Raw genomic sequence first — 60,948 nt, 5'->3', positions numbered from 1 at the left:
GGATCCTGGACACAACCTTTTTATCAAAGAAATTGTAACCCAAAACTTCCTCTCTGTATAAAATAAGGCATCCTGGCAACCCAAAGCCAGAATAGTGTTGAAAAGATCTTAATGACTTAAATTTATGTCAAACTGGAAATTCCTGTGTGGCAACAGCACTTGCGGGACAGGATTTTATTTCAGTTTTCCTGTGGGAAAATTTGAACAGAACTTAGGAGGCACCTCAGGACTTGAAAAGTGGGCACTGTTGCAAGTTTGATAGAAGGTGTTAGCTTCTTCTTAGGTAACTAAATGAAATAAGGGACAGCTTCCACTATTCAGACCTCTTCATGGTGCTTCTCGACAAACTTATAAATCTTTTAAATTTCAGAACATTAAAAAACATGGTGCCAATGGCCTTTGAAGGCCATGTGGGACCTGGGAAAACTGAGCCTGTGAGGAGCATATACCCCCTCAGCCCCATGCCCTCCCTGTTCATAGAATCATGGAATCAATAAGGTTGGAAGAGACCTCAAAGATCATCAAGTCCAACCTGTCACCCAAGACCTCATGACTACTAAACCATGGCACCAAGTGCCACATCCAATCCCCTCTTGAACACCTCCAGGGATGGTGACTCCACCCCGGCACAGAGGAACCACTCTGGTTTCTCAGGGACAGCATTTAGTTGTTAAATTAGTTTCTCAAAGGCCGTTTCCCTCTTTTCCAGCCTGCTTCAAAATGACAGGCAGAGCCAAAATCCCATTCAATTAAAAGAAAGTGGAAAAGAAAGGCAAACTCCTAGCAAACAAACACAAACAGTTTGAAATTTTTACTTCAAAAGCACGGCAGCATTTTACCAGCAAGGACCGAATTCATTAACAGTGCCTCATTTGTGCTGCTACCATTACGAGTTTTTTAGTGTTATCACTCAAAAACATTTTAAAGAGCCAACTGTTCTACTGCTTTGAAATAGCTCTACCCAGGAGTGAATCTTTGTATTCATGCTCAGAATAATCAGTTCTTCCGTGTGGAAGCTATGGATGTTTATGCAAGACCATCAGTTGTCAAAAACAACTAAAAAATTACAAGCTTCCTTGTTCTAGACCACTTTCCTTTTTTATTCACTGTCTTCTTCCACATTTCCTTCTCTTATTTGTTCTCCAGCAGCAGCTACCATGGTCGGGTGCTGATATAAGACACACAGGCATGTATGTGTGCACACACATGAACAGGGACAAAAAATGAAGACCGGTATGCTTGTTACTTACCCTGTATATTACTCTCAGATAATTTTTTGTTTCTCCTTATCTCCTTTTCCTTTCCCTTCTTCCTTTATATCTGTCCCCATTCTCTGCTAACATTTTTAAAATGCTGTTAATTGCCCTGATGTTGTGAATCCAGGGTTAACTGCAATCCTCAACTGCTTTCCTTTCCAGTGTGTCTTGACACTGAGCACTGGCACTGCTTTTTGGGGTGCTGGAGCCAAAGGCAGAAGCCTGTAACCTCTGTGAAGTTGCTGTTAAGTCATTCTCTCCCAGTGAGATCCCAAATGAAGCTATTACTATAGTTTATTTTGTTTATGGTGACAGAGACCTATCCTAGAAGAATACTAAGACAGTGTCAGATGTGGGAGATGGAGTGAAACACATGCTTTTGTTCAGAAAGGTGAGAGTCCCACCAGAGCAGACTGTGCAGAAACACAAATTCAGATGAGCTCAATTGCCTGAGCATCTCTGGCAGCCGTTTAAGTCACTCTTCATGACTTTGGCACATGAGTGTTACACAGCCCTTAGGTCGGTGATGTGAGCAGACAGGGAGCAAGGAACATTCACATAGCCGTGCTGGCAAAGTTAACATCCCTGGTGTGATAAAATTGTTGTGTACATTTAAAAATACACTGCCAAACCTCTCAATCTCTAGAAAATTCCTGTCCAAGCCGCTCTGTAGCTCTTTTTTTTTTTTTTTTTTTCCCTGCCAGTTGTGGTCATTATGCTGAAGCAAGCTGAGAAAACATTGAAGCAATTTTTTTGTTTTTCCTTGGGATTAAAACAAAGAATAGAGGTAAGTGTAAAACTTAGATGTGGATGGAGATGCCATCCCAGCCCAATGCCACAGGTTTCATGGGCTTTCATTTCTGATTAGAGTGATACGAAAGACTTTTTGGTAAGTAGTCATGCATGTGGGTGCTCAAGTGAAGGGGTGTTGGGATATTCAGGATCACTGTGTAATATTTCCAGATGAAGATAACAGTAAACTCTGCGGGACTGGCTCCCCGTGGCTAGCAAACCAAAGGATCCAGAGGACAGGCTGTCCTGGTGTTGGCTGGCTGTGAGCTGCGAGCAGCAGCGCCGCTTAGCATGGCGAAAGGGCAGCCCTGTGCCCGTCACTAGGGAGCCTCCGGCACCTCGGCGCCTCCATCGCAGCGCCACGCGCGTCACCTAGCGGCCACTGGTGGCAGGCAGCGGCGCTCCCGGGACCCGCTCGGGCAGAGCCAGGGGCTGCGGGCAGAGCCAGGGGCTGCGGGCAGAGCCAGGGGCTGCGGGCAGGGCCTGTCTGTGCACGGTGAGGACAGGTGGCGCACAAATAATGCACACAGCCGATGCCCGGCGGCTTTTAAGAGGGTCTTTGCGGGCAAACTCACTGCTACAAATTGTCGCTTTCTGTTCTGTCAGCTATTTCCCCTTTTCATATCTCTGATGTAAAACTCTGTTTGCTTTCCACAAGTCTTCTGGACTATCTTGATTAGCTGCCTAATTAGAGATGGAGAAATGGGTCCTAAGTTACAGTCCCCCTCGCCCCCAACACACTTAACTGTATTTCCACTAGTCACATTGGCTGTGTTAGTAAGAGGTTATGACACTCTGACAGCACACAGTAAGACAAAGGTAAAGTGTTACTTTAAAATCTCTTTTGTTACTCGCTTGCTTTTTACCAGCTTAATAAAGATACTGGAAGTGGGAGGCAGGGAGCCTGCATTTCAAAATGATAGCCTCCTAAAATACAGAACTGATCCACAGAAAAACAAGTGAAATAACAAACCACCCTGCACCTCAGTTGTTAAACTGCTGCTGTCAGTCAATGTAATTTTCACAGCTAACAATAAAAATGTTTTGACACGCCATCTTGTACATACTTCAACAGTAGTTACCTAACAGGAAATTTCAGAAACAGAAATATTTCTTTTTCTGCCTCTCTCAGAAACATGGAAATTTCAATATGATAGAAGTCCCCTTGTAAAGGACACCAGAGAAACTCTGTAAGTTGTATTGTACAGAACAGTCATGTACAATACAACCCTTATATTTCATAGTAAAACCCACCTTATCACCAGGGACAGAAGGCTTGCACAAATACCGCCAGACCAGACAGTGCTTGTAATTGGAAATTTAGGATCTCCCAGTTGCCTTTGGTTAGTTAAACTCTGTTGAGGCTCCAGCCAGAGCAGGAGGAGGAGGTTTGTTTTGGATAATTACAGAGCTATTGGGTGCCCAGCTTCTGTTTAGCCCCATAGACATTAAACTGCGTCTGGCATGAGCAGAGTCTGACACAGTGATTGTACCCACAACTCCTCCATTCGCAGCTCCAGAAGGCAACTGGAACCACATCAGCCTTCACAGTCACTTCAGCTGCGTTTGTGATGCAGCTGGACTACACACAAGAGCTCTGCTGATCCAGGCTCTTCACCACACTCCTGATTTTGAAAGTCGTGCAGGGATGTGGTTTTGTCTCCGAGTGTAAGAGATCTGTAAATGATTTGAAGGTTCAGAGTTCAGGGGTGGTTTGGAAAAACAGCCGCTGGGCTGCAATGCCTGTGGGGGAGCTGTCTGGTTACATAGGGTGTCCCTGGGTATTTCTGGCATTTCACCTCCTGACTGAAGTCAGGAAAACCCAAAGAAAGAAAAAAAAAGGGAAAAAAAAAAAAAGGAAAAATACATCCAGACACTTCTAAACTTGGAAACCAGGTTCCTAAAATTTAGTCAAAGGCAGAGGTCAGTTCTTGGTTTACCTACCCATCCCTCTTTGGACTAGAAAATAGTGCAGTTTCCTTTAACACATCAGATAAGCAGCATAAATAGCCACCCAGGAATCACAGCTATGACTAATTCCCATTCATTAGGCATGTGTAACAGAAATAGCTATGTGTTTGACTCCTCATTAATTACAGTCAAATGTCACATGTGTCCAGGTCTGCTTCCATAACTCCATGTCATCATTCTGCAGTCTGGTACCAGCTGGAGGAGATGAGAAAGTCTGCGGGCATCCCTCTGCAGCTGTGGTTCCTGGGAACTTAAGGGGAGAATGTGGGCTTCTTGGGGTAAGATACAGCCACTAATTTTGCTACTGGCATAACATCTTGTGTCTGAGGTGCAATTCCCAGATGACTTTCCTAAGCTCTCACATTGCAAATACTCCTGGGGAGTTTTGTAATTCACTTCAGCTGTGTATGTAAACACTGCTTAATGGATGTCTTTAATGCTGGCTTCCTGCTTCCAGGATTTTCACTCTGGTCACTGCTTTGGTGCTGGATCTTTCCTTGGGGCTGTGCACAGGTTGCCACACAGCTGAGGGCAGGGGAAACTCTGCCATTTCAGTTCAAGGTGGTTACAGATTTTTGACTGAAACTTTTTTTTGTTTTTCTTTTTTTCTTCTTAAAGAAAACACTGAGTCACAAAAACTGAAACTTGCTGTTGAGGGGAAAGTTTCCCGAGCAGGATGGAGTTTCTGAATATAGGAAAAAAATTAAAATATTCAGTGATTAGGACACTTGCTTGTGTAAGCCCTGTAGTGAGCAAAGCACAGTGAGTTGTGAAGTAATAATTACTGAGAGGGAACGACACAGGGCAAGGATTTGAACCTGCTTTATAGACTAGTTTCCCTGCTAATGCCAACCTATTTTGTAGAGTTCATTAAAAATTCAGGAAGTCAGGGAGGTGATATTTGTAAGCCAGCAGTTACAGCAGCTGTGTGAGCTAGGGACCAGTCCTGCTTGAGCTCTTGATTTCAGGTGGTCAGAGGAAAGACTTGTATGAAGGTATCTCCTGTGCAATGAATGTAAGGTTGCTCGCTGTTCATCATGACATAGTGGCAAACTCAAATGCCTCAGCTTGTGGTTTTTTTTTCTGTGATGCAGGTTTCCTCATTTCTACCTAACTCAGAGTTATAGAGATTAGTAGAATTAAAATTTGGGACATCTATTTTTTGTGTCATTTTCCTTTCCTCCATCTTTCCTGCTTTTAAATGCTTCACTGTGCATTCCATAATTGTTCTGAAAGGACTAATTCTGTTTTACTTCAAAACTAAAACTGGTGGGAACCCAGGATGCCCCAAAAGTAATTGTATTAACAGAAAGTGGTGATGTGAGTTCAAGGGGAAGTGCAGGACCTGAGTGTTCATAATACCATCAGCTATGTCATGAAAACAGATGTGCTGTGCTGCTCCTTTCTGCATAGGGGGAATAGTCTCAAGATCAGGGTCTACTCTGAACAGCTTGACAAAGGCTTTTGTCCCATTCTTCTTACTTCCTACCTTTCAGAAGGGATCATAGCCTTTTTTTTTTTTTCTTTTTTTTAAACATCCTACTTGGTTTTCTGGTCACTGTGAAAAACCTTCAGAAGTTCTGTAGAAATTCTGCCTGGTTTAAAAGAAGGAAAAAAAATCACAACAAACCAGCAACAACCCCAAATGAAAGATACACTTCTGTCCTCATTGTGAACTGTTGGAGGCATAAGTGAGCCTAATGAGGTGCTTTAACATGCCACACCAATCAGACCAGTACTCTGCCAGCTTTGGCTTAGGACAGAGAGCAGTGGTGGTCTCTGCTCTGTGCTTTAGTGCCCATCAATAATAGCTTGCACACAGGAGGGAAGAGCACTGAGAGGAGCAGCTTGGTATTGCTGGACACACAGCTACCTGCTGTCATCAGTTCCTAATGATCAGTGTAACATGTTCAGTGTTAGCTCTTCAGGTGATGGGCTGAACTAAATAATGGCAGAAGCACAAGGGGCAGGGGCATCACCCAGATTCCTGCTTGTGGAATTTCATCTGCTGGACTTTGTGGGTGGCTCAGTGAGTACTACAGAGGAAGCTAAGGTCAGTTTTTAGCAATCATTTTAAGTTATGCTGTTCAAGGCTTGTGCCAGAGCTTATTGTTACTCTAATGAATACTGTAGAGAATGCACACGCACATGAATGTGATTTATTAGGAAATCAAAAGATAATGCACACTTACAGCTGATAATAAAAAACATAACTGATGTTTCTGTTGACAGAGAAGCCCTTTACAAGTGCTGAGCTTCAGAAGAATTCAACAGATTGGCTAGTCCTGCCCCCAGCAACTCAGCTCAAGGCCCTCTTTTGACTCTACCATTATACCCTGCCTAACCTGCTGTACCCTTAGGGAGGTGGCACACACAGCCCAGCAGTCACCCTTCTGTATTGGCTTAAAGCAGCAGGACTGTGTGCTGTTGTGCTGGGCTTTGTTTCACAGAGGCAGGCTCTCTATTTAAACCGTATGTTGAATTATAACCATGTAAGTAGGAGGAAAACTAAAACATATTTCACTGGCTTCTAGAAAAGCTCTGAATGCATGCCATTTTTATCAAGGTTTTATGTGCCCTATCCAAACACCAAACAATTGTGCTGTACCATCAGATTTAAAGTGAGCTGTTGTATTACATCTCTAGAGGTGACTACAGCAATGGCAGTGTGAACAGTTTGTAGCCCCTGTCTCAGGACTGAAAACTGATGCTTAGAGATGAGATTTTGGGTAGCGGAGAAAGGTTGCTAAGATTAGAGCTGGACGTCTGATTTTTCAGAGGTATGATGGGTGATTTCTAGCAAGTCTTAAAGCTGCTCAGGATGAGCTCTCAGGATTCAAGTAGCAGCAACACAAAGCGCTACTATATTTTTCTGATGAGTTAATGTGAGTTTTGCAAGCTGGAACTGCTGGTGGAATTAGGGCTGACATCTTCCCCAAATGACTGTTTGCAGGTGTACCTGTCTTCTGTTAATTAGGTAGGGTTCATGGCTAGAAACCTGAACTAAGTGGTGTGAGGAGCATGGTGTGCTATTGCTGGGCCAGAGCACAACAGATGTCTGTGCTTGGATCACAGCTGTAATACTGTACCTGGCCTTGATCACATTACTGAAGCTCTGTGTGCTTACCTCTCTCTTGGAACGCGGGAATAAGTTGTATTATCCTACCACAGAGCAGTACTACAATAGGCTAGTAGCTCAAGTGGGTTATATATGTGAAAATGTACTAAGCTGCTCAGCAAGCTCCACTAAATCATTGGGTTTTGGGCCTGAGTTTATCTAAAACCACTAACTAAATTCCACTGTTACAATTGGGATGGATCTGTGTTCTGGCCCTCCTTTAACTTTGCAAGTCTGTGGGAAGGAAATGGCTTCTAACATATGTGCCAAGCTTGGCAGCACTTTCACCAGGAAAGGAACCAAATTGTCAGAAATTCTGCCAGTTTGGGGAAGAGATTGTGAGCTTTTGCTGTCTTCAAATCAGAAATGAAGTTTAGCCTCAGCTTTTACTTCAGTCTGATTTCAATGCAAATATTAGCTTCACACACTTCAATTTTGACTATTCATAATAAAAAAAACAACAGGTAAAGCAATACAGAAACAGGAAGCAAAGGGCTGGTTTGCAGAAAAAAATCCTTATGCTAGAGAAGTGAGGGAGCCTGACAGACTTAACTCATGGTGTTCACTCTTACTCAGCTGTAGTGAAGACAGATTAAAGATAAATTACTCAGTGAGCAAATGTCTTGTTTCCTCTGTGACTCCACCTCTTTCGGGCATCCTGCCCTGTCCCCACCCCTTGCACTTGTCTGCATGTCTTAATAGCAGTATTCATGCAGCTGGTAATTTATGTGTCTGAGAGAGGAGATTTACACAGACCCTTCCCTTCAGTTATTCAGAAAATCTGAGATACAGCATGTACACAATTTGTTAGGTCTCAAACTCTAACTTAAAAAAAATCACAAATGTCTTGAGGGTTGGGCCTGAGTGGGAGAAATTTTAAAAGGACTAACTTCAACTAGAAGTTAGTGTCTTGGTCTGGAGGGAGGAGATAGACTTGATTCTTTTTGAACATTCCCATGTTCTGAAATTAAAGGTACAAACGAGGCCAAATATCAGAATAAAGTGGATGAAACAGAAAAAGGGAGAGAGACAGAGGGAAAAAATTGGAGAGGGAGAAAGCAGGAAACGAATTACATTACCACACGGTAAAGGTGATTTTATCTTTGTTGATTCACATCAAGAGAGACAGGAGTTAGTCTCTTACAGTTGTTTCTTACGTACTTGCTTTATGCCTAGTTACGGGAATTTGCCTTCCAAATAAATACAATGCCTATTGTAACACAAGCACACAGTCATTTTGGCTTTGAGTGAGGCAGCTCTGTGTTCTGCTCGGGAAGACAGACGGAGCTGATCCAGTTACTGAAACCTACTTGATTCCCTCGGTGTCTCGTGTCGTAAACACGAATTGTTAATTTCATATTACTCATAACAGGCACACTGCGAATGTCTGCAGGGTTTGTGGGGTATCAGTTACCAATGTGATTATACCAGCCATTCCTCAGGACTGACACCAGTTTCAAATTAGAAGCTGACAGGCCTCACCTGCTCCCGAGTTCACTGACAGGTCGCCTTCTTGTCATTTTGGCTGTCCCCCTCATCCAAATGACATCTGTGTCCATAAAGGGGCAGCGAAGGACTGGAAGTTGTTAGAATTGTTGAAGAATAAGGTGTCATCTACTCCAATAATGGAGTGCTCAACTTTGGCCTTTCAGATAGCTTGATGTTTGCAGCACCTGACAATGTTTCCTGATATAAGAATAGCTGGTTCAGAGGAGCAGCAGTTGTTCCCTCTTCTACCCATGGATGCTAGGCATTCAGCTCAGCCCTAGCTACAGGGTATAGAAAACCCCAGAGACTTGAGCAAAGGGCTTGTGAAAAGTGCCTTTACTTTTATACATCTAGAACAGGACATGAGGACAAATAAACCTCCCTTTCAGAGGCCCTTGTTATACAGCTATATTTTTAAACAAACAATATGCAAAAGAGGTAAATATTGTCCAACAAACAACTGGGGAAAAAAAATCTTTGACTTTTACAATGCATTGGACATTTGTATTAATTTGTTTGCAAGCCATTTTTGTAGATGCAAACCACATTTTTATTTGGAAATGTCCTGACTCTAGAGAATTTTTTTCTTCAAAATAGAAGATTCTTCATGTTCTCGCATGTTAGTGGAGTTGAGCTAGGTCAATCCAGTTGCTATATGCTTCCTCCAAACTAGGAAGATGGGAAGACTTTGAGATTAGCTTCTATTTCTGTCATTAAACAAATGGAAATGTCAGATTCAGTCAGATATTGCAGGTTAAAGAGTTGGGCTCCCTAGATTTCAAGTTTACTAAATCATCCTGTAATATATGTGTGCCATCTATGGAACAGTTGTATAGCTGCCTTCTAAAGGCTTGGGGTTTACAGGAAAATCAAGTAAATGCATGTAAATAACCCCAGTGAAGCCACCTGGCCTGTTATTGCTGTATGGAGAGAGGAAGGTCTCTGATTTGTGGGACGGTACATGCTCATGTACACAAGGCCAGTGGGAAGAGTATGCAAACATATTCCTGAGAGGATATCCAAGGATAAACAAGATGTTGAATAATGCTTTGCCAAATGAAGGGCTCACAGCAGGCAAAGAAAATATCTTTGTTTCCCCCTTAATCTAGACCTTTCTGTTCTCTCTCATGCACTGCATCTAGCAGAGCAATAAGGACGTTCAGTTATCGTGGTTGCCATCATTCTCCGAAATCTGTCCTTGATTGTATTTTCTGCACCAGGAGCTACTATAGTATTGTGATTTTATCTATATCAAATAATCCTAAGGCCAGATTTCTGATGGTGTAAAGAAGCATGACTTGGTAAAGAAAATGCTGATTCACACCATCTGAGTGCCTGATTCTTAATATAAAGGGGAACATGCTATGAGAGAGTAAATGGAAGAACACATTTGTTATAGAAACTCAGGTCAGCAGCACGGAGTGTCCCCCACAGCATTTGGCAGGAAAAAAATATAGCTAGGGTAGATTTACAGAAGCCACCACTTTTTTTTTTTTTTTTTTTTTTTTTTTTTTTTTAAATGATCTGGATATTGATCATTTTTAATCTTCTTCTCAGAACAACCAGAAGATCTATTATAGCTTGAGCCAGCCATGAAAAGCAGGTCTGTTCTTTAACCTGCCCCAATTCACTTGGACATATTTTATATCTCCAGGGATTCAGCCACGAAGTCCATTAGAGCATCAGATGCAGTGAGGTCAAATCAATTGTCCATACTGCAGACAAGGTAACCATCATTTACTGTAATTCTCCCCCGTCATGGTAGAGGAGAGGAAAGGTTAAAAGCTGTATTACCATGAGGCTGTCTCATTTATCTTTCAGTATATTAGTAATACCTAAACATTGCTTAAAGAACTGAATGTACAATCTTAAATCTGCATTAATCTGGATGTAATGGTTGCATTGCTAAATCAAGAGATTTGTGAATGATTTTATCTTCAGGGGGCGATGAAAAATAAACACCACTTCTAAAATCAAAAGCAAAAAAACCTTATAGTGTCATGTCTGACACAACACATCCAAAGCTATACCAAATGATCATCTCAGGATGGCCTGAATGAATGATACTTATCCTTCCCTATACACAGATACATTTACCTACCAAGAAATTTGCTGTCACCTCTTGAAGCTGGAGATGCCCCAACAGTCCAAAAACAAGAGGAAGTAAATTCAGGATGTGTATTTTGCACTGTAAATCAAGTCCTTATGTGTTTGCACTCTAGGATGGGCAATAATAATTGACTGAAGCAATCACTGCTGTGGGAAAACAAACGTCCTGCTGGTGTTGTATCTGAAGGTCAAGCCTGATGACATAGTAAGTACCTGAACTCTCACTGACTCCTGGGGAGGCAGCGGGCACTGAGCACCTCCTGAAGCTTGCCTGGCAGGGACAGATTTACACAGCCGCTGGGGCTGGGGGTGAGGATGCTTTTTCACTCCCACCTCCCTCTTTTGGGTCTGCAAAGTCATTTATTTCCATTACAGTGCCATAGTATCACTCTGACTTCTGTGCCCCTTTCCTTAACTGCATGAAACCAGAGAGAAACACAGTCCTGTGCCAGGGGCTGTGTATTCCTGTTCTTCTGAACAATTGCACTGTGGTCCTGATTAATGTTGCATAAGCTGATGAGCATGTAGGGGGACTGTTTCCACCCCTGGCATACGTGTGTGAGCTATGGTGCAGTGGCCCAGTACTTGCAGGACTTCTCTATTGAAGTGGGAAGCGATTAACAAAGCTCAAATTCATTCACTTGACTTGCCTAGTTGTCTTTTTTAGGTTAATCCTTTCTCTTTCCCTGGATTTCTTTAATCCTGAGCTGTTTTCATTATGAAAGCGATTGAATGAAGGAGTTGCTGAGGTTCTTCCATATTCCAGAAATCTTTTCCTGGCTGTAGAAAGGAGGAAGAGGAGAGGCTGAGGGAGCTGGGATTGTTTAGCTTGGAGAAGAAGAGGCTCAGGGAAGACCTCATTGCTGTCTACAACTACCTGAAGGGAGGTTTGTAGCCAGGTGGGGGTCAATCTGTTCTCCCAGGCAACCAGCAACAGACACAGTCTCAAGTTGTGCCGGTGGGGTTCAGGCTGGGTATTAGGAAGAAGTTCTGCACAGAGAGAGTGATTTGCTATTGGAATGGACTGTGTAGGGAGGCTGTGGAGTCACTGTCCTTGGAGATCTTCAAGAAAAGACTGGATGAGGCATTTAGTGCCATGATCTAGTTGATTGGATAGGGCTGGGTGATAGGTTGGACTGGATGATCTTGGAGGTCTCTTCCAGCCTGGCTGATTCTATGAAATGTCTTTTTTTTTGCGTGTTTCAGAGCCCAGGCTGCTGAGCAAACATAGACATGTATTTAAAATAGAGCCAAAGTAGTAGCAAATAGAAGATAGTCAAACACTCTTATTCTAGAACACATGTGGTTGGCATCTGTTCATGATATTCTTTCTGGGACACAATGGGATGAATTTAGTAGGATTGCAAGAGTTGGTGTAGGTTACAGATTAATAAATGTTTTTATTACAAAACGTATTTTTAAGGTTCTAGTTAGACTTTAATGCCCAGCACAGTAAATTCTAACTTCAGATAATGTGTGTATTCAGTAACCATAAAAAGAAACTAGTAAAAGTTTTGTGTGTGCTGAAGGAGAGATAAATGTGCTTTAGATTAGATGTTACATACCATTTGCTTGACTGCTTTTCCTCTTCTGGTCCCTCTTTTTTATGATTTACCTCAACACAGGCTATGTATGGCTCCTTTTTGCTTAGTCTGTATTGCCCATCACCTCTGAATTCAAGCCTGTGACTGTCTATTCACAGGTCGTTGGCTTATCTTCACAACAGTACGGCCTGGCCTTGTGCCACTGAATCTATCATCTCACCACTATAAATATATACTGGGCAATACTTTAGAAAATTAAGAACAAAACCAGCTGAAGCCATTTTTCCTTTTAATATAGAAATTCAGAAATAAACAAGGGGAATGTAAAGCTGAGAAATAAATTAATCCAAATCTGCAAAGAAATGAAAAAAGATGCTTTCCTTCACAATAGCACAAATTTAGGCCTGCATGCAGCTTGCATAGGCTGTTGTTTTCCTTGTTCTGAAGCTCACAGTTTAGGGAATGGTAATCCAGCGAATGGTCTGCTGGGTTATTTAACTGAAAGCAGAGTCTCAAAAAGATCAGACAAACTTTGCTCTTCTTTGGCTCCAATGGATGTTGCCGGCCTTATTGAAAGAGTACTGAACTTAATAGAAAGGTTTTGGATCTGGAAAAAAACCCTTCCTGAAATCAACGAGAGAAAGAGCATTAAAGGTTAACATTTCCTTCTGGCCCTGTTCTCCGTGTATACAAACATTGGCTCTGTAACGCCTAGTCATTTTTTTAAGATCGATAAGACAAACCTAAATTGTGCAATGGATGTGTTTACTATCCGTTGTATTAGCACTACTGGCCAGATCAGGCTTTCTGAAAAATAAGTGTTTGATTTTACAATAATTCCAGCCTGTGCAGCAAACAAATGTGTTTGTAAGGAAATCTGTTTAACCAGGAAAATCACTAAGGAATTCCTCAAGAGTTATATATAGGTCTTAGTTAACAGACTTCCTTAAAGAACTCCTTTTTCTATGTCTACAGCAATTAAAATAAAAGCTGTCCTTTGAGTATTTGATGTTGGCAAGATGCATTTAGTTTAATTTTCTCCAAATGCTAAAGAGATTGCTGCAGTTGTGGGGAAGTGAATGTGAGACAGGGTCAGATTCTCTGAGTTTGACACAAGGTAATAGTCTCAAGCAGAGCTTTCTGATTCTCCTGGTCACTCAGAGGGAGTCTAGTAATTACCTGCTTTTTGGGTCAGTAGTGGGTGTCCTGGAAGCTGAGTTAATGGCATGACAGCTGTGGCATTGCAGAGGACATTGGTGTAGTGCTTTAGGAATCAAATTCCCCTCTAGGTAAGCAAAAAAGGCAATCCTGATTACAAAAAATGGTGAAATTAGACAGAACTGCTCTGAAACATTCATGAAACAAGTGGAAGAGAAGTGCCCTTCTGAGCAAGTCTTAGCCCGGGTGCAGTTTGGGTTGTGTCGCAGCATGACTGTTTCACATTAAAGATCAAGCACAAAAGCTCTAGCAGGAGGTTACCAACAGACTATTTTATTTTGAAAAGCAGCTTGCTCTGTTGAAATTTAAATTCTAATTAATGAAAGACATCTTGCATCTATATAAAAACCTTTCCTACAGTGCTATAGGCCACCAGAGAAGACTCTGTATGGCTCTTTATTTCCTCCTCTCTTTATATATATATATATATATATATATATATATATATATATATATATATATATATTTTTTTTAACCAAAAAAAAAGGAATGAAAATTAATAACTATCACATGCTTGGAATTTCTTGGCATTTACAGATAATCTCAGGCTAACATGGAAAGTTTGGGAGGTTCTCTGTGTAGGTATGTTCCTCCACAGAATGCTTTTTTAGTGATTCATTTTTGCCTTGTGCTGAAGTCCCTTCTACTTGCCCCAGTCTACAATATATCATCCTCCAATATGTCACTGGGAAGCCTTATTTATAGCAGATTATCTAATAGCGTTTTCTGTTTAAATCTTTTGATTTCGTGCTCTCTGATGTCCAAGTTGAGTGAATCACAGAAGAAAGTTGGGGCCCTCTACCTTTCATGAGAGCATTTAAGCCTTTTGACTCTGAGACAACAGACGCAGAACATAAAAAATCTATGTTGGCTATGCAGTTTTCTGATGGATATTTCTGCTGAGTTCCTGATGTTCAAACCATGAAAAAGGCACTAGCGTCTGTGACCAGATGAAAACCACCTACCTTAAAATGGACACACATACAAAACAAATCAAAATGATTAATTAAACCTTTTAGTATTCTCTTTGGGGTTGGATTTTGGGCTGAAATTTGTTACAAAATCTCTTTGAAGGCTGAGGGGAAGGCATGGCAACCAGGGCAGGAAGGTTCTTGCTTTGCACAGATTCATCTGCCCTGCTCATGAATTTATTAGTTAACAACTGCCTTAGACAATGGTAAAAATCATCCAAAACAGTAAGAGAGTGAAATCCTGACAGATCTTAACAGGTTCAGTTTAAACCAAATTGTCAGATCAATACAAGGGCAAAATTTACCAAGATTTTGAAAAACAGAGAAGCAGTAGAAGCATTTCCATCAATCAGAGTAAAAAAAAAATCCATTTGATTTTGTCCTCCATGTACTCATTTCCAGCTCTGAATTCGGTGTTAATATAATCTGCTGTTGGACAGAAATCTGAATGAGAAATTTCCTTTAAACAAAAGTGAATTTAACTAATTTATTTTCATTACTAAAGCTGATGAAAATGTGAGCTGTGTGACAGGGAAAAGTTAGATTACTGAAACAGGAAACATTTCTATAAAAAACTGTAAAACATTGGGAAAAAACCCAAGGAAATTAGATGGAAAGATATCCTTTTTCAGCACAGTGTGGGATTTAACATTAATCTTCTTTGTCTGTGATCTAAAAACTGTATGTTTCCTCATAGTCAGAACTTTGCTACATTACCTCATTTTTGCCCAAGAAGCCAAACTACCAGATTTTTGGAGACTGCCAGCACTTTATGTGTATATATACACATATAAAAATATGACAATTAATTCTTTACTAATCATGACCAGATCTCCAAAGAACTCATCAAGAACTTTAATTATTGAAAATACCTCGTTAATGATTTACAATATACCTGAAGGAATATTGAGGATTTGTAAATATGACCTCCCTTTGCAAGATTTGTCTCTCTTTTGGCTTTTCTTCCTGAGCCTTTGCTACAAATATCTTTAAATCTCCATGAAAGAAGCCAAAGAAATGGAACACGTGTTTGTAGTAATATTAGTCATCTTACTAATGGATATTCTATAGCTTGTCCTTTTTTCCACTTCCTTTTACTAGGTCCTTTCATAACTCAGTCAGACAGGCTCTTAAATACCCTTTAGTTGGAGCCAAGGGGGCTTACAAATGGAATTTATACAGTAGTTGATGATTTAAATGGCAATCCCCCCCAAACCTGGTGCTTTTGTAAAATGTAAATCTGTCTGGATGGCATTAATGAAGGTTCTTGACTACAGTAGAAACTCTTCTGTTTTTAAGAAAAGGTATTTATTTATGAGCTTCACCTCTTCTTTTAAAAAATTACATTGGAAACCAGGTTTTTGTCCAGTGGACATTGTGACATTTAAGGATCTTGGCAGTGGTGAGACATCATGACCACCACACTGTCAAGACAGACAGTGCAATGGGAGGAATCCCAAGGAAGAGTAGGTTTATCTTAACCCTGAGACTGAGAAACTTCTCCCTTTAAAAACAATTTAAACCTTAAAAGCAAAGGTTCCAAAGGGCAGCTACATATTACAGCTAAACCTTTGCCTATGAATAAAAACTTTGCTGTTCCATTCTGCCTGTGTGGAAATCAGTCATGACAACTTTGCCTTAATTTATAACATCTCTAAGATTGACAGGTGAAACCAGCTTGGCTGCATTTGGGAAAAGCTGAAGCCATCTGATGGTGAACAGGTTGAGTGTCAATTTGTGGATAAAGCTATCCTGGTGCATATTGTCAAGTTGTTTATTAGCGGGGTCATAACTTGAGGAGCTATAAGGTTTCACTGATCTACTCCCTGCATAAATTTCAGCAGTTATTGCTCATTGAAGGTCTTAAATGAGAATTGACTGACCCATACTGGTGGCTAAGTCTCATTTTTCCAAAGGAAGGTGACAATGCCTGTGTAAAATGCTATGGGAGGGACAGACTTATTTTATTTATTGCAATTGTGAGATCTACCAGTGTCTACTCCTTTTCTTTTGAGTTCAGGGTATCTGAGAAGTCTGGAGTAAAGCACTGGTGATGTTGGGGTTTTCATCCTGCTCTGTTTAGCACAGATTATGCGCAAGTGTGCTTGAGGAGCTCCTATTGGTATTTCAGATCTCTCAAGGCATCACTGACTACTCCAGATACTGCTGCTATACCTAGCATCTGTTTTAGAAGGAGACAGAGTTTCTTCCAAGTTTTACTTTTTTAATGGGGAGAAGTCCTAGAAAGCTTCATCAACCTGCAAGATCTAATAAGATTCAAACTGGATTCCACTTCCCCTCCTTGTTATGTTCAATCTATTGTAACTACATTGGAAGTCTTCAAAGAGAAGGCAGAGTCCACTGAGCTTACTGGTTCTGATTCACATACCTGCTAGTTTGGAAATAAATACTGATAGATGTCTTATTTTCCAGATAAGTATTTGAATTAAACATGGTTTCTGTCTTGTTTCTACTTCTTGTCTTCTTTGGTGTGTGAGGGAGAGAATGTGAACAAGACAAAGACATCTCTAAATAGAAATGGAATATTCCTTCGTGACCAGAGCAGAGATTGCTAACTTTTTCTAGGTATGCAATTTCGTTGATGTGACCGTTCCTTACTTTCCAAATCTTTTGGCTTTCAAAGAATAAGGAGACTTTATCGGAGATACTCCAGATGCTCTATTCTCCATTAATATCCATAAAAACTTCTGCTGTGGATTTGCAGGTTTGAATTTTCATTTGCTCTTTCTCATCCACCTTTGAGATAAGCTGTGTCATTTTCTTGTTACTATGGTGCTGCTACCAGGCCATGGGGAATGTGCTCTTGAAGAAAAACAAATTGGTTATTCTAACAGCGATCAGCAGGAGCTGGAGTAAAGGATCTAACAATTTCTTAGAGTGTGGTGTTTTGCATAACAGATGTAACCCCAGACTTAAACATTATTGGATTCTGTATACATGAAGAAAATGAACATTGTCTTGGAAGTGTAGAATAATGCGTTTGCATCCAGTCCAATTTCACTGACTTCATATTCTTGATGGAGAAAATAGTCAGGTGCCCTGCAGTTCTGCAATTTCCCAGCTCCAGAGAACAGCAACTAAGGACCTATTAGACTAGTCCTGGGAAGGCTGAATGCCTTGTCAGTTGAAACATCACACCGGAGTTATAGTATTTTGAGAGCTATACTGTACAGAATTGTTTTGCACTAAAAAGACACACTCAATACCTCATGTCTTGCTTGCTCCCAGTGAGTTGTTTGATCATCAAGAAACCTGTTGAAGTATGCTCTTTTCTGTGCTATTGTGCTAGGAGGACTCCAGAGACTTTACTCCATTTCATCATCCTTATCGGCCAAGGCACAGACTTTTTTGGATGACTCCTGTGTTTGTTGGATACAAATCTATATGCACCCCAGTTATTCACTATGATCACACCTTTTATGCAGAAAACAGGCTTTTATTCTCCCTAGAGATATTCCTTGCTGATATCCTCACCATGGTCAGCACTTGGCCTTGCTGCAGTTTGCTTTCATACTGCTAGAATGTATCTTCAGGTTTCACTGAGAGATTATGAGATAATGGGATACTTGGGTAAGCCTTTAAATTAAGATGACAGGTTGAGGGAGCTGGAGTTGTTCAGTCTGGAGAAGTGGAGGCTCCAGGGAGACCTAATAGCAGCCTTCCAGTACCTGAAGGGGGCTACAAGCAGGATGGAGAGAGACTGTTTACAAAGGTCTGTGGTAAATGGTAATGGGTAATGGCTTCAAACTAGAAAAGAGCAGATTTAGATTGGACGTTAGGAACAGGTTCTTTACTATGAGGGTGGTGGAATACTGGAACAGGTTGTCCAGGGAGGTGGTCGGGGGCCCACCCCTGGAGATATTCAAAGTGAGGTTCAACAGGGCTTTGGGCAAACTGATCTAGTTGAGAATGCCCCTGCTGACTGCAGCAGGCATTGGACTAGATGGCCTTCAGAGGTCCCTTCCAACCCAGACTATTCTATGATTCTATGATACAGAGTGCTATGCCTGCTTCCTTTTGCTTTCTCCACTCCCTTGATCATGTCAGCTTCCGGTTTTAAAATGATGATGTATTTTAGGTCAGTATTACCAAAGCCTGATGCAAACATAATTATATTAATACTGTGTCCAAAGAAAGACACAAAATAATGAAAAGTGTACTAACAGAAGACTTTCCCTCTCTCCATCTTTTATTTGCTCTGATTTTCATTTAAGCACCTGCGTTACTGGAATACGATGTATTAATCAGTCATCTCACAAGCCAGAATCCTTTGTACCTTGATCACTTTTGGGGTAAAATTTACCTAGACTGCCTAAAAATGCTTATGGGTCTCCATGGATTTGTGCTGAATTGATTTAATACAAAGTGTAATACAAAAACCTCTCTCTGCAGTTAATTAGCCTCCAGGTTATTGCAGGCCCCAAGGCTCCGTATTTGAGTTGTCATTGCTACTTGCAAAGATCAGCAGTATTTCATTCTTGTGTTACACAGAGTAGATTGCATGTGCTTATCTGGCTGGTGTTAATTCATTGTTTCGAGGCTCTAATTTCATTTTTAATTTTCCTGGCTATTACAAATGGTGCTAAACATGAGGAACCCTGCTGAAGTCAGATGTACACTGACATAGTACCAGTTTAAATTACAGCAGAACTGAACCCGAAAGTTCCTCCAGAATTACGCTACTGCAACTGGGAGCAGGATTTGTTTCTGCTGCATGATAAACCTAAATCAAATAGGGCTCATTCAGACTGCTTTGGGATATGGTAGACCTAAGCTTACTACTTATTCCTGTTTTCTAAAGAGAAAACATCAGGTTTCCTTCATTTGATAATCATGTTTTCTCAGAAAATGTTTGTACTGTTCCAATACCCAGTTAGCAGTGGCAGGAACTCTTTAGTGGTTAGAGAAGTGGCAGAAGGTTAAATCATCTGACTTTGATGTGATGTTGATTGTTTACCCTTAGTGTACAGTAACATGTTAAAAAAAAATGAAGCAGAGTGAGTGTTCATTACTGGACAAACACAGCTGACAAGTTAAAGAATCTGTGACTCTCTTCAGCTGAGGCCAAAGTGCTTCATTTATAATGGAGATTACGGTAAGAACCAAATGAAGTTGTCTAAGGGAAAATGATGTCTCCTGAGCCTTTATTCTGGTTTGGCCACAAGTTAATAACATGACCAGCACTTAACAACAAAACGCAGGACTGTATTATCTTTCAGCAACTGCCAGTCATGTGCAATCCAAACAGGTCAATTACCAGCAAATCTCCAAAGATCTCCTGAAACCTTGGAAGAGTAAGAGATGCCAAGAAAATGTCTAGATGCACAGAGACGCAGGGAACAGAAATAGGGCACAAACCAATTTGCAGAAATGGAACTTAACCCTTAGAGGGAAGAACCAAGCCTGCTACATATTCATTTCCATTTCATTAAACATTTATGGTGAGCTATGCACGTAATGTGATTCTAAATTATGGAAAAAGCACAAACGCAATCTGCACCGTTTCAGCCACATTTCATCCATTTTCTTAACCCTTCTGTGTCTTGCAGGTGGACTGGAGAATGCTTTTTTTCCCCCTTTCTTTTTCTTTCCTGACACCAACATGCTAGATACTTGAAAATGTTCTCTTGAACAATTCTAAATCAGCACACACAGAGAATATAATGCAGAGGCCAGTGATAGTCTGTTCTTCAGCTCAATGTGCATGGCTGTGAGAGATTAATATTAATGCAACCAGCACACAAGCATGTGGGGATAATTGACCCTAATAAATTCCAATAAATGATCTACTTTGTAAGGTTTGCCCTGTAGTTGCTGTAGTTTTAATTGAGGCTTAAATGTGGAACAGCACCTATGTTAACAGAAGGCTGTTTTAAAAGCAGCATCCTGAAATAAATGAAGAAAGTAGGAGAAAAAAGAAGATGAAAAGAACACTATAAAGAAAAAGAAGAAAAGAAAAAAGACTATAAAGAAAAAGAAGAAAAGAAAAAGAATATAAAGGAAAAGAAGAAAAGAAAAGGAATATAGAGAAAAAGAAGAAAAAAGGAAAAGAAAATGGAATAGAAAAAGAAAAAAAGAAAAGAGAAGAAAGAACAGAAAAAAAGAGAAAGGAAAAGGAATAAGGAAAAACAAAAGAGAAAAATGAAAAGGGAAAAAAAATAAAAGAAAGAAGAAAAAGAGAGAAAGGACAAGAATAAAAAAGAACAAGAAAAAGAAGGGAGTACTACAAAGAAACATGCTTTCATTCAAACTTTTCAACAGCTAATGAAGGTAATGTTATCTTGCTTTAAACTTTTACTGGGCCAGGACAACAAAATTCTTTAGAAGATGAAGATCCTCAGCTGGACATATTTTACAGTGAATCTCTCCTAGAGTGGTCTCTTCACTTGCAGGACTTTGTATTGAGGCAGGCAAACATGGAAAGGGTGAGAAATATCTCAAACATTCCTGGAGATGTAGTAGATGCATTCAAGGCCAGGATGGACAGGGCTCTGTGCAACCTGATCTAGTTGAAGGTGTCCCTGTTTGCTGCAGGGTGGTTGGACTAGATGACATTTAAAGGCCCCTTCCAACTCAAACCATCCTATGATTCTGTGACTTGATTGGGTTTTTTTTTCCTGTAATTCTGGGAGTCTTGCCTTCACTGAATTTACTTCCATGCTTTTTCTGTTTTCTGTCTCAGAAATAGGGTAAGCCAAGAGTCAACCTATTGTCCTTTTAACAGATTGTCTGTAAAAGCAAGAGAAGATTACTGACTTAGTTCACTGGAGAGGATGAACCTAACAGCTCTCCTGATTGGTGCTAAGTGGAATTCAAAGTTGCAGACAATGATGTAAGCCTAATTTTTATATTTTTTACCAAATAAGCAATACATTCTCCCTGGCCAGGAATGGCTGATGTTGTTCAGCTGGTCTTTTAAAGAAAAGAATCAGCCTGTGATATACAACTGGTTTTGTAAAGTTATATGCAACTATAATCCCTCCAGACATACATAGAAAGGAAAATTAGTGTTATAACTAGCATTAGTATGACTGTAGTTTGTGCTTTGTAATAGATACTTCTCAAAATAATTTTCCTGACAATAATTTTCCTTCTGTTCTGGGTAACAATCTCAAAGAAATCTCTTGGAACAAATCTTACAAATGGTGAGATTGACTCTTTCCTAAAACAAGCACGAGCTGTTGTACTCCTTATTCTTTGTATGCAATGCAGTAGTTACTATTTTTTTAGTCTTCAGAATTGCCTTGTACAGGGCTGCAGGGCACCTGAAGGATCCAAAATCACATTTGCTGTCCCCAGGCCTGAAGTGGGTCTATGCAAGATGCAATGTCTCCATCAGCTTCATGTGACTTATACCAGAACTGCACGAATGATCTCCAGAGGTAAGTTACTGGCACAGTTAAAGCAAGAGACCAGCTGACTGACATGCTCAACAAAGAGTTTTGGCCAAGCTTACAGTGGAAAAGCACACAGAGGAAATTCACTGTTGGCCATGAGCACACCTGGGTAAAAGGAGGATGAACTGCTGATTAACAAGTTCAGACTCTGCAGACCAAATACCAAGGGATGAACAATGGCAATAGCATCCTGTTATGTCTCTCTACAGCATGCATGCAATTTATCATGAAGTTATAGGCAGCTCCAGCAGTACATTTTCACAGTCTAATTGGTGTATATGAGATTTGGCTTGCAGCTTTCAAACAAAGCCAGGAATGCAGAATTCCTGTTCCATCCAAGGGCAAGAAAACCAAAGCTCTGTAATATTAGTTCTAGCTGCGATAGTTTCTTATGGCTCCAACACAGCTAGTTCACTTGGTAAGGCAGACTGTACACAGTCATGTCTCAGAAGGTGCACATTTAACTGATGCTGAGGTATCCCCATGATACCTCCACAGAGCTCCAGGAAGTTTGAGAGGCATGATTGTCTTCTACAAAAGTCAGGTGGACCCCTGTCTGAGTGGCATATTTTACCCCATATTGACTAATTTGATTCTTTTTGCAGCTTCAACTTTTGTTTGCTGCAACACTCAGGTTTACTACTTCCCACCTCTCAGCATCACTTCTAAAGCCTTTCTTACAGATATTAATTTTCCTTTTTCCCTGCCTCTGGTACTGAAGTTGGTGCAAATAATTGATTACACAGAGGCCATTACTGGTAATTTCATATCTAAGTTCTTTTGGAAATTTTAAGTGAATACCCTCTGCTCCAAGTGTCATGCTTGTCTGACACTTTAATCTGATGCAGCCTTGGTAACACTTGTGGTCTCGTATGGGAACCTGCCTGTCCTCCTTTACTGACTACTGATGCAAGTAACACAGGCTTTCTTCAATGACTTTCTCTTCCAGAATTGCTCCTTTTGCATCTCTGTCACGTGCTGGCACCTCTAGTTCATCATAAGCCTAGAGCCTGAATACAGTTTTATTAGGTTTGCATGTTTGGCAAGTCACTCTTCACAATGTTGTTGGCCTATTTATTGTGGTCTTAATTAACTTCTCCAGGCCTATTCTTTCCTGTTTTTCTCCATTGGACACAATATACTTTCTGAAGGATTACTTGCTTTTTACTCCTGGTGGGCATGTTCTTTGCCCTTTCAACTGCTGCTGATATTAAAAAGTTAAAAAAATATATATACATTGAACCTTTATTGTGTCTCAAGCAGATTCCATGAAGACTGTGCTACCTGCTGCTTTGTTTATGTAAACTTGTCATTTTATCATAAATTGCTGCAAAGATTTATGTTTTTGACTGTCTTTCTGTGAGGAGCTGAATTTGAGATTAGCAATGTCGGCACACAAGTCTTTTCACTATAGTGGTGTCCACAGAAGGGCAACAAAGCCCATAGAGCTCAAGCCCTATGAGGAACAGCTGGGGTTGTTTAGAGGAGGCTCAGGGGAGACCTTATTGCTCCCTGAAGGGGGGTTGTAGTCAGGTGGGGGCTGGTCTCTTCTCCCAGGCAACCAGCTATAAAACAAGAGGACACAGTCTCAAGCTGTGCTGGAGGAAGTTTAGACTTGATCTTAGAAGTTCTTCCCAGGAAGAGAGATTGCCCATTGAAATGGGCTGCCTGGGGTGGGGGGGGTGGGGGAAGTGTGTGGGGTTGACATCCCTGGAGGTGTTTAAGAAAAGCCTGGATGAGGCACATAGAGCCATGGTCTAGTTGATTAGATAGGGTTGGGTGATTGGTTGCACTTGATGATCTGGGCGGTCTCTTCCAACCTGGTTGATTCTGTGATTCTGGCAGCTTAGCTCTGCTGAAAGTATCTGACCACTAAGCACCACTGGTATCTCAGTCCAAGTTTTACCTCAGCTTTCACTCTTCAGGTAAGCTCTCAGACCAGAACTCATGCCAGAACTGAGTGGTACAGCCGCTCACAGTAGTAAATTGACAAGATAATACTGTGTTTTATAGTGGTCAAAGATGTGAAAGAATCTTCTCAGAGTTAGATCTTTGCCAGGTGAGGCTCTGTGCACATTGTGGTAGAGGAGCCACACTCCTCAGCTGAAGAAGCTGCAGGCAAAAATATTAGCTTGAGTTTCCAACTTTTCAAGTCCTATGAGAAACAGAGGCATTTAGTCCTCTGGTGAAACACAACATGCTAGCAGAGGACTTCTGAACTCAGTGCTTTAGACTTGACCCAGTAGCTGAGTAACACAGTGTGGCATTGTCTTGATTTCTCCAGTGCTTACAGCAAGATACCTTCATAATAAAAGCATTCACATTCACCTACACAGCTTCAGATTTTGCAAGACTCTTATGTTTCTAAGCATAAAAAGCATGGCTTTGCTCAGAGGGTAAAGTAGCCATAAATAAAGAGCTCAGAGGAACAGGCTGACAAATAAACTTTCTCTATGTTAGGTATGTATGGTGATGTAGTTTGTAGTGACAGCACATTGCTCAGAAAAGCAGGTCACATGCTGCTTCCTATTATACCAATGTCAAACCAGAGAATTTTCATTGTCTGTATTCCAACCAGTTCAACAAAGATAAACACCTCTGCACAGGATTTCATAGCCTTTTTTGCCAGTGTATAATATTAAAAAAAAGAGGAGAGGAAACCTATAGGGGTTCACCTATAGGGGTGAAATTACTTCCAAGTATTGTTTCTGATAATAAATGCACTGCAAGTGATTTAGTGCCATCCATTAATCCCAATAAAATAACAATAAAAAAGGCTGAAAGGGATTTCAGTAAGGTATCAAGTCCTTCTCTTGCACTGTTATGAAATTTAAGCATCTGACATGAGGCAGTGCCTATCACAGCAACTGTCACTGGAAAACAGACACCTCAGGGTAGACTTTGCTGTTATAGATCTTGTGATAACAGGACTTTGCATGGATCAAATCAGAGACTCACAGAATTATTTGGGCTGGAGAAGACCTCTGAGATCATCAAGTCCAGCCTATGACTTAACAGCACAACATCAGTTAAACCATGCCACCAAGTGCCATAGCCAATCTTTTCTTAAAGACCTCCAGTGATAGCGACTCCACCACCTCCCTGGGCAGTTCATTCCATTCCATTATTTGTAGGAAAAATAAATAAAACCATAAAATAATAACAAAGTGAAAGTCTAGAAAGGAAAATAGAGAGGGCAGTTGTGTGAGACAAATTGAGAGGTGTTCAAAAAGCATTTTGCTCTGTGTGTGTATACAAGAAATACAAGAAAGAACATGGGAAGCTGTAAGCAGAGAATTGGGATGGCATCACAGTGTGGGAACACATGCAGACAGGGCTAAGCACAGACTATGATTCTTAGCCTCCTTCCCTGCTAATGGCTGGACCCAGCAGTCCTGGCCAGATCTGTGTTCCTGTGAGTGCTGTTGGTCTTATCTGAAGGGGAAAAAGAAAGCATCAAATATGTTGCAGGTGGGAGAGGCACAGCAGGTGATGCTTTGGCTTGTGGATGCACATCAGCAGAGCCCTTTGAGGGTTCACTCACCTGACAGAGCAGAGCAGGTAAATGAAATGAAGGCGCACAGACAGAGTGATGAAAGTAGGGCAACATCCACTCACAAAGCCTGAGCGGCTTAGCTTGCACTAATGGAAAGAGGGATTTGAATAGCTAAAACCTGCTACATCGAGCTCTGATGAAAATATATTTGTAGGCTGTAAGAGGAGTGGTAGAGAGGAAGAATGATACTCATCTTACCACTGTTTCAGAGGATTTGTTCCCCATTCCCTTCCCCCCCTATATTTTGATAACAGGCAGAGATGTTATTTTCAGTCTAAATCATTCCTCTTTTTTTTTGTTTGTACGTACACTCAAAGCCAATTGGAAATCTGGTTTCAGGCTCAGGAGTGAGATGTGGATATGCACATTAATGTACAAACACCTTTTCACACACCTCTTTCCCCCTATATTTCTCTTCCTCCAATATCTGTGTTTCATTGCACACCCTTATAGGAAAGGATGAGAAACACCTACGCAGAGAAGCCTTTTTCTTCTCTTTTTTTCCTTTTTCTTCTTTTTCTTTGTCATTTTGTCTTTTTCGTTTTCTCTTTCTCTTTCTCTTTTTTTTTTTTTTTTTAAAGAAAAATCAAACCTACTATAGGCTATAAATATAAAAGAGATAAGACATTTTTAATTCTCGATTCATCAAATGCTGTACATGAAAAGGCGAAGGGCAGATTCTATTCAAATTTGTAGAAATGAAAAACAAAAAAGAAAAAGAAATAGGAACAGAACTTCACAGTAAATTTTTCTAAGTGCCACAGAAGAATCTGTCATTCTCACTGGAGTGGGAGTCATGTAGGTTCATTCTTATTTTATAGATTAAATTATTTAAGAAGAAACACTGTGACTTGCCTGATGCAGTACAAAATAATACAGTCTGAAGAAGAAATGAGACCAAGCTGTGTGGCCACCTAGTTGTGTGCACCTCTAGGCTTGCCAGCAGTGCAATACACACCAGAAAATTAATTTCCTACCTATTCTATTTGTTTTCAGTCCCAGGATAACATTAATAGTTCAAAAGAAATGACTGCTGTTTGTTTTAGATGGGAGGGGGTATTTTAAGCAGAGGTATGGTTATTTTATTTCCTCTGGGGCAAATTCTGCCTCTGCTTTCCAGCGTGCAATTTATGCTGCTATCAGTAGCACTTCTCTGGGTACTGCTGTCTGGGTTGGCAGAGTGGTGAGGGGCAGGGAAAGAGGAAACCCTCACGTTTTACCTGCTCACTCCATGAAATGAAGGTACACCCAGTTCCTTGGTCCCTGCTTCTGGCCTCTCTGGAGGTCCTGACTGAGTATCAGCACCATACCTAAAAGCCATTTATTCCTCCTTCTTCATCTGAGCTGTGGCAGAGCTGGTGGAAGCTGTCATGTTATTCTTGGAGAAAATTAAGGATCTCCTGGGACAAGCAGAATTTGACTGTTCTACTCTACCTTTCTGAATCACCACTTTGAAAAAGAAAAATAAAGGGAAGGGAAAAAAAGGTTATTTTTACACAACTAAAAAGTTGTGCTAAAATGCAGATAAACCTTTTCTTTCAGTAGACAGGGACACTGAGCTATATGTAGTTAAGTGGCAAAGGCCTACCTAAGAACATGTTTCATATTATTTCCCTTTGCTTTCTGGCATGGCATAGACTTTAATGACACATATGTTGGAGCCAAACTACAATAGTTTTGACAGCTGTGGGGGAAGGGTTATTTGCTTTGTGACTGAGCTCCTCACCCTCTCCCATGGAGGAGAGGGTGCCTTGCAACTAGACAGATGGCTCCTACAGAAGGTCAGCAAAAATGTTCATGCATGCCCTACTTATTTTTGCAGGGTAGTCATTGATTCAAATGGCTTCTGAGCTTCTCACCTCTCTTTTTAACAGGAATTTTATCATGTTTTTAAATCTCTCTGAATTTCAACATGGCTAATTTAATTTCACACAGAAAAGTGTGGGGAGAAGCAGCCTTGGTTCCTCTGGATAAACACTGGACTATGTGCTACTTGTGTTTGACTATGTCAGCTGTGAGCTTTGCAAGTATGAAGTCCTGCTAGGCAAGACATAAATCTTTTGTCAATGAAAGGGGTACATTATCCGCTTCTCAGCTGTTCCTTTTCTAAACAGCTACCTGAGGTTTAAGATAAATATTCAACATGGTTATTAAAAAAAAATAAAAAAAAAGAAAGATCAAAACCAGAATACTTCCCTTGAACCTGCTCATGAATTGCACATTAATGGCAAATCACAGAGAACAGGCATGGCCTAGGTCAGTCCAGAAACATAGCAATGCAGTGAGAAGATTCCTAAAGAGGCAAATAATTTGATATCCTTTGGCTGTAATGCACTTTGTCCCTTCTGTGTCAGTTCCTCACAGTGAAGCTGCCAGATTAACTCCTGAGGCAACGGGATGCAGCTTTGCTGGGTTAATGAAGCTGTGCCCTGCCTCTCCAGGAACCCAGTTCCAGTGTGAGATTGTGACCAGGGTTATGCTGAACTGGGGCCTTTACTCTCAGCCTATGTCTTCTTGTTCCCAAGTACCTTCATACTGAAAAGTGTAGAAAAATTAAACCAACTACTGACTCCAACACAGATGTAGTAGTTCTCCATGGATCTAGTAAATTCCTGCTCCATTTTTAACTCCTATAAATGTTGAATGTGAATATTGGTATTTCTGCCTTGTAAGGGTAGGATGATGTGGTCCCCCAGTTCTGTTAGCCTTGCACTCCCTAAAACACCCCCCCCCCCCCAGGGCTCATCCTCAGCTTTCTGTGAAACTGGACTCTTTCTCGAAGAACTCCTCCTTAAACACCTACAAATTTATCACAGCCTCACCTCTAAATCTGTCAGCTTCTCACCTTGCGATGTCCATTGACTCCTTGTGCCATGTCCAGTAGTTTCTCACATCTTGCTCTGTAGGGGCACCTCAGGCCAGGGCACAGGCAGTGGTCCCATTGCCTGCCCAGAGTTAGCATCACCACCTCAGCCTGCTGCTGTGGGAAAGAATTGCGTATATTCAGCAAGGCCTAAGCGAGAGTAACTATGGTGTAGAAAAAGTAGAAATAACAAAATTTGTGGATTGATTGTCATACCCTTTTCTGATGCTCTTTGGTTCCTGATCACTTATGGAAGGAGTTATTAAGTGAGAGAAAAGAATGTACCATCTGGTCCCATACAAAGGCAAAATCTTCAGTTAAAGGAGTTTCAAAGGAACATAAAGATGTTTGTGACCAGACTAAGGAACTGGAGGCCCCTGAACAAAGATGATTCGGTGGATGATGGCTTCAGATCTGACAAAACAGAACTTGGAGTCAAGAAAATTATAGATAGGAGAAATGCCTTTGAATGAGGAATGGAACACTAAATAAAACTACAGTGATTATAGAAGCCATAGATAAGATTATATTAGATTTAGATAGGTCCTCAGAAGAGAAGGAAAACCTCTCAGTGTGCAAAACCCAGCTACAATAGCAAAGCTGTGAGGCTTGCAAGTCCATAGGTCCTTTCACACGCAATTTTGGAAAACCAATCTATGTCTATATGGTTTCTTGCATTTTTGTTCTAGAAGGCTTTATCCCATTTTGATGATTTTAGGATGAATAAATGTTATCCAAGTCAAACACAAAATGTGCAGCACCTCATTCAGCATATTCACTGGAAGCTCCAGCGTATATATTATTTTCTGCTGGGAGCATGGCTACAGCAGTGATTAGAAAACAATATGGCAGGAAACTCTCGATGTTAAACATTGGAGTTACACATCACAGATTGTCTCCAGTTCTTGGAGTTTTTAGCTTTAAATCTTTTCAAAATTGTCCTGAAGCTTTTTGGCATATTTTCTCCAAAATGTGTACAAGACAGAAGATTTTTGGAGGGCTCTGGCCTTCCATTATCATTTAAACACTGATGTTAAGGTTTAAACTTACAGAGAACAAATCATTTGACATCAAAACTAAGGTGTTGGAGGTTTATTTACAGACCAAGCTCCAGTGGTAATGTGTATTTGTCATAGAAACTGATTTGAATTTAATTCTAAACCTTGTTTTGCAGCAGGAAAATGTGAGTTTCATTTTACTCCTCTCTGTTTTCAATTATAATTTGACAAAAGAAATAACCTCATTACCTATTTGATTTGCCAGAACTTTATCCCAGCACCACCTGTTGAGCCCTTGGCACTCAAATCCTGACATATAGCAGAGAACAAAATTATGCAGTTGGCATACTAAGCAGCAAGGATGCCAACAAAAGCATAATATAGCCTTTGTACTCACAGTACAACAAAATATATATTAAGCTACCAACTGCAAAGGTTTAAGCAAGCCACTTTTAATTATGCATGAATATATCTTTCCAACTCAGTAGAAAAATAGGATGGAAATTAGAAATGACCTTTTTCTTTTTTTTTTGTATGGTTTGCTTTGGTAAATATTGCAAGCTTAAAATAAAGTTTCACAATACCATAGATTTACATTCAAGATATCAAGAAGATAGGCAGCAAGTTTATTCAAACAGACAGCCTCAGCACTATCAGCAGCCCAGTTTAAACAATGTGCCCCATGTGCAGTTCTGGCAGGGAAATTGACTCAGAGCAGGACTGGACTCCCAGGATGGTGGAAGAAGAGGCTCCCAGAACTACTATGGATCAAAACCTCCCCTCTGCAAATAACTCAGACCAAAGTAGTATGGACCAGCTGAGTCCCTGAGAGGCATTTCTTGAAGCAGCTCTTTGGCAGGAAAGTAATCATAACTGTTTTTCTGGCTCTCCTGACCTGAGATCTGCACAGAAATGGGGACAGAAGTCGAAGTGAGATCGAAGAGGTCAGTAGGGGTCAGGCAAAACCCCTGCTCCCTGGTTCTGCAGTCAAATGAGATCTACACAGGGTTTATGAACTCACAGGTTATTTGCACACTGGGGAGGGCTAGCAGAGGCTCTAGCAGTGTTGCTAGTTTCCAGAGTTTGTCTGTAAATATGAGTTAAATTGCTGCATGCTTTTTAAGGGACTGATTTTAGATACTGTGACAATTTCAATTGACAGATTATAGAATTGTTAATTCAAAGAGACTGTTAGCCATAAAAATGACATCAGGATAAAGTAAGGGTTTTGTTCCAAGGTGAGGAAAAATCAGAGAATGAGATCTTACTCCTGCTCACCCAGAAACTGCCACAGCTGTAGGCTTGTAGAAGCCTAGATGGAGGAAGTACCTCTTGCCACTTGTTAGCCACCACCAGAAACAGAGCTCTGAGATATGATTCCTGTACAGGAGATATGAAATATGGAAAGATTACTGAGTGGGAAAGTCCTCTGATAGAAAGTGGAATTTCCATCTTTGGAGGGTTCAACTCCACTGGTCACAGCCATGAGCAACCTGATGAGACCTGCTTTGAAAAGGGGGTTGGACTAGGTGAGAACCAATGGTTCCTTCCTTCCTAAACTGTCTATAATTCTAAAACTGGCCTAAAGAAATAAGAAATCTTTCCTTTACAGTTGTTAATAAATTCAATGTTAATGAAATGTATTTTTTTAATCTTATTTGTTTAAAGGTTAGAATAATGTATTTACTATTTAGAATTGTTTAGAAATTATATTTTAGTATTTATTATGTAAATGTGCTTTTATGATTTATTTACTGTACAAGGGGTTGATTAAAGTAAAGTAAAATCCATAAATGATCCAGCAAGTATACTGTATGCCTGTACTGTAATCCCAGTGAGACTGCTTGACTCAAACTGTAAAATGGTGGCTTGAAACTCACCCAAATATCCTTAACTTTTCTGTGCTGAAAATGTAAAATGACAATTGTTAATGAGAAAAACCTTCCTTCAAATAGGTAATAGAAACTGTAAAACACTTGCTTAGAGATAGATCACATCTTGGAAAGCCAAATCTAGCTGATCTCTCCTTCTCAGTTGCAAATATCCTTTGTGGGATCCACATTTCATTCAGTAAAATAAGACCAGAGGAAGTGAACACATGGCAGATAGTTTGGCATGATCCACTTCTATATTTCAGAGGTCTGAAGGCCAAGAAAACATTTAATCACTTCAACTTCTTTCGGACAGCTGATCCCATGTAAGCTTTACTCTAGATGAAGACTAGAAGACAGATGAAATATCTGTGTAGTGTTCGAATAGAGCATTAAACAAGTCTCCTGTAGTAGAATCCACCATCTCCTAATTTCTCCCCTGTTCAAAATAACTACAGGTCCTTAAATTGCAATGTGAAGCTTTGAGTTTTAAAATCATAAATTAGTAAGAAATCTCAGTCCAGAAATGCCCTGCATTGTTTGCTGTCTTCCATAACATTTCCAAACATACCTAATACTTTTGCTGCCTTTCAAATAACCTTGCAAAGACATGGAAAACATTGTGGAAACACTTCCTCGCCCATAAGACATTTAAGGAAGCTGCAGGTGGGTTGATGAGCAGTCCTAGAGCTCTACAGGTGGAATTTTCACCCTTGACTGTGCTTTCTGGAATTTGATGAACCCACAATGAATACCCAGGATTTCAGCTTGAATTGGAATTTTTTTTTTTTTTCTTCATGTAAAACATGCATGAAAATGGTGAAGATTTGCAGGCTGATTACAGCGAGCTGTGCAAAAGGCAGCACCTCTCCAGGCAGTCTTTGAAGTCTGCCCTGAGGAACCCAAATGCCTCAGATACTGCTCAGGTCCATCGTCATTCAACAGGTAATTGCTGTTAGTCGCTTGTATCATCATCTAAAGTAGGACTCATGGTTGAATTTAATTCCATTTGGGAAGAACTAGTAATTCTGGAACTAAATCTAGATAGTTCTCACATTAGTGGCTTGTGTCTGCAGCACTGCTCCAAGTGAGTGCACCCAGTTTGCACCAGATTTCTCTTTTTGTTCAAGTATTCTGATAGCACACATGTCCTTTAGCAGAAACCAGTGACCCTGGGGATCCTTTCACTTTAAGCTTGAGTTTACCTGTCACTGAAGGTGACTCAGGTCAGCTGGCTTAAAATGACTGATCTATAATCCACACTTCCTGAAGGGATAAATTAAATCCAAAGAGAGAGTATCATAAATACCCATGGAGATCTTAGCATTATAAAAATAGACTTGACACCATTCCAAAGTTTAAGCCTCTCTCTTGACAGAAATCAAAATCAGCTTTGATGCAGATACTTATCAAAGTGCTACTGAGCAGCCTATGCCTTCCTTGTCTTGTGGCAACTTGTCCCTCTGCCAGCTTTCACTGACAGTGAGATACTGCAGCTGAGTAGAAGTGGGAGAGATACAGAACAATGTGTGTTTTCATACTTCCCAGCTACTTCTCTGTATCTCCTAATTGATGTCATCCTTCATGAAGACACTTGTAGAACTGGGCTCAAGGTGATTGACACAGGGCACAGACAACTATTTCTACAGGTAACCACCTATTAAAAATCTACACTGAGAATAATATTTGTAGCCTATGGAATTTTTTGTTGGAACTTGACCTGTTCTGCTTCCTGCCCATCACAATCCCATTGCTTCTGCAGCAACCTGTACCTTTTGCTGTTCTGAAAACTGGTTGAGATTTACCTGCTACTCTTTCCCAACACAGAGTGATTTCCTGGCTAAACTGTTGCATTGAGAGGAGAAAGAGTTTAATTTCACTGTCACCTCCTGAGCTAACAAGATGATTCATCAGTTTGTTTACATACTGAAGGCTGATAGTGAGGAACATGCTTTGGTAAGGGGCACTAAAATGGGTGATGATTTCATTTGGCAGCACCTAATACTGGCTGTTTGCATTGGCACTCACCCATTTAGGCAGCTACATAGACCAGGCAACTTAAGAAACAGGCATGAAATTATTACCATAAATTGTCTTCAAAGCATTGTCTAGATTCATGATTGTCTTAAAATACATAAACACACTTTACCACAATGATTTGCCCATTTCAAGGGATACCTGATACACAAGGGACTTTCTTCTTTCATACAGCAGTAAAATTAAAACCACTATGTCTCTCGCCAAGCTTGTTCAAAGTTTATATGGATTTGGTTGGACAAATGTGGTGGAAAATTATATCCAATGTTCTGGGTATTGGCCCATGCACCTCCTTATATCTCAACCGTGCCTCTTCCATCTTTTAATGCAGAGTTCTAAATTAAGTTCATTCTTATTTGGATTACAATGTTAAAATATAGACCACATGAAATAGGACATCATTTTGGCTCAGTGTAGCTCTTCCTGATTTTTTTTCTCCCCCCCCCTAATTGGAAACAGTAGCAAGTGATTTCTGCTCTGCTTTTCTTGGCTGCTGCTGTTTTAGGGCTATCTATTGCCCATAAGAACAATTGCTGCTCACATGCTATTGAGATAGATCATCTTGTGATGGAGCTTGAGATAACACAGTGCTGTGCTGAAGGTGTCTGCTGCTGTGGCAAAAAACATGGGGCTTGTCCTGTCTTACTACCAACTTCATTAAATTTTGGTGTGGTGGGGAGTTGTATGAAATCAATAGGGTATTCTGCTGGACTTTTTAATGGACTGTGATATATGTTATTGAAAAGAATGATATAGTCATGCAGAAGTTCCCACTTCCTCTTAAGTTTCAGCATTTCAGGATTATAAAGGAGGTGAAAACACCCTGTTTTAAAAACTTAAAACATTATTTTGAAAGATTAAGTTATTTTGTGTGTCTATAGACTAAGAAAATTTCATATTTTTTACCTATGCCATTAGAAACAATGACAACAGAAACATTTTGCCAGGACAAAAATTGTGTGGATAGCAAGCTATATTTGCTTGGCTGTCTTTGACACTCTAGTATTTAAATCTGGAGTTCCAGAGCTGTCGATATGTACAGGACTCTTAACAGGAGTTATAAGCAGAGATCAATAGTTATTCCTGCAGCAGGTCATCTGACACATAACTTACTGAAGTGGAAGGCTTAGTGCTTTTGACCTCTCTCCTACCTCAACAAATAAATCTGAAGCTAGGGCAGGCATATCACTGGTCTCAGGCTGAGGTCCTTCTGGAAATTCCTCCATTAAGCAGAGACCCCGGAGGAAAGAATTAAGCCACTTAACCTGGTTTGGTTCTGTGTTTGCATATGGATCATGAGCAGGATTCTGAATACTGACAACACATGGCTGCATTCACAGAGGATTTTAACTGCTTGGTACACTTGTGGGTAAAATCAAATAGGGAAAGTTAAGTAGGTGTTATTACAGAGAGTCTAAAATTCAGGAGAATTACCTTCTGATGGATATTTTCCATCCTGGAAGCTCCACCTTCCTTCTAACAACCTTTTGGAGGACCTTTTCTGAAAATTCTGCTACTCAGCAGCAAAAAGACAAAGTATTATAGGGTGCTTCACCTATAGAATGAGAATTCAAATGCCTTCAATCTCTGATGTAGCTTCAGGAGTTTGCCCATACCTGCCTTCTCATATTCCCATAGAGGTAAGAGGATGACACGCCTTGGCTAAGCAACACCTGTCTTTTATTGTGTTTTGGAAACCAACTGTCATAAACACGACTGCATATCTACTCTATAGTGAGTAGCATCAACTCTGCAGTAAGGAGACCTGCCTCACATTTTACACAGGGGCTGTTCTAATCCCAGCGGCTCTTTCGAAAAAACCCCCAGTGCAGCCCTGCCTCGGTACTGCACACCGCTGTAAGCCACGAAGCGGGACCGACAATCCCCTCACACACCTGGCTGAGGGCCTCGAGTTTGCCCAGGCAGCATCTGTGGAAGCCAGAGCGCAGGAGAGTCAGGGGCGCACACGTCTGACCGGGAGCGGAGAAGAACCGGGGCTGGGGGGGCGCAGGGAGGAACGGAAACGAGCCGGGGGGCGCTACCGCAGCCCCTGTACAGACCATCAGCCAGCAGAGGGCGCTGCCGGCCCGGCTTCGCGGCCGTGCGCGGGGGACGGTGGCAGGGCTCCAGAGGCAGGCAGCTGCAGTTTTGTACCTGTGTAAGATCAAGGAAACGTGTAAGACGAGCATGTTTTTTTCCACATTCATTACACGTGGAAAGAGAAGTAACGAGCACCCACAAATTAATTTCTGACAAAGAAAGAGTTATCTAAACACAATTCAGTAGGCTCTCTGGACACAATTTACATACAATGCTGTCCAGGAAGATCTTTCTTGTGAGGACTATCATTGTTTGGTGGGGGATTTTTGTGGGCTTTTTATTTTGGTTTGGTTTTGTTTGTTTGTTTGGGTGGGTTTTTTTTGTTGTTTTGTTTTGTTTGTTTTTAATAAACCAATTGCCCATTTTTGAGTCTTGGACACATTTGTGACTGAAGGCAGGCTGTCCAAAAAGGCATTGCATTTCAATAGATTATTTCAGCAGTTTATTTCCCTCCCTCTGATTAATTTGACCCCATCAGCTGAGAAATTTTATTGTTCAGCTTCAGGGGCATGCTGGGCAGAAGACACAAACAATTCCTCTTCCTCTCGTTTCCTTTAATTTTTCCAAAAATCACCTACTTGTTTTCTGATGTGGTTTTGGGCAAGGAGGAATTGAAGGGTGGTGCTCTCTCCTGCCAGGACTGCTATATATTCCCACAAGGAGGATGGGAGGATGCTCAGACCATGGCATCTTCCCTGCTTCTGTCTCACAGAGTTCCCCATGGCACAAGGCATCCTCTGCCTGCATCACCAGAGGCCTGGGATACAAACAGCACAGATTATACAACTCCTTTCCACTTTTTGGGCCACATCCAAAGCTAGCACAGGTATTTCTAAAACATCTTCCTCAAATGCCTCAAACTTGGGAGAGGAAAATAGATCTGGTTTATGACCCGGTGCTTCTTCCTCTACCCATGTGTTTACTACTGCTCTGAACTTTGTTTCATAAATACCTATGTATGAAAGACCCACAGAAACCTCTGGGTACATTTATGTTATCTCTCTGTTCTTTGATTCCTTAATATGAAATAAACTGAATCAACCATTTAGGTTAACCTTTCTATGCTTAAAAAAATAATGCAATATGACAGTTTATGGCTTTTCTCCTCTGGATGGCAGTAACTCCTGCTTAAACATTCATGACCCATGACTGCAATATCCCACAGCAAGGGATTTCCTTTTCTTTGTCAGTGTGCTATCCAAAAGAAACATTTAATTTCATTTGTTCTATGTTGTTGTTGGTTTGTTTGTTTTTTTTTAATCTAAATTTGAAAGCTGAAGTAAGCTTTCAAATAAGGAATCTGTTTAATGTAGAAGTCTAATTGCATGACTTCTATGGATAAAACCAGAACAGGAATCAAAAGAAAGCAATAGCTGCTGGGTCTTTGTATCTGATTATATGTTTCATAAAAAATGACGAGTGTTACTGAGAAAAATCAAATTCTTTGGCACCAAACAACGAAGCGACACAAATAAAAATACACAAATAAAAATACAGAAACTTCCTGATCTGAGAATGTAGCAGAACATCTGCCCCTTTAAAATGTTCTCATTGTAACTAAGCACATCTGGATTTCTTGACTGGTCATTACAACATGAAATTTTAAAACAGAAAATACATCTAGTAAAAGTGATTCCCAAACACCCACTGTGCAGCCATCTAAGTTAAGCAAGAGGTATGTATGAGAGCGAGCGAATGCCTCCTCCCTCCACATCTGAGCAATTTTTTTTATTTATTTTTTATTTTATTTTATTTTTTTTTCAGTGACAAAGCTACATTTACCTGTAGGATTTGAATCTTCTCACCAGGACAAGATTAATTGCCTTGTTTTGCTGCTGGTGAAAAGAATGCAGTTCAGAGTAAAGTTTTTCAAAGATGAGTGCCTGTCTATATTTATACAACCAAATCTGCACTTTAGGGGTGACCCAAGTCCCTTGACACGTTCCTGCTGACTCTGGCCAGCTAAGGTCTATCCTTCAGACTCATAGCAGCCAGAGCAATGTTCCCCAGCTCCTGGCTCAGCCAGAGCAAACGGTGCCTCTGTTTCCTAATATATGTTATTCTTTCAGGGAGAAAGTAAGAATGTGTGCATTCAGTTCTTGAGCTGAGATGGCCAGTGGAGATTTAATAGTGGTTTTTGAGAAGTGAGTATTTTTCTTCCAAAAGCTTAACACTACCAACTCCTTTGAAAACCTTATCTGTCTTCAAAGGATGGAAAAAAAAATTCTGGCTCCTAGAAATGAGAAAAACATTTCAGCCTTCATCTTTTTCAAAGGGAAAAACAAATTTGGCAGCTTTACATTCGTTTCTCCAGAATCAAGACACCCTTTACATTTGCCCTCCAAGCTGCTAGTTCTTGTAAAAGCCATTTACTTATACTGCTCTATTTCTATCACTATCTTCCTGATCTTTAATAACACAGTATAGTTCTGCCTGTTTGTATGTCCTCCCTACAGCTGAATGAGGGAAGCAAAACAGTTTTAGGGTAAACAAACCAATTGCATAAAAGGTTCTACCTAAGCATTGGAAGTCCTCTGTGGAGATAGATAGAATAATCAGCCCAGCTCTGGAAATGATGTGCTTCAGAAAGGCATGGTGCCTGGTGAGTTTCTTTGACAGACAGGGGAGCAAACTTTGTTACTGTCCTCCTGGAAGAAGAATGGCTCGTACTTGCTGACATGAATCCAGAACCACAATGTAGAGAGAAAAAGAATCACTGAATTAGTATCTTGACCTCCATTCCTTTATTGTCCAAGTTATTTCCTTGAGGAGCGTAGCAGAGGTGCTCAAGAAGCTTTCAAGACTGAAGATATCAGTGGGAGATAAACTGCAAATGACTCCAAGCTATTGCCCTGGCCTCTTTTGTTGGAGTGTCATGAAACCTGGAAAATAATAACGTGGGTGCAGCTGAAAAGGTGATATTACAGCTTGCTGCAAAGCTAAGCTCTGGGCCTTTCAAAATATGAATAAAAGTAGATAAATCATTTGTTACACTGGTTATACTGCAGGTCCAATACTTTGGAGATTCCCTGATTTGCTGCAAAATTTTCTCTGAAGACTTCATTACGCTCTGGCCCTGGCATCAATTTGCTGGCAGAAGATAAAGCACTTCAAGAAGCTATCCTAAAAGTTTCCTCCTTAGCACATTTATGAAGGCCCTGTTGCAGCTCATATGGATTCTGAGCTCAGAGAAAAAAAAAAAAGAAAAGAAAAAAAGAAAAAAAAAAGAAAAAAAGGAAAAAAAAAGGAAAAAAAGGAAAAAAAAAAGAAAAAAAAATAAAATAAAAGAAAAGAAAAAGGTATACGTGGGGGGACTCCAAATGAGTAGAGAGGAAATATACTGGTGGCTTGTTGAAGTTCTTTTCTGGCCTATTAAACATAGCACTCTGCCCGCTTCAGTGTATGAGTTTGCGTCTCTTCGTCATGGTAACAGTTAAAAGGACAGATGTAGTAAAAAATATTAAATGGATTAAATGGTCAGCTGCAGATTTATTTTTACTGTATCATTTTCTAAGTATAAGCTTTGTCTGGAATGTGGGAAGCAGGTTTCTACCACATAGGACTGGGCTATGAAATACCTCAGCTCCCTCAAGCTGCCCTGTGAGCAATTTGAGCAGCATTCTGCATGGTCCCTTTCTGAAAAAGGTGTAATTCATAAACTTTCCTTATCCCTTAGCTCCAGACCATGTCTGTACCCATTTCCTAGACATTGATACCTCCACATGGCACATTAGAAACATGCAGAAATACATCTATTTGGAAAAAAACCCAACTATTCACCATCCTGATATACAAAAATGGAGGTTGGTGGAAAACAAAAATGTTTTCCTTTGTGGTGCTGGGTGCCACTGTGACAGCCGGGGTCAGGAGAAGAGAAGGCATGCAGAACATTTCAGGCTGAGGTCCAAAACAGAGAGATCTGAAGTTTATTGTGAGGACAGAAGAGCACTGTGCACTTGAATTTCTAGCTGTTGGCACTATAACTCTACCCAGTTAGTCAGAAGGTTAGGTTATATCTAGAGCTCAGTTTGAAAGGAGATTTCAAACAGATTAAAAATTCCTGTTCATGGCAAGAGCCTAAACAAAGTGAAACTCTTTGAAAGATTGTTTTCTTTCTGAAGCCTGATTCATTCTTGAAATTATGATCAAAGAATCTGGTTGTTTTGGAGTCTAATTTAAAAACACATGTGTGGAATTTGTGCTAGCATTCTGCCAATAGTCTGCCAAGGAAAACACTCACTCTGGATTTTAAAATAAAGAAAAGTAATTTAAAGATCTGTTGGGGACAGCAGCCCTGTCTCCTAGGCTAGGGAAGTTTTGCAGCTCTAGAAGGTTAAGTGTAACTTCAAGGTGACCTGCACTGTGTGCAAGAAATGTGATGTTTCTCTGGAATGCCTTGTTCTAGTTTCCTATACTAATTAGCAAACCAGCCTTCTAGGGCCTTACCAGATATAATCATCCTTGCTTTCTCATGCAAAATGCAGTGTTAGGAGGTACCTTACAGCCTTCTTGAAATTGCCCTTTTGGTGTTGGGATAACAGAAGGATTCCTTCTAGAACAGGGCTTTCTACCAGGTGCTGTGTGAAGTTCTCTGCACTGTTATAAAAATGTGCAGTGCAAATAAAATTCTTCCTGGTTACTGCTACTCTCAGGTTTGTTTCACCTGAGCAAGGTCTTGTTGACTTGTCTTCCTCTGGAGCATCAACTGCTGATCCTACCTGCAGTAAATCAAAGGGAAAGTTTCTGTGTGTGGGATATAAGCTTGTTTTTAAGAGAGCTTGTATAAACTGTCCCTATGCTGTCTGGGTTGCTGGAGCTGCCTGAGGCAGACTTGTCATTGTTGATAATACATTGAGCACAATACATCAGCATGCCACAGAAAAAAGATTTCCCAGGATCAGCTATGCCCTTTGTGCAGCAGTAAGCAGGAGTGACTAAGGTATAAAAGGGCATGCTGTGGAGAAGCATTTTTGGGAGTGAGGACTGCAAGGGCAGAGAAGACACATATAAAACTAGTGCCTTCTGCAAACCATGAAGAAGTTAGCAAGAAAAGAAGTGTAAAGGGGAAAGGGATCAAAGGCAAGTGTAGAGAACAGGCACATATCCCAAAAAACTCACCTGTACAAAAGGGCTGGATGCTGGGAAACCCCTGAGTGATCCACAAGAAAGAATCCCTTTTTTAATGTGATGGTCCAGCTTGTGGCAGAGATGGGGTTAGTTCAACATCCATGGGTCCCTCCTGCCAGCATGGCTGAATCTGAAGAGTAATCTGAGTGATATCTTGAATCGTGAAACACAGTTTCACATGGTTAAACCACAGCAGATCAATGGTCAGAGACTGTAAGTGAAAAGGAGGGACTGAGACAATTTGCAGGAAATATATATCCTCCGATAGATCTCTGAGCTATACTTAAACCAATTTATAAACCAGTTTCTTTGTGAGCTAGCAGTATGCAATACCTCCCGCTGCTGCTAACCTTCCCAGCTGTACCCTGTGTACCAGCACTTTCTACCAGATTTGATTTCTTCTGCTCTGTCCCATGCTGCACTCTTTGGACCTTTCTAAGGTTGCAAATAATCTTAAAAATTACAAATATGTCCCTGATGTAATCGAGTTGTAGTGATACTTTTCTATGACACTCTTATTTGTATGCCCAAGTATTCCACTGTTCTTGCTTGTTACAGCCAGCTTTTAAGATCTGAGATGTATGCATTTGATAAAATAAAATAAACAAACAAAACCCCCAAATGAAACCCAGGCCTTTTCATACTTTCCTTTGTTTCAAGGGACACAGGAAAACTGGAAAAATGTTGAAATTATAACTGACTTTTGCATTGCATTGGAGCTGGGGTTGTTCAGTCTGAAGAATAGGAGGCTCCAGGGAAACCTAATAGCAACCTTCCAGTACCTGAAGGGGGCTGCAAGAAGAATGAAGAGAGACTGTTTACAAAGGTCTGCAGTGACAGGATGAGGTGCAATGGCTTCAAACTAGGGAAGAGCAGATTTAGATTGGATGTTAGGAACAGGTTCTTTACTATGAGCGTGGAGGAACACTGGAACAGGTTGCCTAGGGAGGTGGCTGGGGCCCCTTTTCTGGAGATATCCAAAGTGAGGCTTGACAATCCTCTGGGCATCCTGATCTAGTTGAGGATGCCCCTGCTGACTGCAGAGGGGATTGGACAAGATGACCATTCAGTAGACCAGAGACATGAGGATACAAACCCTTGAGTGGGCAAACGTGCCCAGGTTCTTTGAATTTGTAAACGTTGCACTAGGAGTTAACCAACATCTACTTAACTCATTCCTGATGATGTTGGAAGGCTGACCAGAATGTCTTCATATAACTTGTTCCAAGCAGCAAAGCTTCACGCTTTTTGGGGTAATCAGCACATTCTCTCCTCCTTTTCACTTCTTTTACATCTTTACGAAATGACTTATGCCAGTATTGTTCTAATCAAAGTTTAACAGCATGTGATTTCTTCAGATGTTCAGTATACCAATGTCCCCTCAATGATCCCTCTTCCTCAGATGGGTACATATAAAGGGGTGTTTTGGATTGCACCCACCTGTCTAAGGTCTCCTGAAGCCATTTCAAAGGCCAAAACTTGCCAAGGTGTATAGTCCTTGACTAAGGGGAGCACCACCTCTTTGCTCCCCTTAAGGGTGTTTGGGCTGCTATAGCAGCCAATGTCGTCCATCAAATCCCTTCTGAAAGGTATCTGAAAACTAATCTATGTTTTACAAAGCAGCTGCAAAAAAGGACCTGTGATGCCAAATCACAGACCAGCAAACCATTAGTATATCTAGCGCTACGGTTACATTTTCTCCAATGTTGTAGGTTTTGTTTTGGTCATCTTTCTTGGCAGTACAGAACAAAAAACGTAATTTTTACAGGAGTTAAAGAAATAGGCTCTTATTGTTGGTGTGTGCTGCACAAGGAATTAAAAAAAAAAAAAGATAAGAATTAACACAGGATTTTTACATATATAAAAAAAGTTTTTGATGTCATAATGTTAAATAGAACTAATAAAAATTATCTGGTGGCTAAATAAAAAACACCCAAACAACCACAAACATAAAACCCAGACCAAACCAAACCAACATCCCAGCCTAAAACGAATAATACGCCCTATCATCCCCTACTGAAGCTTTGGATCACTCATACCATTTGGGAAGAGAGTATTGCAGTTGAACATTCTATGATTCTATGAGTCTATGATTATGCCCAAGATTTGTCCCCAGTTAATTTCTGAGGGCTTGTTTTCCTCCATTATTGATCTGAAAGACATGGGTCACTGCAGACAGCACCTGAAAGGCCCTCAAAGGAGTGTGTGCATCTGCACATGGAAACAAAGCTGCTCAGAGCACTCTGTCTTGTTCGCATCACTAGAACAGGCACAGAGGAAAAACCTCTCTCTGACCCAGCATTTCCTTTACTGCATCTGTGTGTCATTGTGTGATGGGTACAACTGGCAGGAGCTGACAGTGTTGATGTCAAGCTTTAAAACTTAAGTCTGCAGAGGCTGCTTCCAATGGGTAAGTGAAATGCAGCAAGAATGGAGCTCTTTTTTGGATTGATAAATCCAGCCGACTCATGAGCATTCTTGGAAGTGTGCAGGGCTCTGATAAGAGTTTTGTCAAGCACATATTACACCAACTAGCTGCTGCAGCAGCCCTCTAATCAGCTGGTTTTCCTAGCAGCAGGACCAAGACAATAAGCTCACATCTATTGAGGAAGCACTGCACTGCCAGTGGAGATGATGTTACAGCAATTCATGCTTGAGACCATGTGTAAAGAGGGACACCCCAGCTTGGGTTTAAATACGCTCAGATGCTGTCAGAACTGAGGATCCTTTATAAAGTACTGTTTGGTGTAAACATCAGTTCTGCATATCTGAGAGTCCTTCCACCTTCATGAGAAAGAATATGTATCTAGTAAGTTTGTTGGGGTGTCAAAACCCAACCTGTGAGAAATGTCTTTTCCAGGACATAAAACATGTAATTAAGTTTTAACAAGGTTTATTCAGCTCTATAGGGACTATGTATAAAAGATTTAGTAGGAATGCAGAGGACAGAACACCTGATCTGGAAAGGAAAATTATGAAAACAAACCAGGCCTGTGAATATAATTTCATCTGTTGCAACGATACAGAGTTTGCAATTGCTTGGATTAAACTGGGACAGACTTTGAGAAGCTGCAAATATGTGAGAACACTGAGAGATTTCAAGCATTCAGTTTTTCATCACTGGCAATATTAAAATCCCTGGGTAAGCTTATTCTCTGTCTTGTAGTCTTAGTTTAAAATCTGTGGGTTGTTTTGTTGTTGTTTTTTGGTTTTGGTTGTTTTTTTTTTTTAAACAGGCACCCACCTCAAACCATGACACATGTACTCATATAAATAAGGGCTACTTACACTTAAAAAACACAGCAGCTTGATTTTAAAAGGAGTTATTTCTGACCATCGAAAGTGATAAGAGAATATGCCTTGCATTGAAAATAAAAGGCAGCCTGCCCATAGATCAGTAACATACACTTCAACCCATATCTGTGCACCTCTTCTGAAAGAATTCTGATGTTTTTTCCTGAAGCTGTTCTGGGATAATTGTATCTTTGTCCATTATAAATTCACAGATATTTTTACAAGCAAAGCAAGGGTCCCATTGGCTCCATTAGAACTAATCCTTTAAGAGAGTTCCAAAGCTATGTCTTGCTTAACTTCAACAGGGAGTTAACTAAACATTCGGCAGAAATTTTATTTTTCCTCATAATCAACAATAGATCCCTGTAAATGTGAAGTAAGTCATACATAATCAAATATGCTGGCATAGAAATAGTCATGCTTTCACTCCTATAAAAAATAAATAAATGGTACCAATAAAGACATGCCAACGTATAAGAATAAACCTTTTGTTTTAAAGCACATATAACCAAGAACATTTTATTAGCTTTTAAATTTCGTTGAGACTCAGGCCTTCGCTGTTTGGAGGTCTTTCTCACTTGACTGTATCAGCAGAGGATTGTTTGGGGTGAGTTTTGCATTTTCCTATATAGACACCAGAAAATAATGAAAAAGATGGGCTTGCTTGAAACTGGGTACTAATCTCTTTAAGTTGTCATAGAAAGAGAGTAGAAATAAATTAGTTCTGCTGTGTCCTTTCCTTGCAACCCTATCTACTGTAGCTAGCATGAGAGAAGACTTTTTTATCCACCCATATCCTGTGCTGCTTCTTGCTGTCTTGGGCTTATTCCAGGAGGGTAGAAGACTTTTACAAGTCTCTTGACGCACACTGCGTCCTGAATTCCTATGGACTTAGAGAACATAATGGCTAGTATGTTTGCATTTATCCTCTAAATGAGCATTTTTTCATGAGAAAGTGTTAAAACATTTCATCGCACTAGAAAGTTGTCATATGAAATTTGTGTGACAGCTGTTACAGTGGAAGTGTCACAGGAATTAACATAGAGAAACATCTCAGTAGCCTGTCTAAAGTGACATACCCTCAATGCAGTCAGCCACAAACATTGAACAAGAAGATAGGCAGGATATGGGCTAAAAATGAGCTAGAGTGGTTGGGGCCACATGTGGGATGTTCCCGGAGATCACTGGAGTTCGAATTTTCAGTACAGTCCTATTTGTGTCCTTTGTGCCAAGCACAGGGGATACTTCTTGCTTGTATGCTCATGCCTAATAATTTTCTATACTTTGCAAGGTTAACTAAGGGCATGCAGATCTCTCCTTCACAGGATGGTGAACTTGCTTGTGACAAACCCTATTCCAAGTCATTGACATGTTCAAACTGAAATGCTGCTTGCAGTTGAGCTTGTTCCAGGAGATAAGAGATTCCCTTACAGAAGTACTACCCATTTTCTGGCTGCCCTTTCAAACTGACAAACCCGTCTGGGGCAATCTATCTGTGAGACAAGAGAGGCCAGCATCATCAATTGCAGTTGAGGAAACAAGACAGAAAGGGGCTTCTGCACCTAAATTTAATTGAACAAAATGCAAGTTCAATCTGTATCTCTTACAGTTAGACTCTGTTATATCATATAGTTGGGGTTGCTTAGCCTGGAGAAGGGGAGACTCAGGGGTGACCTTATTGCTCTCTACAACTACCTGAAGGGAGGTTGTAGACAGGCAGAGGTTGGTCTCTTCTCCCAGGCAACCAGCACCAGAACAAGAGGACACACTCTCATGCTGCGCCAGGGGAGGTTTAGGCTGGAGGTTAGGAGGAAGTTCTACACAGAGAGAGTGATTGCCCATTGGAATGGGCTGCCCAAGGAGGTGGTGGAGTCACCATCATGAGGTGTTCAGGAGGAGACTTGATGGGGTGCTTGGTTGCATGGTTTAGTTGATTGGGTGGTGTTGGATGATAGGTTAGACATGATGATCTTGAAGGTCTCTTCCAATCTGGTTTATTCTATTCTGTTCTATATGCTCTTCCAAGGTGCCTATTTATACCAAGTCTAAAGGTACAGTATCAAGATTTAATTCTGGAATAGACTTACACTTCCTATGCAATAAAAATAACTTGTATTGAAGAGGGCCTGCAAGAAGTCTGGAAAGGGTCTGTATACAAAGGCCTGTAGCGATAGGAAGAGTGACAATGGTTTTATATTAGAGTACATTTAGGTTGGAAGTTAGGAGAAAGTTCTTTACCATGAGGGTAGTGGAACACTGCAACAGGTTGCCCAGGGAGGTAGCTGAGGCTCCCCTCCTTGGAGATATTCAAGGTCAGACTTGACAGGCCCCTGGGCCACCTGATCTAATGGAGGATGGCCCTTCTTACTGAAGGGTGGTTGGACTGGATGACTCTTGGAGGTCCCTTCCAGCCCAAACCATTCTATGATTGTGCTGAAGCATCAGGAAGAGTGTGTATGCCATGTAATACCTAAATGGATTTTCCCAATCATTTGAAGGATGAGTGGATATATTGCCTTTGGTGGAGAGTTCATTACCTTACAAGTTTAAGTAATAATTGTTTCAGAGCGGTACATAAACCCCATACTGATTCCTCCAATTTTTGACGATCTGCATCACTTTGGAATATTCACATAAAAATGATGTATTTGAAAAGTTGTCATTTTTTTTTTTTAACAGAAACATTTAATTCACATTCACAGTTTGCTGTGAACAAAAACTTCAACACTTCTAAGGAATTACAAAAAATTATAAAAGAAAGTGGTGAGTACATAAAGTTCTAGCTGCATCTGTTAGGGAGGAGGAGAAAAAAAAAAATCACAGAAACCTAGAAATCTGGGGAGGAGAATAGGAAAAGGAGAGGAAAGGTCTTTAAGGATAGATATGCAAATGTGAGGCACAAGCACTTATTCCACTAAATGTCACAGCTCATTATAATGCCATAATAAGTAATGACTGGGCTATACCTTCCTAGTTGTCTTTGTTTTAAGGAGTGAGACAGATACTCTTCATCCCTTCCTAAAGGAGTAAAGAAAAGGCTCCACACAGGATTGGAAAGAATTAAAACTTAAAATGGAACTGTTATACATAACTACCTCCAACAGTACCAAAACATGCAAAAAATGCCCAACAACGCCCAGCTCTCCAGTCTGGGCTTCTCCAAAAATCTCACTAGACCATGACTTTCCCAAAACCTTCCCTCCACCAGGCCTCACACCCCAGGCCTCAAAGCCCCCAAGACCTCCAATGCCCCCCATCCCCCAATACCTCCCTACCCAGACCCGAATGATGCAGGAGAGCTGCATGTACAGGAGAACAGAGAGGGAGGAAAAAGGGCAGGACAAACAGAAATGTTTGTTTTTTTAGAGATGCAGGACTTACGGGAAAGATTACACTTTCTGGTCCATCCCTGGACCTTTCTGGTCCTCCTGGAGGATCTCAACTCCATGGTTCTTAAAGGCATCCAGCCTCAAACCATAACATTAGTGAAAAATCAAGAAAACTTCACTGAATATTTTCCTCTTTAGAGGCTTCAGGTTGTCTAGGCAAATAGTGTGATCTAAGCTAATGTATTTCACTTCCACTACAAAGAGTGCAACAGGTTGCCTAGCCAACAGAGCGTTAATAGTATCTGGTATCCAAGTGATATGAGGCACTTCGTATTTCTGAACCTTATAGCTCAGTTGTGAGACTCCAGATTTAAAGATTTACAGAGCATATAATCATTATAATACTTCCTTGCCTAGAATCCAGGGCTTGCTCCATGGCTTCACTGATTGTACCTCTGTGTCTGCTATTAATTGGTAGTGTGTTCACTGATTGGAGCTGTGAAAATTTCTTGTTGCCCTATTTATTAGAGAAAACAGATCTTAGATATTTTAGAAGACAGTAATAAGTAGTTACAGGGTAAGGGATATTTTGATTTACTAACCTAATGTATGTAGGATGGCAGTATGTAATGGTCTCTTGTTTTGACATGTGGTGCTGTAAAAAGAGTTAACTCTTGGGCTCTGGAGAATTTTTTTTCTGCCTAGATATTCTTTGCAGTTCTAAAACCTGATAAAGTATTGCTGTATGTTATAAACCTTATGAGCTTTTCTGGAAGAATCCAACCCAGCTGGTTTTGGCCTTTTTCAAATTGCAAGCCTCTAAATGTTTTCCAGTAAGATTATGAACCCTCTTTGTACTCTGAATTTAAGCTAATGGGTAATAGCCTTGCTTTCCTTTGTTATTTTTCATGGATTGCTTGGAAATGGTCCCTTTGCAGTGGTTGCAGGCCAGAGGTTGAAAATCAAGTGTAATTTTATGGCCAAAGTCACAACTAGAGTAACTTGGCATAATTCCACTGATTTCAAAGGAAAAATCCTTTGATAGTATCAGTTAGAATAATGGCTAGTTTATTGTACATTAGCTGAGGAACTTCCCCTGGCTTTAGTCCTCCTCTGTAACTTTCACTGTGAATAGGATGGAGCTCCATTTCAATGTAACGATATCTCCTCTGGGAAATATTCCTTACTTACTACCCAGACTAGAAAACATGCAAGAGCTCAAGAGGAATCTTAATATTTTATTTTATTTTATTTTATTTTTTTAAAATGGGAAAACTCAGCAGAAAATTTTTTAAAATTGCATTTTATGCCTGGTCTCAGATGTATCCTAGATGCCTTATTTTTCAGGTGGCTTTTCAGTATCTTTTATCTCTGGTGGTGCAGGGAAACGTACGCACAAAGCTAATATGAGTTATACAGTTAATAAGATAAATATTGCTTGGCATGTCCAATCAAGTAAATTTTGCTTGGCATCTCCAATCAAGTAATTTTACTGTTAAAGTCTTGAGCAAAGTCTCAGTGCCTCTGAACAGAGTTATGCTGATTTACACCAGTGATCATATGCCCACTTAAGATACTCGAGGTTCTTTTTGAATGCAAAGGAAATAATGTTGCTGTTCCTTCTGAGAAACAAAAGCTCAAATAGGAAGGTAGATATTAAGAGAAGCAACAATTAGGTCTGAAATTCTAATAACTGGATAGCTTTTCTGATTAGGTCTGAAATGCTAATAACTGGATAGCTTTTCTGGAGCTATTTAGAAGTATTTACAAGACAGGAAAATCTCGGAAAAATTAGAGAAAAATGGAAAATTGTCTTTTATGCTGTTACGGCATAGCTCACTTTGCAGCTCCATCACATGACAAAGAATAACTAAAGAAAACTATTATTATGCAAACCACTCCAGCACAAAAGGGTATTACATATCTGGTACAAAAGGGGATTTCTTTAAAAAGCACAGCACATTCAGTGTTTAGGGTTTGCAGTTGAAATTCATGGCTCTGCTTGCCAATATTATCATGCAGCTGGGTATTATGCTATTGCTTTACTTGGGGGGGGGGGGGGGGGGGAGGCAGGGGGGAAAGTCACAATAAAGATATTCAAATGGAGTTCCTAATATTAAACTGCTGTGTTCTCTTATCTTGCAATATCAGTTTTAATGTTTTTTTGGCATCTCATCTAGAGCACAAAGGTCACAATAAACACTAGAATGTGATTGCAAACAGAAGATGTCAAAACTGCACATCTTTTGTTTTAAGAGATTACCACTGAAAAATATTGTTAGACATTATTTCAGTGTTGAAAACTGAGACATCTGATAAGATTGATAAAAACACTTCTCTACTGCTATAAAACAGAAATCCATCTTTCTGTAGAGAAGGCTTCTGACAGAATCTCTTCTATTGGTGTTGTAAAACAAGGGTTTATTATTTTAACTTTAATTCTATTTATTTTTCAATCTTTCCAGAAATTATCTATTTAAATTAAAGCAAAACCAACTGACTCCCAAAGCTTTGATGTGCACAACATTAAATGTAGTCATAGAAATCTTAAACTCTTCAAGACATGAATATTCAGACCCTAAGCCTGAGTTAATTACACCAGTGTTTGTAGGGTAAGGGGTGATCTGCTGCTTCTGTATGCAATCTTAGTTGATGACTGTTGTGCATCATCTTACTGAGCATTGACTTTTTTTTTCTAGAATTATTTGAAAGAAATGTTTTGTAGAAAACAGTTAACAAATCATAGTACAAGTCAAATAGTTTCAGAAGAGCTTAAAGTTTTTGCATATGTCACATTTCAGTCTCTGTCTTTTAGATATACACATCTCTGTGTATCTCCAGCCATGTTTTCAATGAGACACACTGGATGGGATTAACTAATAATTAGCAGTCCACCTACACACATAGCCTCAACTGCTAGTAATTTACTTGCATGGATTTAATAAAAGGAGACAAATTTCAAAAGAACTTGATCATTATTATATTAACTGTCAGATAAGCTTGTCTGTTGTCATTACTTGCAAAACTTTCAGTTTCTTAAACAGAGGAGTCACAGTAGGGTTCTATTATTTAGGCTGATAAGGAACCAGAAGTCTGAACAAAAACCTGTAGACAATACACAAAATATTTGGACTTCATTACCTACATTCTACTTTCAGGCACTCAGATGATTTGCTCTGGTTTAGCTGGCTGTAACAAGGAAGAGGCTTTATTGCTATTTACAAGCGTTCTTTAGTTCTAATGACAGGAAGCCAGTCAGGTCCTATGGCAGAGTCTTGAGAATTTGTGAAACTGTAGTGTGATGGCTTTCTAAGGAATTAAGTCACACAAGCTTAGTGGCATTAGGTCCTGGATATCCCTAACAGAAGCTAAGAAGTGAGCTTCTCACCCCTTACTGGAAGACTAGCAACTTCTGCCCAATGTTGCCTCATTGTGAATCCACACCTCCTTAATCCTTGCATTTGAAATGGAGCTGCTTGATATTTTCTTTGCCTCAAAATACCTTTCACAAAACTTCTTCATCTCTTCTAGGGCATGTTATAAAAAATTCTTGAGTATCCTCTGTTAATTGTAAGTTCTGCTGAAATATGAGAGTCAATTCTTACAAAAGAGTGCTTGAATTACTGTACCACAACCTAAACTTGACTGCAAGCTTAAAACCAGGACACATAAGTGAACCAAATAGTTGGTCACAGGATCACAGGATGTTAGGGGTTGGAAGGGACCTCAGGAGGTCATTGAGTCCAAACCCCCTGCCAGAGCAGGACCATAGAATCTAGCACAGGTCACACAAGAATGCATCCCGATGGGTCTTGAAAGTCCGCAGAGAAGGAGACTCCACAACCTCTCTGGGCACCTTGTTCCAGTGCTCTGTGACCCTCACAGTGAAGAAGTTCCTCCTAATGTTGAGGTGGAATCTCCTGTGCTGTAGTTTATATCCATTGCCCCTTGTCCTATCACAGATGCAACTGAGCAGAGCCTGTCTCCTCTCTCTTGACCCCCAGCCCTCAGATATTTATAAACATTTATTAAACCCCCTCTCAGTCTTCTCTCCAGACTGAAAAGTCTCAGGACTCTCAGCCTCTCCACATCAGGCAGTGCTTCTGTCCCTTAACCATCATTGTAGCCCTCCTTTGGATTCTCTCCAGTAGATTGCTGTCCCTCTTGAACTTGGGAGCCCAAACCTGGATGTAATACTCCTCATGTGGTCTCACCAGGGCACTTATCCTTGTTGAACCTCACCAGGTTCATCTTTGCCCAGCTCTCCACTCTGTCCAAGTCTCACTCCTTCAACTAAATCCTCAGCATGGCTTCAGAACAAGGTTTTTAACATAGCACTATTAAAAAAACCCCACAGTTATGAATCACCACTTCTTACAAGATATTTAGAGGTTCTCCCTTTTCCTGTTTGTAAATCCTCAGTCTTTGCATTAAATTTTTTCACAGACAGGTAAACAATAACAATTGATTTACATGGACAAAAGCAGCTTTTCTCAGTTTGCAGTCCAGCTTTCTCTGAGATCTCATTGAACTCCAAAGTTCAACTTACTCCATGAAAGTTTTCTTTGGAGTTAATAGCTTTCAGCATCAAACCATTACCAATGTTATAATTAAGGCTGTAACAGCATTTCCATATAAGCTCTTCAAAGAGTTATAGCCTAGCTAAAACCATACAGCTTTATGTTTAAACTTGGCAAAAAAAACCCAAACCCAAATCAAACCAAACCACCCCGAAACACTGCCCCCCCCCCAAAAAAAAAAACCCAAACAACCCAAACCCAAAACCCAGCACCCCACAGCAAAACCAAAACAACCAACCAAAAACCCAACCAACCACCACCAAAAACAGAAAAACCCCACCAAAACTCAAACACAGACCCACCCCACCCCCAAAGTCTGGAAGTAATTTTGCTCCTTATTTTGAGAACTCTGCACAACTCCATGGGTGTTTTTAGACTAACATTCTGAAGAAGACCTTGACTTACTCTCTACATCCCATTGGTGCTTTGGAGAAATCCCAGCCTGACATTCTAAGAATGTAGATCTGCTTCTGACAAATTATGGAAAGGCAATGACAAGGGTATTTGGAAAAAAAGATTATCCCCTATGGTAAAGATTCTCAAATTTGCTCTAGTTACTGCTTCTCTGGAAGACATTTTAATCACTTGAAAATTATATTTCCCAGAAGATTTTAGCCAGTTAGACTAATGTGAGACCAAAAAAGTGCTGAGTAGTAAGAGAGTTCTAAATGCTTTCATTAGCATCTTCATGTAAAGTAACTGAGGAACCTGTTGGCCATTCAGCTGCTGGAAATGCTGCTGGATTGGGGAATGAAAGTCCTGTATATATAAAGGAGGCCCAAGAAAATCTGAGATGAGGAGTTAGGGAAAACTAACTAGACCTCCTCCCTCTCTTCAGGACCCATGACAGTTCCCAGAGTGTCAGGAAGGATAGGTGAGGCACAGGAGGAAGCAGGCAGCTTTCTCTCCTGCATATTGAATTAAAATTTTCACCAAAACTAGAAATGTTTATATCAAAACCAACAGTACTTACACACTCTGCATTGCAAAAGACCCTTCAGAGAAGGTTTGGAGGCACCATCTGCAAAGGAAGATGACAGAGATCCCATGGAGTTTCCAGTTTCCTCTGTAAATGAATTACTTGGTCTGGAGTCATTGTCCCTGTAGACAGAAATACAAATGTAACACAACATGCAAGTGCATTCACAAGGGTACAGGCTACAAATGTAATTGCTTCAAAGAAAAATGTGCTTAGGTAAGATGATTACCCAGTACAACACAATGGTTCCCATGACTACTCTCTAATTCCACAACAGAAATTTGAACAAACCAGAGCCAATAACCTGCTCTCAACTCCCCCCATAACTTGCCGCTAAAGCTAAAAATATCTCACCAGTCATGGACAATTCCTAACGCCTATGCCCAGCAACAGCTGGGCCACTCTTTCACTTAGCCAATACAAATAATATCTTATAAATCACATGTCATGAAAGAAAAAGCCTACACTAGCCTCCTTTTTTTTTTTTTTTTTAATTTTTTTTTTTTCCTGGACTAGTCTTAGGTCCATTCTATTCTATTTTCAAGTAGAAATACATTGGTCCCCAACAACAGCAAGGGAACCTCCTGTGAAAAATGAGGCACTGGTAACCATACAGAGTCGATGGTGCTGTATCTGAGTAGGAAATACCAACATTCAAATCTTTGGGACTGCTCCATTTGAATTTGATCCAGCAATCTTTTTTTGGGACTAGCTCATTATAGCCAGACAAATTCAGTGCAAACTCTGAAACTTCTTTTGAGGGAGTAATGGCAGGGGAACCTCACAGACAGGATTAGAAGGAAGATAATGAGGTAGCTTTGTAGATGTCTAAAGAAGCTTTTTCCAAATATGAGGAATGGCATGGGATAAAGCTTGAAATTGAGTGAAAATATAAGAAGTAGGTGGAGGGGGCTGGCATCATGGACTAATCTGTGAAAGAAGTGATTTCTTGATCTTGAAAGAGAACTGATAGGTAGGATGAGGTGAATCTATGAATGGCTTTGAAAGTGAAGACAAGCTTCTTATATCTGATAGAAAGAGAGTGTTATAGTTGACAGTCGAAGTGATGGGTTAGGAAAATGATCTCTGCAGTGTTATGCTGTATAGAATCATGCCAGTAAAATGCATTTTGCAAAAGCAGAGGAATGGATATTGCAGCAATCAACAGAGCTTGATGATAATTTACATATATATATTAATTGCTGCATAATAATCATCACTGAGTTCTATAACTCACAGAAAGGCAATTATTGTTAATTAAAAAAAAATAACACTGGAGCACATTGCATCGGAAAGTGGGTGTTTGGTTGGATATTTCTAAGAAGATCGTTTCCTGTTAACATTTTTACTGCAACAGTCTTGTAAAATTTCTAGTTTTATAGAAGAAAAAAATTACATCCTAACTAAAAAGCCTTTTTACATGCTTTTTTTTTTACCTGAGGGCATTCAGTGCTCACATCCATGGAAATTATATAATGTCTTAGTTGGTGGTCTTGCTTTATTCCTTTCTGGGCTCTGGCAGCAGGAAGGTGGTTGTCCATTACAACTTGGACCCAGCTTTGGAAAGTCGGTGTGTTGGATAACACAGACATCAGGTCACTAAACATAGCACCTCCTAGCCATACAGTTTTAACAGCACTTCTCCGCTTTGTTCAGAACAGTATTGCACTATAGTGGTTCTGGCTGTAATAGGTAAGAAATTCATTTTATTCCCTCTTGCATCATATCCTTCATTTCTCCCATGCAGAGACTGCACACACATACTCTCCACCAGGGCAAAGCCTTTCCTATTAATAGACAACTTGGCTTCACACGCTGAGATGAACGAACAAGCTTTTGAGTGCCTGCCTAATTTAAGCGGACCATATGTCATAAGCTATAGTATACTATTAGTAGAGAATAAAATAAAGCAGGATTGAGAGGAAAAATGGCTTCCTACCATTAGCTGACCTCTCAGACTCAATTTTTCAAAGGTGTTTATTTAAGTGTGCTCAGAACTATTTACTTTTTCTGTTCATCATGTGAAGATAGGCACAGTTCTAATGTATTTGTAATGAGAGTGCTGTCCCAGGGATAAAACTCTGACCATTACCACAAAACAAATAATAAGGTATCAATCCTGATTTATTTATTCCCTCACCACCACCTTGGAACTGCCTTCAAAGTGTGCCACCTTCACATTTTTCTTCTTTGGCTCTCCCAAGCTTTTTTTTTTACCAGGGGAGTACAGTTGTTTACTGTTTATTTAGTGCCCCTCGATTGTGGAGTATTACAAATTTCCTTGGGTAATGTAAAATATGCTAGTGGATGAATTATTGTTTTTTAAAGCAGTTCATATTAATTACCATTATTATTTAACCAGCCCATCTCTGCTGCATGGTTGAAAGAAATGTACTTTTTTTCAGATCCTTTGGCTGGATCAGCATTCCTAACAAATATTTTCCTGGCAAGTCATACAGTGCTGGGTGCAAACAGAGTCAGAGAACTAGAAAATGCAAAAGTCTGCATTTCCATTTAATTCCTCCCACTCATCCCATGCTTTTCTACTGTATTCTTTGTGGTTCTTCTTCTTCTTCTTCTTCTTTTTTTAAATTTTTATTATTTCCTCTAAATGCCTCTTGCAAAGTTACATTGAGAGATCATTTCAATCAGGCTGGGGAATGGATAAGACCATGGTCAGTTGCCAGACATCCGTGCTTTTAGTTTTTAGGACAAGCCATTCAGTACTTCCAGTACAAGTCCAACTTAGGATCCAAACTGGCAGTCAAAGTTTTATGTTAGTATGAAAAACAGGAAAGGAAGAAATTTCATAGCTAACATGACTTAGGACTTCATCATTTTCAAATGAAGAGAAAAATCTTTGTGGACAAAAATTTGTTTGGAATAAAGAGGAATTTTGTGTGCAGATTTTAACCAGTGATTATTTGAATACTGTCTGCAGTTTGGCTACTGAAAAAAAAGGAGAATTTTTTCAATGTTACATATAAAATCCACTCTTAGGGAAAAATAAATAAATCTTTAATATCAATTATTCACATTTGCAGATACTATAGACATTCCTCACCTTTCTTTTCTTTCTATTTAATATATTCAGTAACATAGAATCAAAGGTATTGTCTAAAGTAAAAGAAGAGCAGCAGCTGTGGCAAGAAGGAATAAAGCTGATGTTAATTAACGGCAAAAGTTCTTCAATACGACTCTATGAAGTGGCACACACTGTCCTAGAGAAAACTATCCATGGTCCCAGTCATAGAATCATAGGATCATAGAATCAATAAGGTTGGAAGAGACCTCAAAGATCATCAAGTCCAACCTGTCACCCAAGACTTCGTGACTACTAAACCATGGCACCAAGTGCCATGTCCAATCCCCTCTTGAGCACCTCCAGGGATGGTGACTCCACCACCTCCCTGGGCAGCACATTCCAGTGGCTAGCAACTCTCTCTGTGAAGAACTTTCTCCTCACCTCAAGCCTAAACTTCCTCTGGAGCAGTTTGAGACTGTGTCCTCTTGTTCTGGTGCTGATTGCCTGGGAGAAGAGACCAACCCCCTCCTGGCTACAACCACCCTTCAGGTAGTTGTAGACAGCAATAAGGTCTCCCCTGAGCCTCCTCTTCTCCAGGCTAAACAATCTCAGCTTCTTCAGCCTCTCCTCATAGGGCTTGTGCTTCAGGCCTCCCACCAGCCTTGTTGCCCTTCTCTGGACACATTCAAGAGTCTCAATGCCCTTTTTAAATTGAGGAGCCCAGAGCTGGACACAGTCCTATAAGCAAACCCTTTGGTGCTTTTATGCCTACGGAAGATGTCCATGAGGACCAGACCCATGTTTGGGTAGTATCTAAGAGGAAGAACAACATTTGAAACATCCCCCTTGATTGCAAATTGGGACAGCAATGTGCCCTTGTGGCCAAGAAGGCCAATGGTATCCTGGGGTGCACCAAGAAAAGTGTGTCCAGAAGGTCTAGGCAGGTTCTTTTCCCCGTCTACTCTGCCCTGGTGAAGCCACAGCTGGAATACTGTGTTCAGTTTTGGGCTTTGCAGTTCAAGAGATACAGAGACCTGCTGGAGAGAGTCCAGTGGAGAGCCACGAGGGTGACTGGGGGACTTGATTGCCTCCCCTATGAAGAGAGACTGAAAGACCTGGGGCTGTTTAGTCTGGAGAAGAGAAGACTGAGAAGGGATCTCATCAATGTCTATCAATATTTGAGGTGTGGGTGTCAAGTGGAGAGGAGCAAGCTCTTTTTGGTGGTGCACAGTAATAAGACAAGGAACAACAGATACACAATTGAACATAGAAGATTTCACCTTAACATGAGAAGAAACTTCTTCACAGTGAGGGTGACAGAGCACTGGAGCAGGCTGCCTAGAGAGGTGGTAGAGTCTCCTTCTCTGGATGTATTCAAAACCCACCTGGATGCATTCCTGTGCAGACTGCCCTAAGTGATCCTGCTTTGCCAGGGGATTTGGACTCAATGATCTCTTGAGGCCCCTTCCAACCTCTAATGTTCTGTGATTCTGTGAAATTAGACAGGTCTGTCAATCCTACCATGTTTCATGGTAATGCATCACCCTACTGCAATTAGCTGTGAATTCTGGCCATTTGGCAACAGACCATAAAGGTAGACTCACCCTATATTTCAAGCAGAATTAAGGGCCAGATGTATGGAAATCTGCAGGCATATTAATCTGTGACATATCCATATAGATTCTGAATATGTGCCATGAATCTCTTGTATTTGGGCCAGATTGTCCCTAGCTGTTGCAAAAAGCAAGTCATATATTTTGGCATTTCAGTTTTAAAATGTGAAGAAAAAGGCTTCCCCCCCCAACTTGAGCTAGCAGAGATGTAATGTAAAGAATTGTGTTGGTACATGTCAATGACAATTTTAGAAGTTTCCTTAGGAGTCTAGCAAACAAGTGCCAAGAGTTGAACTCCTGAATTTTCTTCAGCGTGCTCTGTGCAAAAGAAAAACTAAAAAGTCAGACTTTGACTAACTGTGTGTTGACTTTGAAGAAAGAATTGTGATTGTTGGCAGAGGAAGGAAGGAGTTAGGACATAACACAGGAAGGAAGAACTTTATGTGCTCATATTTTTTTTTTCTTTCTTTCCACCAGCCAGCCTCTTAATTTCATGCTGCAAAGATTATAACTCCCATTTACATGATAAATATAAATCTATTTATGTGTTATTTAAATCTAATTTAAATGATGGAAAAACACATATCTTTTGGGCTGAAATTTTTGAGTATTCAGAGTCACCACAAACATTAAGGTGTCATAATCAAAGTACGAGTAAGAGAGAAGTCATGTCAATCATTGGAGTCTTCATTTCAGTTGACATATAACCTCAGTTATGACTTCTTTGAATGGGGACTAGTGCGCTCAGCACTCTCTGGAAATTAGCTCTTAACTAGGACTAAAGAAACAGAGTGGCAAACATCCAAACAGGCTTTTCTTTGCTTTAACTAAATTTACTAATGACAGCCCTTATAAAAATCTGGATGTTACTAAGGTCATCAAGTGTGACACTGTGATTTTACTTTGTCTTAATTCCTTCAGGATGAAAAAACCTTTGCAGGACTCCTCTTCCTAATGGATGATGAAAGGCAGTGGATGTTTAGTGTTCTCCTTTTTTTGACTCAACATCATAGTTACATTTTACTTCGCTGAAAAAGCTATGATGCCACTTCAGAGAGTTTTGCTAAGTGTCATTCTGAAGCAAGGATAAGCAGTTACACTTCTAAGGTGTTTTCTTCTAGATCCAAGTGGAGGACAGTAACCTCTCAAGGCATAAAAGGAATAGTGCTGCTATCCATTTAGTTTATCTTCTCTCTGGAAAATGTTCTCCTAGCTCTGGGATCTGAGATTCACCATGGAGTATTTAATTTCTGGTGGGAACCCTCAAACAAACAAAAACCCCTAACATTTAAAAAGAGATATTACTTAGGGTCCATTAAATTGCAATTTTTAGACAAGTGTTTCCCTGCTCATCCATAACCATCAGGAAAATTATCTACTTCTGTACTTCCATTTCTTCAAAGGGAAAAACTTTTGCCCTGATGTAGTCTGAGGACTTAATTTCTGATATGAAAAGATTTTAGAGCTAACATTCAAATTTTTAGTAGCTCTATCAGAGTTGATATTTGAATAAATATGTAAAACATATGCCCCTACTTGGAAGAAATAACAGCCTTTATCAGGAATCAGAACTTGTAATGCTTGTTCTATGTCTTTTTCTTTACATCCCAAACTCAGATCTGCATTTTCCCCTAAATCTATCTGGTGTCTGGAAGTGTCTGAATGCTCTCCCTTCTCTTGTTCCTGAAAACATATGTGGTGAAGGCTGGATTAAAACCTTCTTTTTAGTTACATGAAGTTTCATGAGAAACCTTCCTCTGATGTACACAGATCTATTTGAAACGGTGAGAGAACAGAAAATGCTCATGACACATACACCATTGACAATACTCTCTTCATGGGAGGAAAACTTGAGACATGAGATTCAAAGGTCTTTACATTTTAGTTTTTCATAGTGTTTGTCATTTAATGAATATGTATTTAGGTCTAGTCAGGGACAGAATCATAGTGAAATTTCAGTGGAGCTACACCTCTTGGTACCAGCTGAGAACAAAACCATGGTTGGGCTAGTACATTCCTGTCTGGGGAACAGACCATGATCCAGGAAAAAAAAAAAGAATTACAAGGAGCATTTAAAATCACAAGAGTGTAACTAGCAGGGCCTATACTTCCATAGAAGCAGTACAAATGTACAAATAGTAGCATTTTAGGGACACTTCTGGAAATGAGTACCCATCAACACCCATTTAAATACCTCCACAACCAGGGACTTAGACTCATAGAATTGTCCGGGTTGGAAGGGACTTCTGAAGGTCATCCAGTCCAACCCCCTCTGCAGTTAGCAGCAACATCCCCAACTAGATCAGGCTGTCCAGAGCCCTGTTGAGCCTCACTCTGAGTATCTCCAGGCATGGGGCCCTAACCAGCTCCCTGGGCAACGTGTTCCAGTGTTCCACTACCCTCGTAGTAAAGAACCTGTTCCTAATATCCAATCTAAATCCACTTTTCTCTGGTTTGAAGTCAGTGCTCCTTGTCCTGTCACTGCAGGCTTTTGTAAACAGCCTCACTCCATCCTTGTAGCCCCCTTCAGGTACTGGCAGGCTGCTATTAGGTCTCCCTGGAGCTTCCACTTCTCCAGGCTGAACAACCCCAGCTCCCTCAGCCCGACTTAAATTCTTTGAAAAATAACTATTACTCTAACTTTTATTTATGTTTTGGAAGCTATAGATGAGCTCCCTGTTGTGACATGCTGCCTCTGAATTGCTTTTTATCTCTGCCAATAATATAAAGAGCCATTGCTGGACTTTCTGTAGGGGGCAGTCTGATCAAAGCTTTTGTTGTGTTTTCCAGTAGGAAAAACATTGGGAAAAACTGTTTTGGCAAACCAACACGTAGAGCATTAGTGATCGAGGTCCAAAATGTTTTCAGTGCTGGTTAACTAGAATGATTTTAAAATTTGCCTAGTGGAGTACTCAGAATGAGTCATGTAGAAATGAATATTTATGTTCCCTCTGACCTCAAACATTCGTGGCCTTGCACAAGGTCACCTAAGGAGACTGTGGAAAGCTTCCACATAACTTACATGATAATTTCTCTCCTTAGTTTTGCAAGCTGTGCATGTGATATACACCCCATGGGTTTTTTTGTTTTTGGTTGTTTGGTTTTTTTTTTTTTCCTTTTGGTGCATTCAGAACCATATTAAGTTCTCATAAAATTCATTTTATAGTTACTTAATTGTGAATGACAATAACTGAAAATATACATGGAATGTTGGGAAAGGGAGACAAATTGCAAGGGATAGCATTTTGCTGCTGCTGCTGGGGCTATTTTTAAACCTGGCAACCATTCTGTCACCATTACACACATTGTTTTTCCCCAAAAAGAGATTCTGAACACAGCATAAAAATCCCAAAGACAAAAGATTTCAGAAAAATGAAAGACAAAAGCAGTTGTCTAGGTTCTTGAAGTCTTTCTTGGATCTCCTAAAGATACTTTCCCCGGAGTCACCATCTTCTGCTTTTTCCAGCCATATTAAAAGTCCTTTAAAATATTTCTTTTACAGATACAAACACACATAATAAAGAGTATGATTCAGATCAGAAGGGCTGATGAGTCAGTCACATATGCAGCAACATGATGAAGCAAATTACCGGAAAAAACTAAAATGGCAGATGAGGGATTTCCTTAAAGCTTGAATAAGAGAAACTCAGATCACATGGACTATTACGTTTTATACAGAGAGTTATTGTGC

The 60,948-nt window shown here is 40.3% G+C and overlaps 1 long non-coding RNA gene across 1 annotated transcript; it reads left to right on the top strand.

Annotated features, from left to right (window-relative positions):
* Positions 1–2,591: 2,591 nt before the first annotated feature.
* Positions 2,592–16,678, top strand: LOC137442336 (uncharacterized). Its single transcript, XR_010987639.1, has 4 exons — positions 2,592–4,297; positions 10,280–10,351; positions 10,848–10,939; positions 16,599–16,678. It is a non-coding gene; the product is annotated as an uncharacterized lncRNA (long non-coding RNA).
* The last annotated feature ends 44,270 nt before the right edge of the window (positions 16,679–60,948 follow it).

This window comes from Melanerpes formicivorus, unplaced genomic scaffold, assembly GCF_026170545.1.
Source record: "Melanerpes formicivorus ecotype bairdi unplaced genomic scaffold, bMelFor1.0.p_v2 SCAF_7, whole genome shotgun sequence".
Classification (NCBI taxonomy): Eukaryota; Metazoa; Chordata; class Aves; order Piciformes; family Picidae; genus Melanerpes; species Melanerpes formicivorus.
Note: the sequence above shows the minus strand (reverse complement) of the source record. Positions and strands in the feature narration are given on the sequence as shown.